Source organism: Lactuca serriola, chromosome 7 (assembly GCF_051521515.1).
Source record: "Lactuca serriola cultivar US96UC23 chromosome 7, Lser_US96UC23_V15, whole genome shotgun sequence".
Lineage (NCBI taxonomy): Eukaryota > Viridiplantae > Streptophyta > Magnoliopsida > Asterales > Asteraceae > Lactuca > Lactuca serriola.
The window spans coordinates 201,343,511-201,415,599 of NC_136414.1; the positions used below are offsets into that span (position 1 = coordinate 201,343,511).

Below are 72,089 nucleotides of genomic sequence, written 5' to 3' on the forward strand. Positions count from 1 at the left end.
TTGGCATAAACTTTATGGCTTTCTGGATCCTTAATAGCCTAGATCTGAGGTAGCAACCTCAATTCTACTCCAAACTCGAAATAAACCTCCCCCATACCCAAAAATGCCCAAATCTCAACCATAAGATAGATCTAAATGCAATAAGGTCAGCTTATTACCTCAAGGGATCTGAAAAGTCACACCAACTCTGGATCTAAAGCTAATCCTTGAATCACCAAAGGTTCCCTTCCTTCTTCTTCCTTCAAATCACCTAAAATGGCAAGAAAGCTTGAATGTGCTAAAATGGAGGCTTAGGGTTTCGTGTTCTGGATAAGAGAGGCTATAGAGAACCCTAAGGGAGAGAATGAGATGTTTATATAGTGCACAAAGTCCCGAATTTAGGGTTTTCCTCTTCAGAACGGACTCGCCGAGTCCTCTTGCCGACTCGTCGAGTCGGTTACTTACTCTTCGACCCAGATCCCGCTCGGACTCATTGAGTTCCACCCTGGACTCGACGAGTTGACCCCCTTGACTTAGGGTTTTCCTTTCCTTTCTTGGCCTTTCTGATTATGGGTGTTACATCACACTAGTATATTATCATAAGTCACTAGGAATTCCCCAACCCACCCTTTTATGGTGATTTCTTGTACTTTGTTGTCCGTAAGAATGATGTGTGAACATTTGAACAATTTAAGTGTATGATTATTGTTTATGTTTTTTTTTAATATTTTTTAGATTTACAAAAACAATCAGACTTCTTTTACAAAACAGGTACCTAACAGGTTTTCGTATCCTACGATGATTTTTAGCCAAACTCGTAAAGGATTTGACGTGGCAGGGCGAGAATGCATATAAAGGTTGGAGGTCGGGTAAAAAGATGTGGAATGCAATCCCCATTAATATCTGTCTCCGGTTGGATCCCTAATTGTCGTCATGTAGATTTAGAGTCCTGTCAATGGAGCGGGTTTGGAGCGAATCGACCTTGATCAAAACTCTTTTAACAAATTTCAAAATCCGATCCAAACCCGCTCCGTAACCCACAAAGTTTTAAATAATCAGACACATACCCTTATCCACCGAATTAACGAATATCCAAACCCGCCCCGTAACCCAAAGGTTTTTTTAAATAATCAAACACATTTTAACTAATTCCTAAAATAAAATTTCTTAAATAAAAAAATCTATACTATATCTTAATACTTAAAATAACATTTGTTTTTAAATAAAAAAATTGATTTAGAAAAGGACATTACATACTCGAGGAATTTCAATCATAATTTAAAATCACTATTACAACAATTTTGAATTGATTTATAACTGTCGGTTGTAGTGATAACGAATAACAATTGCCAACTTTTTTAATGTTAAAAAATGATTTATTGAATTAGAAATGGATATGACGATTTTTTGATGAATATAAATCAAATGACATTATGATTCTTGATAGAAGTCTATAATTTTAGAAACCGACTTATCGAGTCTTATGTAAAATCGTTTTTTTCTTTGGCATTTTCTTTTTGGACTTTTGATTGGAATTAAAATTAAACGTTAAGAATTATAAAATACAAATGTATAATTCTAAAATTTATATGAGGCGGGTTATAAATGGTGCGGATCGGTGATGATCCACACCCAACCCATTTAATAAAAAGGTTAGCGTGTATGAATCATTAACGGGTAAACAAATATAATTTTTACAGGTTTGGATCGAATCAGGATAAAAACCCACTTTATTGTCGGGTCTAAAATTTAGGCTCGAATCGAAGCAACCACAAATTATTTCCTTTTTTTGTTTTTTGGGTTTTTGAATTTGGGCCGCGCGTCCAACACATAGTATTTTCTTAGAATTTTATGTTTTGGACTTCAAAACTATTTGTTAGCCCATAATTATAACTGGTGAACCTCAAAACCCTAAATCGACCGGATAACATTAACCTTACTCGATTCGCTATAAAATGCTGTCGCTTCCTCAATCCATCCTCATCGTGGTTGCAGCTGTTCTTTCATCCAAGTTCACATCATCTGAGAGAGAGGCTGTAACAATATATGGTTTGCGACCCCTCGATCTGCCCTTGCTTGTTGCAATTTAGAAAGATTCGTGAGCTTCCTTATCTGTTTTTATCTGTTACAGTAGTACTTTTCAAATTCAAATCGTTTTTGGCTGAATATGATGAGAGTTATTGTCGCCCCAGTCTTACGAGCTTCGTACAACTACGTCGCTCGATGCTGATAGACATATTCATAATCTGATTTTTCAAATTGTGCGTCTTTTCAATCTTCGATTTTCAGAATCGGAACATAAAATAATTTCAGAAACAATTAGGTCTTTGAATAGATTTTTTTTTTCCGATTTAATCTGAAGTTTTTTGTTTTGAATATGATGAGAGTTATTGTCGCCCCAGTCTTATGAGCCTTGTATCATTACATTGCTCAATGGTGATAGACATATTCATAATCTGATTCATTTTTCTCAAGTTATACAGAATAGATTTCAAAATGGTATGCAAAATCTTAGATTTTTTTTTTGGTTATAATGGAATTTGGAGATGGTGTGCTTTGCTAATTGATTGATGTGATGATTTATTTACCCATTTTGTCTGTAATATTAAATGATGATATATAATATACATGCATCACCATCTGATCTCTCTTTTGCAATCACTCCATCCCTGATTGGTATTTTTTTTTTTATAAATAATTTATATGTTCATACGTATTTCAAAAAAGAAGCTGTTGCAATCAATGATGTAAATAATTTTTTACACTGATGTTTATCTGTGATTAACTTAAATTGATCACCATCTTTCGGCTGAGATTATGCAACAGTTTTTTGTTATTTTATATTTATTACAAACTCTTTATGAAATCAATGCCCATGGTATCTAATGTCTTTACCTAATCAATGTAGAAGACATCTCGTTTGACGGGCAAATAATAACGAAAACAGACATTGCGACACAGTTTGCTGTATCTTAAGCTCACTGTTACTTTATTTTGCTGTTCACATTTTCGATTTTTGTCAATGAAAGTCATTTTTTATTAAAATTTTCTAAAACATTCAATTGGATTTGTTTGTAAATGTGTTATTTTCAACTAATAATGATGAATTATTCATTAAGTAGACGCTTTCATATTAATTATTTTGTATCGAAATCGTATACAATATATCTTAGAAAACACAAATACAACATATTTGTCTCATAATAATTTCTAGGAGACCTGTTGAATATGAAATCCATATCCATATGATAGAGTACTTTTTGTAAATTAACTTTTTAAGAAAAAGTGAACAATTATAATTTTAAGTAGAGAAATTTTTTAGAATAATTATAATTTTAAGTGAACAATTATAATTTTAAGTAGAGAAATTTTTTAGAATAATTATAATTTTAAGTTGAAGAAGTTATTGGTGTGGGAACTACTTGGGTAGCAATAATGACAAAAAACATATTAAGAGGTAATGGACAACAGTAAGTTATGAGATAAATTAGAATTTGATTAAAAGAACTTTAACTCACTTAAATAAAATTAAGAAAAATAAGAAGTGGAATGTGATGTCAAATCGAAGCTCCACTTTACAACGCATAAAAATCTAAATCATATGAAGGATTTAGTAGGTTTAGGCTGAAGGAGGGGTTAGTGATTGAATTGGAAATTGATTGAGAAGACATATCATTTAGAAACCGCAATGAAACATTAGTCGATTTAGGCTGAAGGAGGGGGATCTTGTTGGCACGATTATACCTCTAATTATAGTCTATTACGTCAATTAAAATTTCATTATAATTGCAAAGATCGCATCCACTACAATTTCGATATGTTTTGTTTTATATTTACAAATTTTATCCTTTCAATTTACAAAAATTCCAATTTATTTTCCACCACTACTCAGCCATAGAACCACCAGAACCACCGGTATCCAATGTGAATTAGAGACCGGTTCTCCTCATCGATCGATAAGGAAAATGACAATGATAAGGTGGAGAATCAATGACAATGATAAGGTGGAGAATCGGACTTAGAGGTTCGCAATAGGTGACAGGGCTGGTCTCCGGTGACTTTTCTCCCTTGATCTTTACACAATTGGAGGGGCTGATTTATAGTCTCTCAAAAATATGGGGGGTAATATGGTCATCGTCTTCGTCCATGAGGTCTTGACCTGTTGTAAATAAGAGCGAAGGCAGAAATCGAGGGAGGTTCTTCGATCCTCGTCTGAATTCGAGGGAGGTTCTTCGATCCTCGTCTGATCGAGAACGAAGAAGCAAGAATGGAAAACAATAAAAGGTGGGGTTGTTCATGGGATTTCTCAGGCAAACCGCAAGGAGAGGAAGGAATTCGTTTTCCGATGATCCTTTTGGCATTCCTTGACTCTGTCGTCAATTACAGATCGAAGGCAGATCATTGACTCCAGAGAGTTTCATGGTGTCGTGCTCTTGGCATTCCTAGACTCCGTCGCCGACAACTACAGGTCGAAGGGAAGGATCAAAGGCAGATCAGAGAGAGAGAGAGAGATGTGGGCCCCATTTTATTATTAATAAAACATTAAATTAAATTAAAAAAATATAAAAAATATATCAATAGGGCAATTTAGTCATTTCAATTTTTATAGAGACCATTTTCTATACAAACTAGTTCAAAGAACCACTAATCCAAAAAAGTTAAACCCCTAAAAAAATGCGTACAACAGATATTATTTTTGCAATTCTTTTTAATTCGAACAATTATATAATATCAAAATCCTATGAAACATGTAGGAAAATTATTTCATCTAATAAGATGAACATATAATATTCAATTAAATTATTAATAGGTAGAAAAATCTAAATAATATTAAAATGAAGATATTTGTGGCTATCTTTTAGTAACATTTATTGAAAAGAAACTAAACTTTAAAAATTGTCTAAAACAATGCAGGTTAATCAGACTACGATTCCAAAAACCATAATTCAATTCGTGAAGCCAAAAATAAGCCAAACAAAGAGACAAGAAATAAACACCTATTCGCCTTATTCATCATTTGCCTTCCCTATCATTGTTTTTAGTAGATTTTTCTGTATGTTCATTGGACAAATAAACAACATCCTCACATTTGCTTGGTTACGAGCCAAATACATGAGAACACCTGGTATTTCATGGTGTTCCAAACCTATCGGTTGCAATTCTTAATAAATTTCATCATCTATGAACATTCACGATCTTTGTTTCAAATGTTTCTGGTTGAGGTTAAGGTTCAACTTCATTTTCTACTTCATCTACGAGGAGTTTTTTTTTTTCCTTCACTTTTTCGCACTTAGAATTTTCTTCAGGCCTAGGAGTGATAGCACTTGAATGTCATCTTCATCATCATCTATATGTTGGTTCTCCAATATAACATCTTTATTTGCCAATAAATCATCAACCTCTAAAATACTTTCTATTTTGATGTTTGTAGTCTTGCTAAACTTGACCTTTCTCTCCTTTGTTGTTTCAGCATTTTCTCCTAAAGGTTTGTCTCTTGCAAATAATACCAACATTTGCTCGAAGTTGGCCACTTTTTTGTATTCAGTATAACTGCTTCAGGCTTTGACTGTTTAAAAACCCAAAATACATTAAAAATCTTAATAATAACATAATATAAAACTAAACTAAATACAACGTAAGACGAACACTAACCTTAATTAAGTGATCCCAAACTTGATCATCTGCTTCAATTAGTTGGGTTTCAGCATTCCAACCGAACCCAGTCAATGAAATCCCATGAAACGTGTCATACCATAGTGAAAAACTAGATTTCAAACTTTTCAAACGATTTTTTATATTACTTTTAGTTAAATTCATGTTAAGATTCTTATTGAGCTGCTCAACAAATGCAACATCCATCTGTTATGTCCAGTTCACGAGTGACTTCTTACCGACATTTACAAATGGTTCTTGCTTGTTCATTATTGGTTTCTACATAAAATAAAAAGAAACATACATTATTATAAAAAGAACATAGTCATAAGTGTACAAGTTATAAAATGTTACATTAAAAAAACCAAATTACAAATGTAGTACTATAACGATATACTCTTAAACTACATTGACATATTTATTTCATTGTTTGGACTCCATAAGTAATTAGTCCACATTTGATTTGCAATTGAGTTCCTCAGTTGTTTTGTTATGTTGTTACCCTCACGCGCACCACTTGAATTATGTCTCACTTCCTCTATTGGTGCACTTAACACTTCTTGTAATACCTCATCTTCAAGATCGTTGTCACGATCTTCGACTATCAAAAAGTTATGTAAAATACAACACGCCAAAAAATGTTTGATTGTGTTTTACAAGAATAAAAAGGTTCATATGTATTTCTAATGATAGAGAACCTTCTTTTTAGAACACCAAATGCCCTTTATATAGCATTACATAATGAAGCGTGGCGAAGATTGAACAAATCTCTAGCATTTTGTGGGGCGCGAGCGGAATATTCTTTTAAATGATATCTAACACCTTTATATGACGCCATTAATGTAGTTGAGTGAGGCAAACTCGCATCTACTAAATAACAACCACCTATAAATAAATTGTAATTAGTTTTTGAATAACAATTTAAACACAAAATGAAAAGTTGGTATTAGAAATTACAATTTGGAATTACTAGTTTATCATCTCTATTGAGCGTATTCTTCAATATCCTTGAGTCTGATGCAGTACCCTGCTAACCGGTTAAAACATACGTAAACTTTAAATCAAATTAGCAAACAGTTAAGAAATTTATTGTTGGGTATCCTTTGCAGCCACGATATCTAATGACATCTCTATTAGGTACTTTGACATGAATATGTGTACCATCAATTGCCCTTACACAATTCTTGAAATAAGGAAATAATCTTCTCTTATCTGAATTTCTTTAGGGACATCACCTTGTGGTTGTTGAATATAAAGACTTTCTAATGCTATATCTGAGCGCAAAACTCTATGGAAGCACATACTTGTTGTGGATTTATTGCGCCGATACATCCAAGAGACAAATGTATTTCTCAAATCATTACCTACAATGTGCTAAAATTTTGCAACATGTTATCCAACAGACATGCATTGAGTAGGTCGAAGACCACCATCACGTCGTAAGATAACACATAACTTCTTAAAAGCTTGCTCAATCATACGAATAAGCTCACAACATTGACCACCATTTGAAATGTCATGTAACAACTATTCTTGTACACGTCATCGTTTGAAAAGAGTTTCTTTAATAGGTAAATTAGGACCATTGTTGATGGTAAGTTTGCGTTGTACTAAAATAGCCATTAACAAGCAAATTAGATGAACAACATGTATTTGTCGTGATTTCAGAATATGAGCGGGTGAGGGAAGGTATACAAGTATTGATATTTAGGTTATTACTTACAAGTTACGTTAGTTCATACTTAGTTATTTTTGTTATAAAAAAAATTGAAGTTGTTTTGTAGCATGATTCACTAAAATGATGAAACCATTCATCAGATGGTATATATACATTACAACAGTTTGAAAAAATGTTGAAGGGTATTATTATTCTCAAATCCAAGCAACCACATTTTTTTTTCGAATTTGGGCCGCGCGTCCAACACATGTTTATTTTATTTTCTTAGAATTTTGTGTTTTGGGCTTCATAACTATTCTGAGTTGTTAGCCCATAATTAGAACCGGTGATTCTCAAAACCCTAAATCGACGGGATAACATTAACTTTACTCGATTCGCTGTTGAAAGTCGTCGCTTCCTCAATTTATCCTCATCGTGGTTGCAGCTGTTAACATCATCTGAAAGAAAGGCTTTAACCATATATGCTTTACTACACCTCGATCTGCCTTTCTTGTTGCAATTTATAATATCTAATGTAGAAGACATCTTTCGGCTGAGATTATGCAACAATTTTTTGTTATCAACTCAAATCAATGTGTAACGTCCCAAAATTCAAGACTAAAAATTTCTTTTAATAAAACATTACTTTAAGCAAATTCATCATTTCAAAACATAAACAAAGTATTAGTTTCCAAAATACATGTTCGTTATCAGAGTAAACATTCCCAGGCTGTCTAAGCTATGGTGTGTGCCATGCGATCACCCCGAGCTCTTCCCTCCGCTACCGGAAGTACCTGAAACCAAAACTGAAAACCGTAAGCACGAAGCTTAGTGAGTTCCCCATCCTACCATATACCATGCATAACCACATACTGCACATACTGGGCCACGCCCGCTACAACGGCCCCGCCGCTCCAGGCCCCGCCTGGCTTCGAGCCCCGCTCGGATACAGATCTGTTTCACTTAGGCCCGCCTGTCATAGGGCCTCGCCCACTAATATATAATAGCACGTAAACATATCACATCACATCACATAATCTAAACACATACTAACGGATCTTGTCCTAAGGCCTCGCCTATCTCTGGGCCCCGCCCTTGTCCTGCTACTGATGAGTCATGGGACCCCGTCCATACCCCTACTGATAGTGAGGTACGGGCCCAACCCACCCTCACTTGGGCCTCTCCCCTGCTCTGCTGCTACTGAGATGTGGAACACCATCCACACTCTGCTATTGGTGAGATACGGGACCTCGCCCACACTCACCTCCCTACCAGGCACATACAAGTATCACACAAACAACAAGTATAAACTATTACATAAACCATTCCTCGGCCACCCGCCCTCTGTCATTGGACCTCGTCCCGAATATCATACTAGCATACTGTGCCTAGGGCTAACCCCCGGGTCTTCTACTCATAACTACATGCGCCGACATTGTGGCCATAGACCCATTCATACAAAGGGAAACTCACCTGCACTGGCTGAAATCGCTGATGATCCCACTAGCTGCTGCCCGACAATTCACTGAACTCCTGCTCTGCTAGCTCTCCGAGCTATCAATATCAATGCAACACTTAGCCTAACTGACCCCCGACAGCCAACCAAGTCAATTATGGTCTAAGCCAAAGTCCTGGTCAAAGTCAACCTTCCAGGTCAACCCTACTCGCCGAGTCCACCTACTGACTTGCCAAGTTCATATGCTCCTGGTCCTTCCATTCGCGACACGACTCGCCGAGTCAGTCCATGACTCGCCGAGCCCAACGATTTCCGAGTCCTGACCTGTCCAGCTCGCTGAGTCTCCACCCGACTCACTGATTCGAGTTCCAACTCGAAGGGTTTGGGGTTCCGCGACCTGACTCGCCGAGTCCAAGAGCAGACTCGCCGAGTACAAGGCAATCTTTATCCAACTCGCCGAGTTGTTCTTCCAACTCGCCGAGTTCATGCCCAACTTCATCCGACTCGACGAGCTGTTCATCCCACTCGTCGAGTTCCTCCTCAACTTCATGATACTCGCCGATTCCACTCGAAGGACTCGCCAAGTCCATTCAAATCTACATACATGCAGAGGACTTTGGAGTCATGCATGGACTCCAAACTGTAGATCTATCCTTCCCAAGCCTATTCCTCACGTAAAGTTGCAAACTTTACGTGTAGAGAAGGAGATCTAGGCACAATACCCCATAAACTAGGGTTTAAGGCAAGAAGGCTCCATAATCAGCTCAAGGGCAGATACTTTATGGGACACTAGACCAAAACAAGCATGGATCTGAGGTAGCAACCTCAGATTTGGACTTCTAGCTCGAAATGGTTACTATCATGCTGAGAATGCCCAACACACACATAGATCTAGGTGCAAGGGAGTCCAAGGACTAGCTTATTACCTCCAAAAGCTCAGAAATGTCTTCCCAATCCTGGATCTACAGCCCCCTTCTTGCACTCTCAAGATTCTTCTTCTTCCTCCAAGCTCAATGCACTCTTCAAGGAAATAATTGGCTCAATCAATGGATATGACGGCTAGGGTTTGGTATCCAGGGCTAAAGAGGCAGTAAGGAACCTTAGGAAGAATATTAAGACGTTTATATAGGCTCTAAGTCCCGAATTTAGGGTTTTCCACGCACATACCAGACTCGCCGAGTCACCTTGGCCGACTCGCCGAGTCGGTCACTTACTCCTCGACCCGGATCCCGCTCGGACTCGCCGAGTTCCTCCTTGGACTCGCCGAGTCGCCCCTTAAAATTAAGGTTTTCTTTCCTTTCTTGGCCTTCAAAACTTTGGGTGTTACAACTCTCCCCCACTTAAACTAAACTTCGTCCTCGAAGTTTGCTATGGCCCACCGCCTGCGATCTGCCTGTAATACCCAACCAATTATTCCAACACCAGCTGCCTTCCCTCGCTGGCCTTCCGCTCGGTCATTCCGACTAACATTAATCCTTGCAGATAATCATCTCGGGTCAATCCTGACCCTGAACGTTCTGGAACACAACTTACTCAACCGACATTCCTTCTGGTACTACCGAGTACTGCACTGAACCCATAGGGGTTCTCCACTTCCTTCCTTGAGCGATTTCCTTGCCTCCCCAAGGCAATGCTCCATAACCAACTATTTCCTCTGCCACTGAGAAGACCCTATCTTCACCAATTCTATTACTCTCGCTACTTCCAGTACGGGTCATTATCGCCAGTATCCACTGGGCATTTATTTCTACTATATTTTGGTGTCGAGCACCTCACGATCCACTAACCGAATTCCACCATACGCTGCATAATCGCACTGCCACTGACTGGCAATTCTGCTGTTCCTCTTTTGACTTGCGGATGAACTGAGACCATCCATACTGCTCAATCTATCATGCCATTCATGCGCTACAACCTTGGGATCCTCGATCCCCCTATCTTGACACTAAGGTCCTTACCAGGTCCCACCTGTGCTGCTAAAACTCACGTGCCTCGCCCACGGGTCCCACCCGCCTCTATCCTTCTAGTCCCATTAGTCTAATCACTCTCGCTCGGACCTCGCCCACGGGTCTCACCCAACCATACTACTGAGCAACCCTGCTCCCAGGTCTCATCTACACTGCTAATCTCATACGGGCCTCGCCCACGGGTCTCACCCAACTATATCCTGGAGCGGCCTCTCCCAAGGTCTCACCTCTCTAGGGCTATACAGACAACTCCCTATCATTCTCATCCACTACCCATTCCTGATCCCTATCTGATCACTAGGAAATAAGGGCCTCACTCCAACTCCTCTAACGAAGCTACTAAGGAATGCTACGGCTTACCCATAGTCTTACATCACCATCCATTGTTGACTGCTAGTGAATGCTACGGCTGCCCCGTAGTCTTACAAAACTTCCACCACTGACTGCTAGTGAATGCTACGGCTGCTCCGTAGTCTTACATCACTTCCTACCACTGACTGCTAACACGAAGGCACCCATGTGCCATTAGCTCTCAAGATCCTCATTTCGACTCCCTCGAGTCCTACGGGCGATCCACAACCTGAATTCCCAATCACGCACTAACCATTACCATCACACGCACCAGCTGATGGGGAGTTTCTCAACTCCCAACCCTGAAATCCTCAATCCATCAAACGCTGAACTACTTCCTTTTCTTCTCGGAGGTCGCACACTCATCCTGGGTCTGCGTGCTCCTACCTTTGCACACTCGGATGATTCTCCCCCACTTCGATCCTCCTTACCCCTTGTTACTCAATACTCAAAAAGAAATCCCAATCCTTGCTACCATTCCATAATTAATCTGCTGAGGAACCCAAGCTTACCATAGCTAGGGATCTAACCAATCCATCTCTAACACTATACAACTCCGATCTAGCAAGACATACAAAGTCTCTCCCAAGCATGCTACAGTTACTGCATCCTATGTAACCTTCTCCAATAGGGTACATCCCCTCACTACCATTCGAATATCCAAGGTATACAGATGACATATAACTCGATCGCAATCAACCTCTCAAAAAATAAAATACTCATACCGATAATGATGCAGAACCATAACAATATAATCATGCACAAATAAAAGAACTGAAAACAGAAATCGCATACCTGCAACGTCTGGTGCTGATCGCGCCTCTAAGGTAGTCATCTGAAGAGCTCTGCCTCCTACCGCAGGCGCCTCTACACGGCCCTGACGTCCGTCTGTGATCCTCAGAGTTGCAGGGGCAGGTGCCATCACCCGCCCTGCTGAAAACAAACTGGGGCACGGGGCACTGGGCCTTCTTGTGGCCCCGCTGATTGTAGTGAAAACATAACGAGTCTGATCCCTACGTGGTGGTAACAGTACAATCCCTGCTGAAATGACCAGTCCGACCGCACTTGAAACATCCAGACTCACCACCGCTACCACTCCTACACGCGCCCCCGTGCGCCCTGCCACACTTCCCGCACCGACTGCGGTCCTGATAATCCCTCGATCTTGAATCCGATCCCTTGGGCCTTTTGCCCGAACCTGCAACTACCTGAACCTCATCCAGCTTCCTCTTCCGGATCTGCTCCAAATCAATTTCCCTCTCTCTAGCCCGAGAAATCATATCTTCCAGCGTTTTACAGCTGGATCTACTCACGAACTCCCTGATGTCATCCCTCAACATCTCGTGGTATCGGGCCTTCTTCATCTCCTCATCCGCGACATACTGCGGTACAAGAAGAGCCCTCTCCCTGAACTTGGCGGTGATCTCCGCCACAGTCTCAGTGGTCTGCATCAAATCCTGAAACTCCCGTGCCAACTGCTGCACCTCAATAATCGGCGAAAACTCTGCCCTGAACCTGGCCGAGAAATCGCTCCAAGTCATCGCGTCCAACGCGGCATCATCCCCTAAAGCATGACCAATCTCCTCCCACCAATCCCTCGCTCTGTCCTTCAAAAGACAGGAAATGAGTCTGACCTTGTCCCCCTCAGGGCACCGGCTCGTACGGAATGCGTTGGCAACATCAGCCAACCATCTGCTGCTAGCGATGGGGTCCCTAGCCCCATGATAATCTGGTGCCCCACAAGCCCTGAACTCTCGAAATGTCAAGGTACGCGCTCCCAACAAAGCCATCATCTCGGTACAGAAGGCTCCCAGCCTCTCATCCAAAATCTCCAGTATACCCTCCTTGACCGTGCCAAAGATCATAAGAGTCTGATTCAAAATGTTGCGCGTAACCTCAGCGGATATCAACTCCCTCATTCGCTCCTCGAGCTGCTCGGCCCCTGAACCCGAGCCTGATCCCTCTCCGGCGCCTGATCCGCCCGCGGGTCTCTCTCGCAACGTCACCATACTGAAAATATAACACAATCACTATCAAAATACTCATCACTGCTGCGAGACCAAACACACCCTACCGATTCCCGGTCTTGTCTCGGCCTTTCCCGAATCGAGTACGGATCCTCTGCTTTCAGTAGTACGGGCCCATACTACCTTCCAAATCTATCCATACTTTCCTCAGAAATTGCTTCGACTCCACCAGGTCCCTTTTTCCACTACTACTGCTCCCAACACTACCTCATCCTAGGCTTACCCTAGGGAAACCTCTGACTCAACCCAAACCAGTCCTCAACTGCTGAAGGTCTCCTCGTGATGCCAACTAGCCATCACCTGGATACCGTCACATGTGACGAGGCTCAGATATTCCTTCAAGTAAAAGACTCGTTCCTACAACGGTTGGACTCAAACAAGAGCTGCGCAATAGGACCAAATCCAACACTCTGAGATTATTCAACCCTGATCACATGTGGCGTTTCGTATCCACCTAATGGCTAACTCCCATCACTCAGAATCCCACAATGTACAAAGCAAGCAGCATTCGGACAAGGGAAAAATCTAACCATAACATACTCAAGCAATCGCATCCACATAGCAAGAATCTGAACTAGCATGCAACACAAACTCATAAACTCATGCATAACCTAAACAGGCTATTCTACTACTGTCTAATCAGCACTATCATGCAGCTCAAAAGCACAAATAATAGGCACATAAGGCATCATCCCTAGATCCTTAGTCCTATTCTAGCATACTATTCTATTATCTGATGATCATAACATAAACTTGTATGGGTATTTTGGGGTACTTACTTGAGCTCGACTGATTGCATGCACCACACCCCTTTTCTCTTTTCAAAGCTCTTTTCTTTATGAATCCTTTTGCTTTTCTAAAACTGTTTTATTCTAAAAAAACTTTCTTTTTACAAAGCTGTCTTTTCATTTTTGAAAACTTTTTATCCGATCCCTCGGTTTGAGTTCATGCACACCCGAGAGTATGCCCAAATCCCTCAAACCAAGGCTCTGATACCAACTTGTAACGTCCCGAAATTCAAGACTAAAAATTTCTTTTAATAAAACATTACTTTAAGCAAATTCATCATTTCAAAACATAAACAAAGTATTAGTTTCCAAAATACATGTTCGTTATCAGAGTAAACATTCTCAGACTGTCTAAGCTATGGTGTGTGCCATGCGATCACCCCGAGCTCTTCCCTCCGCTACCGGAAGTACCTGAAACCAAAAATGAAAACCGTAAGCACGAAGCTTAGTGAGTTCCCCACCCTACCACATACCATGCATAACCACATACTGCACATACTAGGCCACGCCCGCTATCATGGGCCTCGCCCCTACCTCGGGCCTCGCCCGCTAGAACGGTCCCGCCGCTCCAGGCCCTGCCTGGCTTTGAGCCCCGCTCGGATACAAATCTGTTTCACTTAGGCCTCGCCTGTCACAGGGCCTCGCCCACTAACATATAATAACACATAAACATATCACATCACATCACATAATCTAAACACATACTAACGGATCTTGTCCTAAGGCCTCGCCTATCTTTGGTCCCCGTCCTTGTCCTGCTACTGATGAGTCATGGGACCCCGTCCATACTCCTGCTAATAGTGAGGTACGGGCCCAGCCCACCCTCACACCTTCCCTAACTTGGGCCTCGCCCCTGCTCTGCTGCTACTGAGATGTGGAACACCATCCACACTCTGCTATTGGTGAGATACGGGACCTCGCCCACGCTCACCTCCCTACCAGGCACATATAAGTATCACACAGACAACAAGTATAAACTATCACATAAACCATTCCTTGGGCACCCGCCCTCTATCATTGGACCTCGTCCTGAATATCATACTAGCATACTGTGCCTAGGGCTAACCCCCGGGTCTTCTACTCATAACTACATGGGCCGGCATTGTGGCCGTAGACCCATTCATACAAAGGGAAACTCACCTGCACTGGCTGAAATCGCTGATGATCCCACTAGCTGCTGCCCGACAATTCACTGAACTCCTGCTCTGCTAGCTCTCGGAGCTATCAATATCAATGCAACACTTAGCCTAACTGACCCCCGACAGCCAACCAAGTCAATTATGGTCTAAGCCAAAGTCCTGGTCAAAGTCAACCTTCCAGGTCAACCCTACTCGCCGAGTTCATATGCTCCTGGTCCTTCCATTCGCGACACGACTCGCCGAGTCAGTCCATGACTCGCCGAGTCCAACGATTTTCGAGTCCTGACCTGTCCAACTCGCTGAGTTTCCACCCGACTCACTGATTCGAGTTCCAACTCGAAGGGTTTGGGGTTCCGCGACCTGACTCGCCGAGTTCAAGAGCAGACTCGCCGAGTACAAGGCAATCTTCATCCAACTCGCCGAGTTGTTCTTCCAACTCGCCGAGTTCATGCCCAACTTCATCCGACTCGACGAGCTGTTCATCCCACTCGTCGAGTTCCTCCTCAACTTCATGATACTCGCCGAGTCCACTCGAAGGACTCGCCGAGTCCATTCAAATCTACATACATGCAGAGGACTTTGGAGTCATGCATGGACTCCAAACTGTAGATCTATCCTTCCCAAGCCTATTCCTCACGTAAAGTTGCAAACTTTACGTGTAGAGAAGGAGATCTAGGCACAATACCCCATAAACTAGGGTTTAAGGCAAGAAGGCTCCATAATCAGCTCAAGGGCAGATACTTTATGGGACACTAGACCAAAACAAGCATGGATCTGAGGTAGCAACCTCAGATTTGGACTTCTAGCTCGAAATGGTTACTATCATGCCGATAATGCCCAACACACACATAGATCTAGGTGCAAGGGAGTCCAAGGACTAGCTTATTACCTCCAAAAGCTCAGAAATGTCTTCCCAATCCTGGATCTACAGCCCCCTTCTTGCACTCTCAAGATTCTTCTTCTTCCTCCAAGCTCAATGCACTCTTCAAGGCAATAATTGGCTCAATCAATGGATATGACGGCTAGGGTTTGGTATCCAGGGCTAAAGAGGCAGTAAGGAACCCTAGGAAGAAGATTAAGACGTTTATATAGGCTCCAAGTCCTGAATTTAGGGTTTTCCACGCACAGACCAGACTCGCCGAGTCACCTTGGCCGACTCGCCGAGTCGGTCACTTACTCCTCGACCCGGATCCCGCTCGGACTCGCCGAGTTCCTCCTTGGACTCGCCGAGTCGCCCCTTAAAATTAAGGTTTTCTTTCCTTTCTTCACCTTCAAAACTCTGGGTGTTACACAATGCCCATAATATCTAATGTATTTACCTAATTAATGTAGAAGACATCTCTTTTGACGGTAAGATAATAACGAAAACAAACATTACAACATTGTTTTTTTTTTCTTAAAAACTTATTGTTACTGTTTATTATTGTTCACATTCTCGATATTTTGCCTATAAAAATAAATTCTTATATGGATAAAATTTTCAAAGAAATCACAAGTTAAAAACTATTGAATTTATTTGTAGACTACGAGGTGTGGAAGAATGAAGAGGGGGTGAATTTATTTCATCGGTCGAGCCTGTGTATCTAAACAGCGGTGGAGAGGCTGATGATCCCGCCTTGACGATGACTACTTCTTCCTTCCGGATATCGGATCCGACACTGATGATTGTTAGAAATGTGATTTTGATTCATTTAGGGTTTTGGAAGAAGACGCCAAGATGAGGTGGGAGTGTTATTGTTTTTTTTTCTTTAGATAATTTTATTTACAACAAATGTAAAATAGATTAAAAATGACATAAGTCTTTATATATGAATGAAATACCAACCACGATACAAATCATACATACTTATAAAGCTAACATTTTTTCTTGAATCTCATGCATTTGAAACCCCTATTCTTTTTTTCTTTCACCACATTCATTTGAAACTCCCATGACTTTTCAATTTCTTTATAATAATAATTATAATTTGGTAGTTAGGTTAAATAAATATCAAATCTAAAGTGTATTCATATATAAACTAAATTTCAATATTAAAATAATATCTTCAATTCTACTTATAAAATTATGTTTTTTAACTTTTAACATATTATACTTAATTTATTAGTTTTAATATATTGTTGGATGTAAACCATTATAATTTTAAAGGGATAATTTGTGAACAATTTGTATAAAATACTTAAATTATTAATTAAAATCTAACATTATAGGCTCAACTTAAATATAAATTTTATTTAACTTAAACAACCCAAAGATTATTTTATAAATAGTTAAAAGTGATAAATTATAGTGTCTTTCTAATAATGATTGTAAGTTGGTTAATAAGGTTAAATAAATATCAAACCTAAAGTGTAATCATAAATAGACTAAATTTCAATTTTAAAATAATATATTTACTTCTATTGATAAAGTTATGTCTTTAAATTTTAACATATTATACTTAATTTATTAGATTTAAAATATTGTTGCATGTAAACCATTATCAGTTTAAAGCTATAATTTTTGAATAGTTTGGACAAAATACTTAAATTGTTAATTTAAATATAACATTACAGTGTCAACTTAAATATAAATTTTAGTTCCACTAAAAAAACCAAACAATATTTTGTAAATAGTTAAAGGTGATAAATTATAGTGATAAACGCAAAATACTAAATTGTAATATCAGTTTAACTAAAATATTTCTTAAATATATTTATATAATCGTTAAAAATTTTCAAATAAGTAGCTTAAAATAACTTATAATAACAATAGTTAAAAATAACTCTATATAAATGATTATATTATTACATTTAAAATAAAAAAATAATGTTTGATGTTTTAAATAATTATAATGATAGAAATTAAAACATTAAGCAAATATATTTTAAAAAATTAGTTAAAAATAACAACTATAAATAATATTAAACCATATATAATATTTAATTTTATTGATATGTAACTCGCGAGTAGAAGTCATTCAAACGATTGAGATTATGACGTTATAATAGATTTATATATTATCATATAATTCAAAATAGTCAATATATTATATCAATTTAATATACGAATTATTATATCAAATTGAACAACAATGTTAGTGTTATATTTTAAAATATATATATTTGTAAAGACTTCAATTATATAGGTGTTTCTGCGCATTACAATGTCAATTCAAATATAAATTTCAGTTCCATTTAAAAAAAACTAAATAATATTTTGTAAATAGTTAAAAGTGATAAATTATAGTGATAAAAGCAAAAACAAAATTGTAATTTCAATTTAACTAAAATATTTCTTAAATATATTTTTATAATCGTTAAAAGTTTCCAAATAAGTAGCTTAAAATAACTTACAATAAAAATAGTTAAAAACAACTTTATATAAATGATTATATTGTTAGCTTTAAAATAAAAAAAACAATGTTTGATGTTTTAAATAGTTATAATGATAGAAATTAAAACATTAAGCAAATATATTTTAAAAAATTAATTAACAATAAAAACAACTATAAATAGCATCAAATCATATATTATACTCCCTCCGTCCCAAAATAATAGTCTACAGACAAAAAACACACAGTTTAAGAAAACATTAATTACTATTAACTTTATTAAATGAAATGACAGTCTTATCTTTATGTTGCATTTAATTCTATGGTAATTGCATTTAATTTTATGGTAATTTAACTAATAATGAAGGGTATTATGGTAAAAAACATATTTATTTTTAGAAACAGGCAATTATTTTGGGACAAACCAAAAAGGAAACATGGACTATTAATATGGGACGGAGGGAGTATTTAATTTTATTCATGTGTAACTCGCGGATAGAAGTCATTAAAACGATTGAAATTATGAAGTTATAATAAATGTATATATTATCATATAATTCAAAATAATCAATATATTATATCAATTTAGTATATACAAATTATTATATCAAATTTAACAACAACATTATTGTTATATACAAAAAAATCATATATTTGTAAAGACTTCAACTATATAGGTGTTTTTGCGCAACGCACAAGCATTCGCTTAGTTAGCATCATAAAGACCTTCTATATGACATTAAGACCTAAAAAAATTAGACACTAAATATTTCTAAAAGCCATAAAGAACATTTATGAAGATTACTATTTAAAGTTTCGACATCTTATCAAATTTATTAATATATTTTTATTATGCAATTTTGTTTTTAGGACGAGGCATTGTACTGTTTAGCCACTAAAGGAGGCCACTATTGTTGGCCCAACTTCCATAGGGCCCAACTTTTATAGCATCCCTGCTACTGCTACTGCCATTGCTAATGTTTCTGTTTTACCTACGTTTACCATTTTTCTCCATCTTTGCTTTCCCAAATTCAAATTATAATTTATATTTCTCCCCATAAATTCTGTTCAGTATAAACTCTAAAAGCACCATGGATATGGTGTTCTGTTCAAAACCCCATTGCTTTGGTTCCCAACTACAGCCGTATCAGCAATCCATCGTTTCACCTTCACCTCTTTCTTCCTTTCAATCCAAAACCCTTAATTTTACCCGCTCAATATCTCTGTTTGCCGCCAAAAAAACAAGGGTTATTTCCAATCTTGATTCTCGAGTCAATGGTGCTCTTTCATCTGACCCTGATTCTAGCTTTCTGGACAGGGTATGTTCTTTAATCTTTTTTTTGCTAGATATTTAACATCGCTATGCATTTTGCTAGACCCAAAATTGACATTTATCATTAATGATTTTAGAAGATATTAGTTCTGTATAATATTCTAAGTTCTTGTAAGATTAGAATATTTGATAAAAATAAGTTGTATAACAAGTAGAACGGAGTTGATGAAGCTTTAGAGTGGAATATTTGATCTTCTAATCCTCACTCCGTTATGATGGATTGAAGATAATTTTAGTGTGTACTTAAGCCTATAGCGATCACTTTTACTTTGAGTAGGATTAGGATCAATTTCCTCAAAGAATTTCCACAAAACATAATCTATAGCTTAATAGTGCACTAAAATGGTTAGGACACTTTATATATAAGTACTATGAGCGATGCATAATAAACTTGTTTGATTACTTTGGTTGTGAATTTTCGCCTCTTTCTTAGCTTACCCACAACATATGAGTTAACTATCTGGTACTTTTCTAGTTATCTGATAGTTTTCTTCTTTTTGCCTTTAAGAATCGAAAGTGCTACTATTTGGAATCCAGTAGCCATAAGAATCTGTACATTTTTTTTCCCGATTGTGGTGCTTTTCTGCAATTCAGTTAACAACAACAATAATACCCAAATCAGAATGTTTTGGCCCTAAAAGATGAGAAATCTAATGGTATTTTTTGTAAGTTTACCAAAAACGAAAATACACTCTTTAATTGGACCAATAATATCCATATCAATAGTAAAGCTATTGTTGTATAATTAAGGGATGTCCTTAAAGAACTTGTGTGCTTTATCCTTTTTAGCTGAACTCAGGTAAGAATTGTATAGTAGTGACCTAATTTAACTAAAAGCCCATTATTCCCTATGTCTGAAATCACAAACACACGAGTAGAATTTGATTCCATCAAGTAGTGATATATGTAGGAAAAACATTGTAATATGATGCATGATAAGAAATTCAGCATGTTACAATTGCAGCAAAAAGCATTGGAAGCTGCAATGAATGATATCAACAACTCATTCGGGAAAGGAAGCGTGACGAGACTTGGCAGCCTTGGTGGAGCTCTTGTGTATGTTCTTATTTAGGACAAAAGACATAAATGCCCTCCAAAAAACCACAGTCTAAAAGCTTTTGAACCGAAAACCAGAAGACATTGCAATCTTAATCTTGTATTATAAATCAGAATTATTTATGGAAATGAGTTTATGGCTTTTACAGTGAAACATTCCCAAGTGGCTGTCTTCCTTTAGACCTTGCATTAGGTGGTGGCCTACCTAAAGGGAGAATTGTAGAGGTATTCATTTTTGTTTTCTAATTTTCTTTTAGAATCTGATAATATATTAATATTAATATTAATATTAACATTAACATTCTGTGCTTTGTAGATTTATGGACCTGAAAGTAGTGGAAAAACCACCTTAGCACTACACGCCATTGCAGAAGTGCAGGTTTTTTTTACTTGTAATTTTTTTTTAAAAAAAATGAATCTTTTTTAGAATTTTTATGAATGATTCAGAAGCTAGGAGGGAATGCAATGCTTGTAGATGCAGAACATGCTTTTGATCCATCATATTCCAAAGCATTAGGAGTTGATGTGGAAAATCTTATTGTTTGCCAACCAGACAACGGAGAAATGGCACTAGAAAGTACTAAACCCTAAAAACCCCTTTTAAATAAACCCTAATTTCTCAATTTTATTTTTTTATTAATTAATAAAAACTTTTTAATTTTCTTCCTCCAGTTGCAGATCGCATGTGTAGATCTGGTGCAGTTGATCTCATTTGCATTGACTCTGTCTCAGCTCTTACTCCACGTGCTGAGATTGAAGTAACCATCTATCTCCATACTTTTTTACTTATACATATTTACATTTTTAACCTTGCTTTTAACTTTTACCCCCCACCTATTTTGACTTCAAATTGATATGTAACCAGTAGAATTATAAAAATATCATGAATTTTACAAGTAAAAAAGATGTGCACTTTTAACTATTATTTCATAAATTGATGACATTAATTTAGACCCATATTATTTAAAGTTTCATATTTATATTATGATTTATGAAGGGCGAAATTGGAATGCAACAAATGGGTTTACAAGCACGGCTTATGAGTCAAGCATTGCGTAAAATGTCAGGGAATGCATCAAAAGCTGGATGCACTCTTATCTTTCTTAATCAAATCAGATACAAGGTCTCTCCACTTTAATCTTTCTTTCATTAAATAATAAAGTTTTTATGTTATTATTATTTTTTTAATTATAGAATTGAAAAAATAAATCAGATTGGAGTGTATTATGGAAATCCAGAAGTTACAAGTGGAGGTATTGCCTTGAAGTTTTTTGCATCTGTTCGACTTGAAATACGGCCTATAGGGAAGATAAAGTCTGTAAGTAAGCACATATATAAATTTTTTTTAATACCATTTTCATTTAAATTTTTTTTAATGAGTTGACTTTTTCACAGGTCAAAGGTGATGAGGACATTGGGCTTAAGGTTCGAGTAAGAGTTCAGAAGAGTAAGGTAAATAATATCTTTTTTTCTGTGCTTTTTATATTTTAAAACAAAATTTTCATTTTTTAAAATATGTTGTGTAGGTTTCTAGGCCATACAAGCAAGCAGAGTTTGAAATTATATTTGGAGAGGGAGCAAGCAAATTGGTATGTTTCATGTTCATCTTTTTTATTTTGCATAATTTTATTAAACTTATTAAATTTATATATACAGGGATGCGTATTAGATTGTGCTGAAATGATGGACATTGTGTTGAAAAAGGGCTCTTGGTATAGCTTTCAAGATCAAAGGTTTGTCTTCTAAACTCTTTATATATATATATATATATATATATATATATATATATATATATATATATATATATATATATATATATTTCTCATATTCGTGTTTGATTATCATGAAGGTTGGGGCAAGGAAGAGATCGGGCATTGCAGTATTTGAGAGAAAACCTTCCTCTTTGTGATGAGATTGAAAAGGTATTTATTATTAATAATTCTTGTAAATAAAGAATTCATTAATTGCATTTAGATAATATAAAGGTTAAAAAGTTAAAACTATACGTTGTATTTACATATGATACAAAATATTCATATGAAAATTCATCTTATTTGAATATTTCCAAAGACCAACGAAACGTGGATACGTGATTATGGAATGTAATCACTTATTCCAGTACCCAATCCATTCCATTCTTTCCTGATTCCATTCCATCCAAAAGGGAATATTAATATTATTTATGTCATGCAGCTTGTGAGGTCTGCAATGATGGATGGAAATGGGCAAGCAGTTACTTCATATGCCCGAAACTCAACACCACTTCATGAAGAAGATGAATTACTTGAAGAGCTACAATGAAATATGTTTAACACATAAAAATTGTAAAACATTTTGTAATCCTTTTTTTTTCATTAAAAAAATCGTACATGTTTTAAACCTTGGTTTATGCCCAATATTATTAATATATTAAGAGAGAAAACATGGTGGGTATAAATTAAATTTTGAGTTGACATTTATATGTATGTAACTTTCCAGTTTGTGTGCTTTGAATGTGTCCCTAATGACATATTAGATGTAAAATAGTTTCTGACAAATTTGTGAATTCCCTATCAATAATTGACTTTTGATTTTGTAATTTTAAACTTCCATTGTAATATCATTTCTTCTCTTCTTATAGAAGACCAGGTAAACCGTATTTGCTCTCTTTTTATTATGTTTAATCTTTTTTATTTTTGTAAATTAAAACTTTGTTATTATAATTATATAATAGCATTGGTAAACAAAAAAATTATATATAATAGAAAATTAAAAAAGAAAAAGTTGAATTTCACCCTTGGCTAAAAATGAATTTTAGGAATTTGTAGATGAACACGACATTGGGTTTTAGAAATTTGTATCTCGTGTTGACACGAATTCTAAATTTGTGTTTTGTGTCAAACACAAATGTATCTGTTTAAACATGCACCATGTATAAGACATTAATTAAATTTGTGTAACATACAACATGTATAGACACGTGACAAACAACAAGCATATACACGAATTAAATGCATGCTTTTCTTGCTAAAAAATGGTATTATACAACTTGTCTATAAATTCATGTTTTCTTATAACACGGTTGAAAATGTGTATATTCGTGTCATTTCAAGTAACAGATTAATTATGTGTCGTGTTCATGTTTACTGTCCAAAACACATTTTACAAGTGTCTGACATGTCTAACGATACGAAAACACGAATTTCCAGTGAATTCTTCAATTGATTTTGGGTTTGGATGAAGAAACATCTTCGATTCAATTTGCAAATATCATTCATATATTTGATGTGTGATTATGATTTTCCAGTAGTTGAAGTTTTTGGATGTATAATCTCAATTTTTGTTTACAGGCACAAAAAGATTAAAAAAAAAACAAAACAAAATTATAATATTTTTTTGTTCAGGCTAACCATCAAATAAAATGATATAAAATAAACTTAAAATTGTGTCTATGTGGACCCTGGGAATGTAAAAAATTATGAAAGCACAATTAAAATTGTGTGTATGTGGACCCTGGGAATGTAAAAAGTTATGAAAGCACAATTTAATTGTGTGTATGTGGACCCTGGGAATGTAGAAAGATATGAAAGCACAAAATTAATGTTTATTTTATTTATTTACTTTTAATAATAAATATATGTAATAACGATACAAATAAAATGTTAGCTACCATTTTAGAATATATAAGTATTAAAGCCGACTAAACCTACCATAACATATCATAATTGTATAAATAGTGAATTAAATAAATAAATATGAGTGTACAAATACAACAAAAAAAAAAAAATACTTTCATGATAACTCTAACAAAACAAGTAACATTGGTAACTCAAGTTATATGATACTTTATTTCACAAAACATGAATACATGATCATCGAATAACATATCCATTCCATTATATTGCTTATTCCATGTTAAATGTCCATTCTAATTCTAAGCCTATATCTTTGTAGTTGTAATCTCATTCGATCAAATCAAACAAACCAAGATTTTTAGGGTCTACACTTTTCTAGTGCAAAATAAAGATTAAAGTGGCAAAATCATACAAGCGTAATTGGTTGCATGCATAAACATAGGAATTAGTAAACAAGAACAAGATTTGATGTATTATATTGTACACATTTACTTAAACAATTCCATAAAATGGACGAAAATACAAGAAATATTAAACATACAGAAGCATATATAGATTGATTCTACTGTGCCAAAGCACTTGTGCTGTAGACTAGAAGAGCACCTCCTCCTAGAATTCCAGCCAAGGTAACAGCCCATATCAACAACCCTGTCGTCCCTGCATTCATATATATGACAACATTTCTTGAATTTCAGCCTTAAAAACAAGATTATACCCACAAACTAGTTAAAATGAATGCCATGCAATTAAGGTACAAGATCTTAAAGCAGGAACGCTTCAAGGGCTTGTACCTCATGATTTGAAAGATGTATAGAACTATAGATTCTTTTTCTTAGTTTTTAATTAGTTCTTACCCCCAGCATAGACATCACCACTTGGTGCCCATTCGTCTTCATTATAGATAGGACTGCATATTAGATTACCACAATAATTAGGTCATAAAATAGCAACTTATTTTGGTATTTATATATATCCCAATGGATTAATTAAGAACATCCACAACATATAGGAGCTTATTTAGAGCTCTTTCTGTGGAATAAGTTCATCAAAGTCAAAAAAATAACTATTGTACAACTTTTTTTTATGTACATCGTTTTTCATTTTAATTGTAAATTTACAAGCTCTCTAGGTATATATGCATTTTCATAATTATAATTATCTCTTATTGATTTATACCTGTATCCATCAACATTAGCACCATACTTATCAACAAACTGGTAAACACCCTTTCCCTGAATACAAATAACACTTCATCATTAGCTCTATCATATGATATATGGGAGTCGTTTTTCTCTGTTAAAGGGTATTTTCGGTATTCTTTAGTTTAATTGTTTTATGTGTTATGAGGCCACAAGGAAGCGAACAGCTTACAGTTGGCTTCCTTCCGGATGCATCTACACCATCTCTCAGTTGCATACCTCCTCCAGTTCCTGTGAACAAAACCACGTCGTTTACATCATCACTTCATTTGTGTGTGTGTGTGTGTGTGTGTATATATATATATATATATATATATATATAGAGAGAGAGAGAGAGAGAGAGAGAGAGAGAGTAACCGTAAGGCGTGTCGGTTTTGATCTTCTTGATACCGCTGGCTTGAATCTTGAAGGAGGTTTTGGTAAGTGAAGGAAGGCCTTTCGCCGCCGGCTTCTGGAGGCCGGTGATGGAAGAAGGTTTGAGGTTAAGAGAGGTGGAGATGGCTGCGGCTGCCATTTTTGTTTTCTTGAAATCTTACTCCTGAATGGGAGCTGATGATGGCAGTCTATGAATTTAATCAAGCAAAAACAATCGGTGATATCCATTCTGACACGTGTCACTCTTCTGTGGTCTGGTTTTGGATATGATTGTGCACCATTATCGTCAAAAAATAAATAAACACAGTAGTGTTTTTATGGCTACTAGAGTGATAATGAACATCCCGTAATCTGTGGACACGTGGAAGAAAGCCATTGGTTCCTGACTTCAAGTTCAGTGGTTCATGAACGTCATAAAGTCATGGGTCAACCCGGTTTTTTTTTTTTTTTTTGAGATAGTCCATATGAACGAGGTGTGAGACTGTGATTCGTATAAGCGTTTAACCTAAATTAAAGAGGATCCCTAATTATGTAATTTTTTTAATTTTATATTTTAGAACCCGCGAGAAAATCATTCACAGAAACACACATGCCAAGATCCGGTTACACTTCTAATTTTTTCCCTTATTATTCGAACCACATAAACACCAAAGCAATTATAGTATCAACAACTTTGGTTGGGGAGAAACCAATCTTTTAAAGATTGTCATTCTTGTCTTCTATAGACTCCAAAGCATCCATAACATATGGCAATTAGTATGTTCTTTTTATTTGGGCGGACTCCCCATGTTTTTTTTTTTTTTTTTTTTTTTTTTTATTTTTATAATTCGAAGCTTGTAAGATTTAAATATGTCGTACTATTATACGATGTCCTAGAGATTTTTAGGGCGTTTCAACATCATCTAAGTCACTCTTGCATTATCTAAAATGTTCTAGATCGTTCAAAAGTCTTCCGAGTCATTCTAGCTTCGTCTAATGTCTTCCCAATGACTCTGGATCGTTCCATCTTATACCAAAGACTTCTATAATATTTTAACGTCTTCCAGGGTCTCGTAGGATATTCTTGATATCTCTAGGGACTCCTTGATTGTTCTTTATTATTCCAGCGTACTCTAGATGGTCGTGGAGACGTCTAAAAACTTAGGTCGTGATAGTGTGCTTTGATTTTCACAATGCAAGCCATGTTGATAAGTAGCGATGCAACCAGGTGTGGGTCGTGACATGTGGCTGCCATATCCCAAAACATTGGTCTTGGGTTTTGGACCTTATTTAAAGAAGGTAACATTTAAGGTTTGCTCTAATTTTTTAGCCCCTGCCTCTAAAAGTGAAAACGCTAGCCCATTTTAGTGTACTTACTGTGTTCTATAGTTTTGAGTAAGTTTTGGTGAAGAAATGAGCATTTGTGTAACATCCAAAAATCAGAGTAAAATTTTTTGTTTTTCAAAAACAACCAAAACACCAAAATTGTTTACAAAACATTGTTTTAAAAGTATAACTCGTAAGTCAGAGTATCCCAAAATCCAATAAAAAACCGATGTGCACGATCACGCATTTAGCCTGACTGGACCACACACAACCATACAAACAACAACATGCTTACATAAGCCTTCAGCCTGACTGGACCGCCTCACCGGGCCTACAGTCTATCTGGACCGCTCTCTGGGCCTTCGGCTTGACTGGACTGCCATGCAGGCCTTCGGTCTATCCAGGTCGCCCTAGGTCTTGGCCTTCATTTGCATCTAGTCTGCCTCAACCCAACGAACCATAACATGTCGACAATACAATATCAAACAATAATCAACAAACACATGTAGTCTTAGAGATCTATCAGTCTAACCACATAACCAATGAATCCATATCTCAACATAACAACACACAATAAAACAAGATACCAATTCCAATGGGTCGGCCTTGGTGCCTTCGACCCATAAGTACAGTGAGGAAAACTTACCTCTCAGCCCGAACAAATAGCTGAATAGGTCTCTGCTCCGAATATCAGCTCTACCAGTCACCTATTCATCAAATAGTGACCAATCTCAAATACAAGAGTAAATTACACGAATGGTCCCTATGGTTTGAGGTAATTTGCACGTTTGGTCCCTAACTTAATTTTTTAACTCGGAAGGTCCCTACTGTTTGTTATTGTTACACGCTTGGTCCCTATTGTTTGTTTTTGTTACGCATTTGGTCCCTATCTTACGTAAAAATACAATTATTTAAATAGGGAAAAATGGTAGGGTAGGTAAGGTAAGGTGATGGGGTGGGGTTGGGGGTGTGTTTATTTAAATAAATTAAAAAATCAAGGGAAAAATAGAATTTTTATGTAAGATAGGGACCAAGCGTGTAACAAAAACAAATAGTAGGGACCTTTCGAGTTAAAAAAATAAGTTAGGGACCAAACACGTAAGTTACCCTAAACCATAGGGACCATTCGTGTAATTTACCCCAAATACAACTCAAAATACCCAAAATACACCTAGGTCAAATCCTGGTAAATGCCAAAAAGTCAATAAGTGAACCCGAGTCAACTCAGCTAAGTACGTTGGGTGTACTCAACTTGTACGCAGGACATACTGAGGCCTTGACCAAAACACGAGATGTTGACTATGTACGCACAACGTACCATCTGGTACGCCCAACATACGCGACTGACTCCTTTTCGTTCTTATTAAAAGCTTAATCCTTAAACTCTTTTGTCCAACTTCTAGATTTAGTCCTAAACTAACGTCCATAATCAAAAAGTTTCCAACTTTATGGTCTTGCATGGCTATTAAGTGCCCAACAACAAAAACCCTAACCCCTTAACTCATTAAGACACTAAAACTCATGCATGGAGGGAAACTAACAATCAAGATTACATTTTTATGACCTTAGACACTCCAAAATGTTTGGAAGGACAAACCATTTGGGTCTAGAGCATGTCATACTAAAAAGCATCATTGATTGGGGACAAAAGCTCATAATAACATCATACAAGTTAGATCTAATCAAATAAGCCTCAAGGTATGAAATTTATACCCTCTAGAGATGTAGGAGGGTGCAAAACTTCCAGATCCAAGGTTGTTCCAAGCTTCTAAGTTGCTCTCTCTTCCCTCTTCTTCCTTTATAAACACCAACACGCACACAAATGGCTCAATAATGCTCAAAAATGAATTGGGGCTTGCAAAGGTCGAATTGGGACTGGAGGCTGGTGAAAGAAAAAGGATTTGGGACTTAAGGATGCTTAAATAGGGTCTAAACCCTAAATATTAGGGTTTGGGATTTTGGTACGTACGCGTACGCCCAATGTACATGGTGACATCCAAAAATTACAAAAATGCCATTTTGGTCTAATTTGCCATAATTCTCATATCCAGGGATAAAATGCAATTAATTCTCATACTTAGGGTTAAAAATAAAAATACCTCAATATCAAGATGTTACAATTTAGTGCATTGTAGAGTTTATTTCTAAGAAGACCCAACCTCTATATTGTTTTTAGACCATTGTAAGTCAGAAAGTCTCTTTAATTATGTATTTCTTCCATAGATCCAGGCTTGTGGATAAGTTTTGGTCACTTTTGGTCCCCTGTCTTGATATTCTTGGAGTTGGGAGAACTTTATAACATTATGCTTGATTTAGGATGATTTCTAAGCATTTTTAGGGTTACTTGAGTACATGTTTGGGCTCCCTTGGACCCATGCAACGGAATCATATCATTTAGGGGTCTTTATGAATTAGGGTTTGAGATTTTGAGTGACTGAGTCATGGATATGGATAAAATTGGAAACTTTATCCATAAAGATCATTGTTTAATTTAAATTTGAGAATATGAGTATTGTTCTTAATAGATTAAGTGCTTAACAAGAAGTTGGTTATGATCTGAAAAGCACGACACGACCAAGAAAGGTTCACAATGTGAAGCTTCAATTATGACTATTTTTTCGCCTAATGTCTGCGACACGACCAGGAGTTGAGTCACTACACATTGACCGTTTAACTTTTGACTAATTTGACTTTTGGTCAAACTTTGATAGATTTAAGATATGGTCTAACGTCTAACCTTTGATTGATATTTAGGTGGTCCGTGTTGCTAATTCCTTCGAGGACACGTGCATATGACTTCAACTCTTTATATCATATGAGTTTTTTTACTATACTATGTAAGATTATTTCTATAATTTTGTTTTAATGTGTTTCACAGGATTATTTCTATAATTTTATTATTATACATGGACCATTTGCATAATATTTAAATTTTACGGATACGAAGATTATTAATATAATTTTGTTATTACACAATACACAAGACCATTTATATAATTTTACAAATTATATAAGAAAAAATAAATTACTGCATGATGTGTTGCGTTTTTACTCAAACTGACATATAGGCTATAGCCATTGGAAAATGTTTGCTTTGCTTTTGCCATCCTGTGTAGAGATAGCAACGGGGGCGGGGAACACAGGGGACCCCAATCCTCATCCCTATCCCCGAATCCTCATTCTAATCCCCATTCTTATCCCCATCCCCATCGGGGAATATAAACAACCCCCATCTCCACCCCAACGGGGAAACGGGGATTTCTTTTTCTCTTTTAACATGCAAACTTTTACGTAAGAAAAAACTTTATATTTCAATTTTACCAGCATAAGTTTAAAGATTTCATAAAATATATAAATACCCATAAATTGCATAAAAAATATAAATAAAATTTCTATCAAATTTAAATACATACATGAAAAATTAAGTAGAAAAAAATTATCAGATTGATATTTAAGGTAAAATAGATCAACCAAAGAGAACAAAATATATATACACGAGTTTAAATTAGATAAAAGAAAAAGCAAAAAGTATAATTTCAACAAAGTAATTACTAATGAGTTAGGTTACTTAGATCAAATTTTATGTATTATAAACTATATTATAAATATATGTTTTGTATTATTTTTATATATTAATATATGTCGGCGGCGGGTCCAGGGTCGGGGATTAAGGGTATCCCCATCCCCATCCCCATCCCCATTTTTTTTATTCGGGTATTCCTCATCCCGGGTCAACCTAGGGATTCCCCAGTCAAAACGGGTGCGGGTTTCGGGTTCCCCATTGGATATGAGGTTTTTTGTCATCCCTAATCCTGTGTTTGATAGTTCGAACCTCTCTTCCCCTGTTTATTTTCTAAACATTTTAGGCATTTTATAAGTAAATTAGATTAATAATGTATTTTGTTTATACTTGACATATTAATTTTTCTTAAATTGTCAAAAAAGAATTAGCGTTTGGAGATTAACTTGATTTAGGTTAATATGTTTTAACTCGAACTAAAATTACTCATTTAACCTTCACCGGTTTTTGATCCGCTACATAGTCCGATCAACCTGTCATTTTCACCACCTTTGCATATATCATGTTTCAACTTTAGCGAATAAAAAATGGATGGTCAAAAATATAATATAATGGTCCTTTGCAGCAACTAGCCACCCATAATTTAAAGATTTAAAACTTTCCCCATCATTTAAAATTTAAAATTAAAACACGAGTGTATTGTTTGATTGAGTGAAAAGGGGAGGAAGGAGAAGTTGTCATTATATTATTATTATTATTATTATTGTTTTCTATAACCACCTTTTGTGCCTCAATAATAACATTGATTTAATAATAAATGTCTGTTATTTTATTGTTGAGTAAACAAAAAGTTTTAGAATTTGATTTTGAGGAATATTAGTGATTTCTATTATGAACCATAGGATCATAGATATAAACTGTGACGAAATGATAATGGAGAATTCTACATGTATCTTCTCAATTGTTTGTGGTACTTCTGTATGAGCAGATGAGTATGTAATTTATGTTTGACTTTTTGTTTACAAGAGTAACGGGGTGTATATAGTATCACTCATGACAATTAAGAAACGTTTGTCAATTCATTTCATTATTCAAGTTTTTTTTTTTTTAGTTCGACAAAATTTCAAAATTCGTCCTATGGTTTATCAAAAGTCTCACTTTAAGGGTCAAGGGTAAGGGCCGGTCTGAGGAATTAAAATTTCTCAAAGACCCATAACAAGCTAGAAAAAAAAGGTTCCTTATCGTAATTATAAATTTTTATTTTTAAATAAAAATATATAGAATATATAATAAAAAAATTAAGCCCTATGCAGCTGCCCACTCCCCCCCCCCCCCTCTCAACGCCCCCATGTTAAGGGTAACGTCATACCGATGGTCTTCGTGGTTTTATTTTCTTGAACGATTGGTCCTTATCCATATAAAAAGATTATCTTATACTTTTTGATGTCTTTTTTCTTTTAATTTACCTATTTTTATTTTTTGATAATATTAAATTAAAAAACACACCACCTCACCCCATAGGCCCATACCTAATCGTTCTTCATATACCTCTTTCTCTACCACCCCTATTTCAACCCCATACACCACCTTCATCATCCCTGACCTCCTTGTCTAAACCTCTACCATTACACATTCTACTCTATAGCAAGTAAAGCTTCATACTTAAAAGGTCGATTAACACCTTTTACTCATGTGAAAACTAAGATAGGGCTAATCAAATCATTTCGTGATGTAAATCCTTCAAGGGAGGAATAATTGGAGTGGAATCAATGTACAAAGTAACTCGACCCCACCGATAGTAGGGATATTGTAACGTCCCAAAAATACTAGATAAAATTTTGTTTTTAAACAACCAACATTCGTTCATTACTTTCAAATAGTGGTAGTATCAAAAGTATGTCCAATAACATCAGAGTAGCAACAAATTCATAATATAAAATCTCATGTGAATGCGATGCAATCATGCCAGACTATTCCCCTTGGAACTAGAAGTACTTGAAGTGTTTAAACCACAAACTGTGAGCACAAAACTTAATGAGTTTCCTAAAATACCACATATCATACATAATATAGCAGGTTTATTTCAACCCTAGTAAATGTTGTGGGCCAAATCATATTCTTACACCTTTCCATGGGCAAAATCGTGGTCTTTACTTGTACAAGTGCTAGGGACCTGATCCTGATTCTCCATACAATTTGGAGCATCTAACCATATAGGGACCTCAGGGACCAATAAAGTTACACGCTTTATTGAATCCATCCACTCAAAACATCATGGATATGAAGAAAAAGCATTTAAGCATAGATCTAGAATAGGCTAACCAACAAGATTAGAAAAATGAGACTTATAAATGTAACGACCCAATTTTCACGACCAAAAATTTTGTTTTAAAACATTACTTTAGAAAATATTAATAACTAAAAACATTGTTTGATCAAACCATAACACAAAGTGAACCATGTCTAAAAGCCAATTCATACACCCAATCAAAATATCGGAGTACAAATCCCAGTGAAGCTCGTAAATGCGGAAACCGGAGAGTGTGTGTGTGACATGCTGTTACCGCGCCGGCTCCTTTCCCCTGGCTGAGGAGGTACCTGAAACCAAAACTGAAAACTGTAAGCACAAAGCTTAGTGAGTTCCCCCATCGTACCACATACCATACGAACACAGAACACACATACTGCCAGGCTATTCTGGGGTGCCTGACTACCCGGTACGGCCGTTCTGGGGTGCCGTCCTACCCGTGTCAAGCCATTCTGGGGTGCTGACTACCCGTGTCAAGCCATTCTGGGGTGCTGACTACCCATGTCAAGCCATTCTGGGGTGCTGACTACCCATCGGTCCTAACAACCGATCCTCGGGGACTAGTCCCCTCGTACTACCTTTATCTCATATAACATAACAAGCTAGCATGCAAACGTATCATCACATACTGTCAGACGTATCTGGGGTGTCTGACCTACCCTTCGGTCCTAACAACCGAACTCTACAACTATCACATATACATATCATGCCAGCATACAACATATCAGGTAGTAGCAAACCTAGATGATATCACAAAGACAATCATCTAACATACAACTCCTACTGGTGGGCCGACATTGTGGCCGTAGACCCACCGCTACTGGAAGGTAACTCACCTCGAAGTAGCTGCTGATCTGATCGGGAACTGACTGCCTACTGCTGCTGCTGCTGCTGCTCCGGAAATCCTCCGGCTGCAATTCCCACAACATACTCAATCAAACACTGCTCACTGACCTTTGGGTAAAATGACCATTTTACCCCTGACCATGCCCTAAGTCAAAGTCATAGTCAACTTTCAGTTGACCCGACTCGCCGAGTTGGCTTTCCAACTCGCCAAGTCACCACCCAAACGATTGTCCTGGATCGCGTTCCTACTCGTCGAGTTAGGCGACGACTCGACGAGTTCTCCTTCTAAACTGATATTCAAGTCCTTCATCCTACTCGCCGAGTTGTATGAACAACTCGTCGAGTTCATCTTCATCCGATGAACACTTATGCTAAGACTCGCCGAGTTGTATGAACAACTCGTCAAGTCTGTTCTTGATCTAAGGAGATTGCCTTGAACTCGCCGAGTCAGGGCATTGACTCGCCGAGTACCTCCATAGATGAGTTCAGCTTCCGACTCACTGAGTCACACCCCGTGACTCACTGCTCACTCGACACTACGAAAAGGGGACAAACTCGGAGACTCGCGAACAGAATCGCCGAATCACATGAACGACTCGCTGAGTCGTTGCCATGCACCCACTAAATAGACAGATTTGCTCGATTCCAGTCCATGCCATTACGTGTGGATATTCACCAATATGGATTTTAGGGCTCAAAATACCTCAAAAGGGTAGATCTAGGGTGAACAAGCAACATGGGGCCATAAAGCTAACAGATCTGAGCTCCTGGAGCTCAATCTTGCCTAGATCTAGAGGCCAATCGACTTATTACAAACCCTCAAGCATTCACAATCTTGGAAATGGCTCAAAAAGGACTTTTATGGAGTTATAAGCTTAAAAACAGAGGGGAAACGTTGGAATGACACAGAGATGCTTGGCCTCCTTCTCCTCTTCTTGATTCCCTCTTCTTTTCCTTCAAAGAAACTTCAATACACCACAAAACACTTCAAACTCACAAGAAAGCGAGACTAGAGAGAGATACAGGGCTCTAAGGGTGAATGGGGGCTGGCTTGGGGCAGTTAAGTCGTTTAAATAGGGTGCAAACCCCTGAAACTTAGGGTTTCATCCAACAGCTGTGACTCGCCGAGTCCAGGATATGGACTCGCCGAGTCGCTAACTTAAACTTGTCCCGGGTCCCGCATCCACTCGGCGAGTCGGACCTATGACTCGCCGAGTCCAAGGCTAAAAGAAGGGAAATACTCACATAAGATTTACGTACCAGGAACCGGGTGCTACAATAAAGGTCCTGAAGTTGCTCAAAATGAATTCCTAAGCTTGCCAAAAGGATCTCTACACCAGAAGAGACTGCTTTTTCCTTAAGGAATCACCAAGAACACCAAAATGAACTTAAAAAATGGAGAATAAGGGATGAGGGTTTGCTTCAAGGCTTTAGGATGTGATAGAGGTTGAGGGTGGAGGAAATCCTAGCCATCATTTCCTTTAAATAGGGCCTTAAGCCCAAAAATTTAGGTTTTGCCCATAAGCAGTTACCATGTCGTGGCCAATACATAGTCATGTCGTGGTTGCTAAATATGATGTGTTTCCTATGGACATGCCACGTCCTGGTGACACCTCCACCATGTCGTGACCCTCCAAAAACTCATAAATTTTACTTTAAAAATTCCTCTGAATCAAAATCATCATCTATAGTGGAACCAACACCCAATTTGGAAATTTCTTAGAAAATAATTTTCTTCCCCTATATTGATGGGTTTCTTCACCATAGCCTTAGGGTTTAACTTCCCTAAGACACGTTCTTTATTTTTTTCATGACAATATCTAGTAGAAGCGGAAGGACTACAACCCATTCTCAGCGAAGGAAGGTTGTCAGGTGGAGCATCTGATAGTTAAACTTGACAATTACTCACCTGAAATGAATGTTACAACATACGTGTTTTAAAATTTTAATATTATATTATTTTCAATTTGATGAGATCTTTCATTCATGGTAATGATTTTTGCAAAGTAAAAAGGATCTTAATATCCAATCTTATCGTGGACGGAGTGGAACAGGCTCCGTCCACAGGGTAAGTCCTAGTTTGGAGGCGGTACTGCCGGCTACATCAGCTTAACCTCAGGTGGTACTCTATTTGGGAGAAGAAACGAGCTAGGTAAACTGTTACACTTATCTCTTTATACTCTCTCTATACCAGTGGTCAATTTTCAAAAAAAAAAGACAATTGAAAACTATAAATACAATTCTCATCCACGTTAAAAACCACATCTTCTCAACAATTCTATCCCAACTTTCTTCCATTATTTTTTAATTCTCTCTGATTACATTTCAATTTTCTTCAACTGTATTTCAATTCAATTTCAAATGGATGTTAATCATGTCAATCCCCTCCGATCACCCAAATCCAAGAATCAAACGACAAATCAACACAACGCCAAAAATCCAAAAAACAGTATGAACAAAAGAAAATGGTGTTGGTAAAAGCTTACATTGGCATTTTGGAAGATAATAAACATTGAAATCAACAAAGAGCTAATGGTTTTTTGGTGTGAGTTTTGAAAAACTTTAAATTGCAAGTAGGGGGTCGGACCTTTCAACTTATCAAATTAACTCTAAATGAAGGGATATACAAACGAAAATTACCCATTTCAATTAATTTTCAACCAAAAGATAGGTGTTTGTGTTCTCAGAATTTCCAAGGTCTATTTAAAATTCAATAAAAAATGAGTATCACGAATGCTATATAAAAGATTTTTCACACGGTCGGAGATATTTTAAAAATTCAGTCTAAATGTTTAAGATTTTAATTATTTTGTTCTAATTTTTATTGTCGTTTCATCGTTATTTTCACTGTTATAGTTGTTTATGTTTATTTGATGAGATATTATTTTTAATTTTAGTTTTAATTTAAAAAGTATTTAATTTAAAAAATAAATATATAAAGAAATTGAATGGATTGAAAACAATAAGAGAAATAGAATTTTCATGTGTGTGAAAGTAATATAAAAAAAAAACATTAATATAACCAAAAAGATCGACAAGTTGGTAAAAATGGATGGACCACTGATTATTAACTGTTTTGATTACCTCCAACTTACCTTATTAAAAATTAAACATATTAAGAACAAAAGTGCAAATTAAGAGTTTCTTATTAGGAAAGAGGCAAGAGTGAACATGAAAAATAGTAAAATAGTGGTGTCCACATTGTGGGATATGTTGACCAAGCAAACATAATTGACTTTTGACCTTGAATAACTTGGATCGGATCTCAAGTGGTAAGGCCTGAGCACGGTTTGAGGTCCCCGTTTTTATCTTAAAAAGGTAAAAACAATTTATAAAAATTCGTATTTAATCGAAAAAATTGATTGAAATTGGGTTTTTCTAGCTTTAGTTTCTTTCTTCCTTTTTTTTTTTTAATTAGTCAACTTTTTTTTCAATTGTAAAATTAAAACAAAAGTATAATGAAACCCAAAGTCTTAACACAGTAATTGTAATATATTTAGACACAGAAAAAAAATCATACATAATTGAGACCGACTTAGACAGTGATTTCTAGATTATTACTGATTTCTTTTTTTATTTTATTTTATTTTATAAATCACTAGTGAGTTAATTGACGGTGGGCCCCATGTTGTGTACGTGTGACCGCGTCACTGACTAACCCAACGCCGCGCATTTCAATCAATTTGGAGAGACCGGTCACCCGCCGTTGCCCCACCCAACTGCTTTTACTTGTTGCACAGGACGTTAATTCTTATTTTTCAGTGGGATGATATTTTTAGGAAAAGAAAAATTATTGAAAATTATTCTTAACTCCTCAATAAATCCAAAAAAAATATTTTGTATTATTATATCATACATATCGTTTTAATTTTATATTTTATTCAAGATTATAAATTTCGTTATAAATTTGATCCAAATTTTTTATTTTGTTATGAATATAATATATCTTTTCTTTAACAAATTTATTTTTTCTACAATAGACATTTTTAAAAAAAAATTAAGATTTTTTTTAATTTGTTTAAAACTTTTATAAGCTTATTTATAATTTTGTATAACTTCTTTTACAACAATTTTTACAGCTTTTAACTTTTTTTTACAAAATTTTCAAAACTTCAAACTTTTTTATAATTTTTCTACAATTTTTAAAAATGTTTTCCTTTAAAATTTTTAAAGAATATGTAAAAGTATTTATACATAAAAAAGTTTAAAACATTATATTAAAAAAATTATAAATCAAATTTATAACTTTTTTTATTCCTTTCTACAATATTTATAAATACTTTCGTTTAAATCTTTATTTAACAATATGTAAAAAAGTTATACATAACAAAAGTTTAAAAACTTATAAAAAAAAGTTTAATGGATTAAAAAAGTATAAACCAAATTTATAATTTTTTTGTAAAGAAAAATATAAAAAGGAGATAATCTATAAAAAAATCTAAAAATTATAAGAAAAGTTTTAATATTATTGTAATTTTTTTTTTTCAAATAAGTGTTATGTGTGTTGCAAAAAAAGTTATAGAAATAAAAAAAAAAGTTATCAAAAAAGTTTAAAATTTGAAAAAGAAGTTCAAAAAAATATATTTATAAAAAACTAATTTTAAAACAAATTTATAAAAAATAAGTTTGGACGATATTTATAACAAATTAAAAGTTTTGACAAAATCCGTAATAAAATTTAAAACATAGGCCAAAATTATAAAATTGAAATATTATCTACTATAATAAAATTTAAAACTTTTTATAACATTTTTTAGTTTGTTAGCTATTTGAAGACCTTTTCAATATTTTCTTTCCTAAATTAGTAGTGTGTTGTTTGGATGGTTTATAACCGATATAAAAATAACATTATAAATGGTCACATGAGAAAGTAATGTGTTTAGTAAAATGATAATAATAAATAACCAATTATTTTGTATAATAAATTTTATTCTTGAACATTGGTTAGTCTTCTTCTTCTTCTTCTTATTATTATTATTATTATTATTATTATTATTATTATTATTATTATTATTATTATTATTCAGTGTTCATGTAGTGTAAGGAGATGAATGTGGGTCACTTGACCAACCTAATATATTTTTTTTATAAAAGATTATACATACATAAAAATTGTAAACCATCTTAAATATTTAAAGTGAACTACCTTGACGTTTTTGCAAAAGAAATACATGTTTAAATCAAGATTTTTAAAGCTTATTTTTTAAATTTTTTCATTTCTCATCGGTTAAATGTAAATAGTGAACCATATAGTTTTACACGCAGCTGTTTATGTTAACGCTATAAAATTACAAGAATTTTGTCTATAAAATAGATGGAAATATTGTTATTTTCATACGAACTCAAGTTAAAATACTAGCTTTAGTAATTATTTGGCTTAAAAATGACGTTTACATCATTTAAGAAGGCTTGTAAATGAGTTGCAAATACCTAGATGATATTCTAAACACATTCTACAATATTAACCCAAGTCATGAGGGTTTTATTGTGGTGTAAAATTTTCACCAATGAGGCCTAATAATATGTTGGCTTCACTACTGAGCTTAGAATAAGTCAACCAAAAAGACGCTGAAAAATAAAATGAAATTGTTTCACGTAAAAACGGTATTATAGAAGATATCAAAAAAGAAATGGATTAACATGATAAAAAATGTTGCACAAAAATGATATCTAAGGCAAATGTGAATTGTGAACGTTTCTTGACTACTATACTACTTCCATCATCGTGATAAGAAAACTCAAAGTAGACAAATAATTATCAACCAAAAGCACTATAGCTATTACAGATCCGTAAGGGAGGAGGGAGTCATTCCCTCCCAACCCGCTGAACCCACTGCCTGCCACATTATTTTTTCTTTTTTCATCTTTCCTAACCCACGACACACGGAAACATCTATTTTTTTGAACCCACTCAACCCATTTAATTAAAAAAATATATAAAACAATCAAGGTAAAATCTTAATTAGCAATAGAGTTACCGTCAGTATCACTCCCGCTTCAATAGATTGTTTAATTGGTTTCACTAACCCACTTCATCATCTCTCTCATTTTCTCTTATACCATGTGTTTTAAAATTTTACCTTAGTTGTTTTGTATTTTTTTTTAATTAAATGGATTGAGTTGGTTTAAAAAGATAAAGTTTCCGTATGTTGTGGATTGGAAAAAATGAAGAAAAATAAAAGAGAAAAAATGATGTGGCAATGAGTTCGGTGGATTGGGAGGGAATGACTCCCTCCTTCCTAAGTATGTAAATAAAATTAGTTAAAAATGATATAAATAATTGTTCCCAACACCTATTTATGTATCCCATTACATGATTGTTTTTAAAATCGAATCCAATATGATTATGAGACCTCAAATAACTCTATATGAATTGTCTCTGAAAAATCATAAAGATGAAATTGCTATGAATGATGAGACTTTATGACTATAAATTCAGCTCCCCTAGCAACCATTGACCTACCTTATACAAGGGTATGTTCATTGTGTTCTTAACCAAATCTTATACAAGTGGGATTTTGGGACCGTTTTTTAGTCGGATCACAATTGATTTCACGCTTCAATTATTTTATGCATACTCGATGCATAGTTAACCAAGGTTGAAAACAACTTGATTGAAGATAAATAAAAGAGGCTAAATATGGGATAACTAGTTTTATTTGTTTAAATCTAAATACAAAAGGAAAATCAACGTTTAATGTACAAAACAATGCACCTAGGTTTTTCTCTCGTTTACATTAAAAAATGGTACAAAATCGTGATTTTAAGGAATAAAAAGCAAAAAGTATTTTTTACATAAAAACCAAAACCGGTATTCGGATATAAGTGTAGGGACTCAAAAGGTATAAACAACAAATATTCCTCACTATACGACGACAATGAGGCCAGGTATGAGTTCAAATCTTGAAAATCAACCCTCACGTTGACTTTCCATACTTCTTAAAGGGGGAATTCGTTTCATGACCCTTTGTGTGTTCACACTCCGTACTCCATACGAGAGAACTAGAAGAATTATTAAGCTCATTCCAGGAAGGAAGATATCAAGATCCATCGCATTACTTAGCTGACTTCCTAAACTTTGATTAATATACAACCGAAGGGGGCACACACTTCCATTGCTCCAAATCCCAATTACCTTCTCTCAACTGAAATACCCACATCAATCCATAATCCAATCTTCAATCGATTGCTTCTGAGGTAATTTCCGATACTGGGTTGCTCTTGATTGCTACTTTTTGTTAGGTTTATGTTCCTAATTTGTGTTATCTAGTCGGTGTTATGTCTTTTTGTTCTATCTTCCTCGTTTGAGTTGTTCGAGTGTCGTTTTCTTAATCGAACTTCGAAAGGGCATGTGGGTGTTTCAGCTAGCATTTCAATCATGGAGTTCTCTGAAGATTAGCTTATGAATATGGCTTAATTTCTCGAAAATGATATTGCTTTTACTGTTATTTTTACATAAAAACATCAAAAAGGTCGTTTTTGTTTTTGAAGAACAGGGGCTGATTCGCTTCTTTTTTCTTCGTTGATGCGATCCAATTTCTAGATACTAATACTTGTACATAACAGATACCAAATCCAGAAGCATCAACCAAAGATTCTTCAAGCAAAAATCAGAAATCGGTGTCTCAATAGGTTATGGGTTGTTTCTCTTTCTTCTTTCGCCGGAGTGCAGACCCACCAACTAGCCGGTTTTATGAATTCGAAGATGGTAAACCTTGAAACAATCATCGATCTATAAGTTTTTAATCTTGTTAATGCACATATAAAAGTTTCTAATCTGTTAATTCTTTAATCATAAACAGAATTATCCGAAGTTCAGAACCTTAAACTCTACACCTACAAGGAACTAAGATGTGCGACTGATGATTTCAGTCCCGCCAACAAGATTGGGGAAGGTGGATTTGGTCCCGTTTACAGGGTAAGTGTGTGTTTGTGTGTGTTTTCTTCTTCAAGCACTTTATCGTTATCAATCTTAATGTGTAAAAAACGTTGTCGTTTTTAGGGAAGACTAAGACATGGGAAAGACGCTGCTATAAAGGTTCTTTCTGCTGAATCAAAACAAGGCGCAAGAGAGTTTTTAACCGAAATCAAATTGATTTCTGATATCGAGCATGAAAATTTAGCCAAGCTTTGTGGATGTTGCGTTGAGGGCAACCACAGGATTTTAGTATACGATTATCTTGAAAATAACAGCCTGGCTCAGACCCTTCTTGGTAATTTCACAAATTCAGCGTCTTTTTCCCTTAAATTTTTAGTGTTGAAGTTACATTTCGCTAAAAAGATTGAATTTTTTTTTTTTTTATATTCTTTGAAGGTAATGGGCATAGTTCTTTAGAGTTTAGTTGGCGAACAAGAAGTAAGATATGCATAGGAATTGCTAAAGGCCTTGCTTTTTTACATGAGGAAGTGCGCCCACATATTGTTCATAGGGATATTAAAGCAAGCAATATTCTTCTTGATAAAGATTTAACACCCAAGATTTCGGATTTTGGTCTTGCAAAACTCATCCCTGCAAACATGACACATGTCAGTACGCGTGTGGCTGGAACAATGTAAGACCCTTTTTCCTTTTCTTTTCTTTTTTCCCATTAAGTACACTTTCTGATTATGAATTATTCCATTAAGTCCATAAGACACATGTTTTTGATTTATATATTGTTATTGTCATCAAGATTCACTAAATCTGTGTTGGTATGATTGTGGCAGTGGTTATTTGGCACCAGAATATGCAATTCGAGGCCAGTTGACACGTAGAGCTGATGTTTATAGTTTTGGTGTACTTCTTGTTGAAATTGTCAGTGGGAGATGCAACACAAACTCACTATTGCCAATCGAAGAACAATTTATTCTTGAAAGGGTAAGTTAGTTTTATACTTTTCTTTGATTAAAGAAACAATCTTTCCTATAAACAATTTTCTAAAATCCTCATCATGTTTGACCTCAAAAGATCATCAAAACGAGTCTTTTTCGAGACAAGAAGATACCCTTTATGCACATTCTTGATTTCAAATAGAAAATATCACTTGGGTTATAGTCTAAATCTGAATTCAAGAATGTCACAAAAGGGTCTTTTTTTTAGGACAAAAAGATACCCTTTATGACATTCTTGATTTAAAATAGAAAACACCACATGGGTTAGTCTAATTTTGTTGTGTTTCATGTAACAGACGTGGGATCTTTATGAAAAAAACGAATTGATAGAGCTTATAGACGCGGAATTAAACGGTGATTTTGATGTAGAAGAGGCATGTAAATATTTAAAAATCGGTCTTTTATGCACCCAAGATAATCCAAAGCTTCGACCCGTGATGTCAACCGTGGTCAAAATGTTATCTGGTGAGATGGAAATTGATGAGGGAAAGATTACAAAACCGGGTCTTATTTCAGATTTCATGGATCTCAAGGTCAGAAGCACCCCAAACAAGACTGCAAATCATGATCCTAAAAAGAACATATTCAATACTACTACTACATCTTCAGGTTCTGATAATGCAGAACATTCGTTATTAACATCAAATAATACATCACAATCGACTATGACCTTTACAGATGTGTGGGATCGGGCTAATTGACACAAGCTCATTGAAGAATTCGCATGTTTCTTTTCTCTTTTTTGTTTTTGAAAAACTTGATCTTTTTGGAGGTTAGGGCGAGGGGTTGGAGGTATATATGGTTTGTAAATTTGTATATTTTTGTCTTTATGCAATTCTTCGAAGATGGGTTTTCTGTAAAGGTTTCTTTTTTGGTTTAGATGGAAAGATTAGTAGAGATTTGGAGATTTGCGTTTGTTCTTGATCAATTTTGGCTTCAATTTGGCTACCATATAGGAGTTACAATGTTCAAATTCTCACATGCACAAAATAATATTAGGCAATATGCAAAGATGGGTTTCTAGTAAAGGTTTCTTTTCTCGTTTGGATGGAAAAAAAAAAAGTAGATATTTAGAGATTAGAGTTTCTTATTGATCAATTTTGGCTTCAATTTCACTTTTCTTTGAGATTGTTATAAAGATATGACTTGTGTTTTGTTGCATTTAAGCAATTTGCCAAAATTGAGGTTCTTGTTTTTCTCGATTAGATGGAAAATGTAGAGATTTCTGATTAGGGTTTTTTCTTGATCAATTTTTGTGTCAATTTCACATTTTTGGGATAGTTTCAAAGATTTAACTTGTCTATTTTTGTTTTATGGGATTTGCGAAGATGAATTTTCTTAAAAGTAAAGATTTAGAGATTATGGTCCATTCTTGATCAACACAGGCTTCATTTTTACAGTTCTTTGGATTGTTTCAAAGATTTGACTTTTATTTTTGTTTTGCTGTAATTTGCTAAGATGGGTTTTTCGTCAGTATTTTTTTTTTGGTTTTAGACTGAAAATATTGTAGAGGTTTGGTCATTTGGGTTTTCTTTGGGGATTTTTCAACATTTTGACTTGTATTAAGATTCGGAGGATATTGTAATTGAAGATTAAAGTGTCGTGTTAGGAGTAAACAAATGAGGTTAATAGAGGTGGTAAGGTGTCATCTACGGCAAGTTTTGAAATAATGTTTTTTTTGGAAGTATTTGTGTGGTGGGCTAATGGCTGCGGAATCAGGTGATATGGCATCTGCTTGATCATGTGATCATCGGGTGTTATTGATTAAAATATTGAAATAAATTATAAATCGACAAAATTGTAAAAATGTGATATGTATTTTTTTTATTTTCAGATGTTTATCTAAATCTTGATGTTTTTTGCTTTATGGTCCTTTGAGTTATTTTTATGAGAAATTAAATATCCTCCTTCCTTTTAATCCTACCAATCCTTCTACCCATTTAAACGATGACATGTGGCATATTAGTATCCTAAAATATCATTAAATCTCATTAAATAAGCATTAATGTTACACATGTCACAATTTCATTGGGTAGAAGGATATGTAGGAACAAAAAGTAGGAGAATATTTAATTTTATTGTGGATTTGATCTCTTGGTAAATTGAAATGACTTTAATATTTTTGAGTATTTTATTTTTTATTTTTAAATTCATTTTTTAAAGCTTAATAATTATCTATTCATTCATAATTAAAAAATAAAAGGGTCTCTCTCTCTCTCTCTCTCCCAAATCTATGAACTAAAACGTCCCACTAGAAAAACCATTTTGTCTCCACTTCAAGATGTTTACAAAATTGGTGGAATCGAAACTGTTTCAGTCGGGCGGGTCGAAAGGTATGCCACCAGTCGGAACTTTCTCTAATGATATGTGTATAACGTGTGTTAATGTGTGTGTGTGTGTGTTTAAATGGTGGAAAGAACGAATTAAAAAAAAACATCTTGAGAGTGTATGTACGGAATCAGATCCGTTTATTGATTACTTCATGTTTCCTTTATCAGATACATCCTTGTGATTTAAAGTTACACCTATGAAAACTTCAATTGTTCATAGAATAACCCATAGATCATCTTGTTAATTCTGTGTTTGATAGGATACAACTCAATGATTTCAATTCAGATTTGTTATAACAAAGGAGGCTATAAGCTCAAAATCGTGACAACCAGGCACAAACATTTAGCGCATAAAAGCATTTTAGGCACAATTCCTAAAGTAAGCTAGTGCCCACACCTCACAATCATCGCTTAGCATTCTAAGTTTAAGTCTAGAAATAAATCCATATTCCTAGTTCGCTTAAACTAATGTTCTGATATCAACTGTGACATCCCCATTTTTACGGCCAGAAAAGACCGATTTTATTTATGCTTTATAAAAATCAGAGTATCTCTTTTAATAAAAATGTTGCGGAATTTGTTCTCAGAAAAACATGATAATCGCGTTATCAAAGCATTTCTAAAGAAATATATTTTTATTCACTTTTAAAACATTTGGAATGTCATCGTCAATACAGAAACATAAGCATAAACAGAACTTACATTTATTTACACTAGTGATCTACATCTCTTTTAAATCTCTCAGTGTAATGTAACTTCATATCGACACCTATGATACAAATAAACTGAGTGGGTCAAGTTGGGAAACCTGGTGAGTACATAGGGTTTTCAACCCACAATAATATAATTATTATATTTAAATGTGACACCCAAATTTATTGCCGTTACATAATCCCGTTTTCACTAACGAAATTCGTCGTTATGTGTTAATTTCCGAAATATTTGGAGTCGTCAATAAATAAATATCTATTTATTTATATTTTCTTGACATTATCATTTTAATATAAGTAAATATAACTTGTAAGTGTTAACCCCGTTTAACCAAATAGAGTTATATTACTTTTCAACCACTTCACCCAGGTAAAAAGTTTTAACCTCGTTAAACTTTAGCATCGGGCAGCCGTGTACCAGGTGCAATAACCGAGGCATATTTAAGGAAATTTGATGCCCCACTACACCCTTTTACCACCCTCTCACACTCTCTCGCTACTTTCTCTCTCTAGACTCGATCCCGACCCCGAAAACCGCGAGTTTCGGCTTCCTAACGTAAGAGTTTCTTCCCTATCTTGTTCCAAACATATTCCATTGTATTTAGAACACAAAAAGCATAAGAATTAGTAGAAAACATGGAGTTTACGGCCTAGGAAGCCCCTTAGGCCCTAAACACCCAAAACTTGGCCAAAAGTCCCATTTTTCCTTCCTTTAAGCTTGTATACTAATTAAGGGAATAGCCTAGATGAGTTTGGACATGAAAACACAAGCTTTTAAGGTCTAAAAGAGGGTTTACGGCCCAAGCTTGTGCTTAGGCCGTAAACACCCAATTTCTATGTTAATTAGCCCTAAAAACTCATCTAAGGCATGTTGGAATTTAGATATGATCTTAGGAAATGCTTAAGGCCATTAAAAAACACATTTTAGAGCATAAAAGGGGAGTTTACGGCCAAGACTATGCATGGGCCGTAAACACCCAATTTCCATGCCAAATTGTCCCAAAAACCCACCTAAGGACTTCTAGAATTTAGCTAAGATTTAAGGTAGTGATTAGGACCATTTAACAACTCATTTTGAGGGACAAAATGGATTTTACGTCCCAAGCATAAGCTAGGATCGTAAACTCCCCCAAACGTAGCCAAAATGATGGTTTAAGCCCCTAAACACCCTTATACCTTCACTAGAAATCAATGGAAATGGAATAAGGGCCTTAACATCATGAAATGGGGAGTGAACAAGAGTTCACGGCCAAGCCATGAGGCTTACGGCCGTAAACTCCCAAGGAGTGGCCTTTGGGCCGTAAACTCCAAGGGAGTGAACTCATGAGCCCCTTGTTACCCCTATTTGGCCTTATACGATCCCCAGGAACCCCTTCTAAGCCCTAAGACCCCGAACCAATGCTAGAATATCTAAATATCTTAAAGAAAAGCACAAAATGATTAATTTCTTGTAAAATACATATTTCATATGATATTAGGGTCTTAAAAGGTGCACAAGTCCTCATTTGGTACAAAACGCTCAACCGACACTTTCACCCGATTTACCCGATTTACTCGGTTTCAGGTGAGTTCATACCCCTTTAATGAACCTTTCAAATGTTTTATATGTTGTAGGGGGGGATACAAGTCAATTATACATGTTTATGGAAATTTATACAAGTCAATTATTCATGTTACGGAAATTAATCACATGTGATTCACTATCCGTAGTGCAAATCACATGTGATTTACCACTATGTTTTATAAAAAGGATTTTCGTTTTCAAAACTATTTTGGATAAATAAACAATTTTCTAAATGTTCCCTTTTGACAAGATTTTTATTAAATAAATTCCTTATAAAATGTAACCACACCAATATATTTATATAAGTAAGACTTGAAGGACTTAGGACCGATAGCTCGCCTTATTTCCTGTTCTTGTTTGATTGTGGGCTTAGGGTAGTTGTTATCCATCCGACTGTCGTTGATTTCTTAGTTATATATCATGTATATTAGTGTTGGATACGAGTATTTTCATTTCATTCGATGTTTAAACCACTAAATTGACAAGAATCATACACACTAAGTTAACTATAATAGGTATAGTTAAGGCCACTATTACTCGCTATAGCTACTACTCTACACACTATAATACACTCTATTATGATACTATACACTAACAAGAGAACACAATACAAGTTATACAAAAGACTACTACACTATAATACAAGAGAAAGCACTAATCAAGAGATAACACACTAACCCACTACGAGATACTTTATTCGCTACGCACTACGCCCAAAGTCTTCTGACAGGAAGGCGATGCTATATGTATAGCTATACGGGGCAGACGCTATTACATCCCGCCTGTTAACTTCAGTCCGAGCCGCACAGGTCCAGGGATGCCACTACTTCACTACACTATGCATGACCAGGAAGGTCATGGGGTCCTCTAATTCTCACACTATCGGTAACATACAAGAAATACACTATAACCACACTAAAATACTAAACTAAAAGTTAAGTTAATATCCCGAAGTAATCAAGAATCTAACACTAAAGGAAGTTGCACCACTATTATTGACTTCAGGCATAAACTATCATATTGCATTACTTATTGGAGATTTAATATTATACTTTTACAATAAATGGATTTCAAAGATGAAAATTTCATGTTTCTTAAAGGTTTTAATTCACAATGTATTTCTGCAAAATATAGGATTTTCTAGGTTTTTCTACTACTTAAGAATGTAAATTGCAGCTTTTCATACTATCGGTTCTAATGCTTTTTATACAAAATCTCACACTAAACTCTTATGAACTCACCAGCTTTATGCTGATATTTGTTTTCAAAATAACTTGTATCCTCAGGTCAAAGATAGACAGGTACAGGTGCAGCATTTTGGAGCAGGTGGAGCATACAAGATCCATCTCTTATTTTTGTATTATTTTTGGTGTTTGCTAAACATTACAAAACACACTTGTAATTAAACTCACTATGTAATGCAATGGTTGTATGTTTCTTGTTTTTACTATTATGCAATTGTGATGATACTGTACATGACGTCCTCCACCCCGAAACGTATTCCGTCGTTATCGGTTTTGGGGTGTGAGAGATTGGTATCAGAGCATTGTTTATAGTGAATCAAGTATATCAACCTATTAAAGATATACGAACTATAAACGCTTCGGGACTAAAACACTCTGACCAAGAATATATACTGTTAAGTATCTAAAAGATTTAACTAAGTATATATATATACACACATCACTATAAAACACAGAAGTCAGTATCACCCTAGAACAGAACAAAAGTATTAAGATTGTTGGATAGCACAATTGGGCTTAGAGACATATAATCACATTTGGGGGATGAGCCTGATCAACTATGTTTTCCTGGGAGTGACTAGCATGTGCCTAAGCTTGGTTGTGGTGTTGCAACAAGTCTAAAAACTTACCAACACTACCACAATAACGTTACCATAAGAATACTATAGGAGTATTCTGTATCTCTAGAACACACGTATGTGATAACAAAAAGGGCCATTACTGGTAGGACAATAGTTGCTAAGTGGATACACCACGGTTACATGTGACTAGGGCGCTATAGACTCAGAATCTGTAGCCTTTGCTTCATTCCATGTTCTTGTTTGATTGGGGGTCTGAAGTTAGGGTTGCTTATTCGAAGGACTATCTTGCTTCGGTTACATGTAATCGGTATGCACTACGCAAGTATTGGGTCGACTAATAACGATTCATCTTATAAGTATTTTAGAGTAGTACGTCTATTAACCTTTCCTTTCCCCTTTCTCGCGTAGATAGCATGGCTGGCTTCCACCATCCCGGTGATCCGTACTATCCAAACCAGGTCGATGGAGGATGGCTCAATGAGGAGTCAGACGATGATCACCCGATCCCTTTGGATGATCATCATGCTGCAGGCTTCTCGGATAGCTCGAGCTTCGAACCAGAAGTTAACAACCAACCTCCTGAAGCTCCAAACCCCAACCCCCGTCCGACATTTCAGGGACCCACTCCTATGTGGGCCATATCATTGCACCGATGGAGCGAGGAGCAGGGCCAGCCCTTACCTTACAATGGAGACCGAAGCTTCTACAACATAAGCGAAGGGGGATCAGCAGACCGGGTTCTTCCCATCATGATCCGAAGGATTGCCAGGAATGTCGAGCAGGGTCAAGCTGCTATTGGTCGAGTTGTAGAAGTGGATGCCAACTAAAATCTCAACACGGTTTGCATCCGCCAACTTGAAGAAGCCATAGACAGGACACGGAGGAAGAACGAGGCTCTGCAGCATCAACTGGCTGCATCCCGACCCGAAGTTAGGGAACTCCGAGCACGCCAAAGGACTCACGATCGACACCTTCAAGAGGTTATGCGTCAGCTAGCGGATCTGAGGATTCGCCCAACAAGTAACCGTCACTAGTAGAAGACGTCTAGTTACCTCACTCTTTTGTTTAAAGGACTAGCCTTTCCTCTCTATGTTCCGTAGAACTCTTGTCTGTAAACATTCCTAGCTTAAAAATACTCTAACTAGACCTCTAAACTGCCAACATTTTCCTTATGGTTTGATGTAAGACCTATTGTTAGGTCAATTTTCATGAACTTGTGTTACATCATTAATACCAGTATATTGGCAGTTGATTACTCTATTTCTATGACTCTCATTCTGATCTTGGGTTATGTTGATTTAATCCATGAAACACTCTATTCACATTTGCACTAGACTCTTACTATTGCTATCATTTCTATGATCTTCCAGTGAAAGATGTCTCCACGAAAGCGTCCAAACAGAGGAAGACCAGCAACTCAAACCCCTCCTCCACCACCTCATCCTCCGCAGTTCGATCCAGTGCTGTTCCAAACAGCTGTGACCGCGGCTGTGACAGCAGCCATGGCCCAAATGAACTCCAGGGACGCAAGCGGTGGTAACTCCAGGTTTGGTGAAGTCCATCAACGAGTGCAGGGATGCACTTATAAGGACTTCATGAACTGTAAGCCTACCTTCTTCGATGGTACTGGAGGAATTCTAGCGCTATCCCAATGGTTCGAAAGAACCGAAGCCATGTTTGAAATGTGCTCTTGCCCCGAAGAGAGCAAAATCAAGTTCGCAACTGCTACCCTCACCAACAGGGCCCTGACATGGTGGAACGACCATGTCAGTGCACTCTCCTTGGTTTCAGCCAATGCCATGGGCTGGGACACTTTAAAGGATCTTATGAGGAAGGAATACTGCCCTAGGGGTGAAATCCATAAACTTGAGGAGGAACTCTGGAACCTCAAGATGAAAGGGACTGACATAACAGCCTACACGGCCAGGTTCTGCGACTTGGCGGCTATGTGTCCCAACATGATCCCATCCGAAAGCAAGAAGATTGAACGATACATCTGGGGTTTAGTGCCCCGTATCGAGGAAACGTTCTGGCCTCACGCCCTACCACTTTCGACAGCGCCAAGGAATTGGCCCAAAGTCTGATCAACCATGAAGTCTCTTCCACACCAGCAACAGCAACCACAACTACCACTTCACCACCCGATTCATCTGACAAAAAGAGGAAGCGATGGGATAAGAAGAAAGGCAAGAAAACTCAAACCTCCTCCAAGGACCAGCATATCGTGGCGGTCCATGCTGCCACTACTCCAGCCACTCCTGCACCACCAAAAGCTTATAGTGGGAATCTACCCAAATGTCCCAAATGTCCTTTCCACTACCACGGCCCCTGTCGTGAATTGCAGTGCTCCAACTGCGGTCGAAAGGGCCATACTGTGCGATTCTGCAAGGCCCCTCCCAAACCTATCTCGCAAGTTCCCGGTTCGGGAGTGACCCCGACGTGTTATGGCTGCGGTGAAGCTGGTCATTTCAAGAAGAACTGTTCGAAGGCTGCGAATGCTGGGGGAACTGGAAGGTTACTCGCTATCGGTCACAATGAAGCGGTAGCGGATCCCACAGTAGTCACGGGTACGTTTCTTCTTAACAACTCTTATGCATGTGTCTTATTCGATAGTTGTGCAGAAAGAAGCTTCATAAACCAAAACTTTAAACACTTACTCAAACAAACCCCCCAACCACTAAAAGAAACATTCGTAGTAGAAATGGCTAACGGAAAGACTGAAAGCTCTAACGAAATCTACATAGGTTGTACCCTCACGTTAGACGATCACCTATTTTCGATCGACCTTATACCAGTCTCAATCAAAAATTTCGATGTCATTGTTGGAATGGACTGGCTGAGTCTTCATCGCCCTGATATCCTATGCTCCGACAAAGCCATCCGCCTGAATCTTCCAAATCACGAAACCCTATTGATCTATGGAGATAAACCCGGTACGAGCCTTCGTATCATCTCCAGTGTTCAGGCTCAGAAATAATTGCGCAAGGAATATCGCGCCTTTCTTGCTCACGTCGTCGACACTAGCCAGAAATCAAAAGATCCAGAGGACATTCCCGTTGTATGCGAATTCCCTGATGTTTTCCCAGAGGATCTTCCAGGTCTACCTCCCAAACGTCAGGTCGAGTTCAGAATCGACCTAGTCCTAGGAGCTACTCCCGTAGCTAAGTCGCCCTATCGTCTAGTGCCTGTCGAAATGCAAGAACTATCCGGTCAACTCAACGAACTGCTCAACAAGGGTTTTATAAGACCGAGCTTCTCACCTTGGGGAGCTCTGGTCTTGTTCGTGAAGAAGAAGGATGGGTCGTTTCGGATGTGCATCGATTATAGAGAACTCAACAAAATCACAGTCAAAAATCGTTATCCTCTCCCTCGTATCGACGATCTATTCGACCAACTGCAAGGAGCAAGTTACTTCTCCAAGATTGATCTTAGATCCGGGTATCACCAGTTACGGGTGCTTGAGGAAGATGTCCCGAAGACAGCCTTCCGAACCCGTTACGGGCATTTTGAGTTCGTAGTGATGCCCTTTGGACTGACTAACGCCCCCGCAGTATTCATGGACTTGATGAATAGGGTGTGTCGTCCATATCTAGATCAGTTCGTCATCGTCTTCATTGACGATATACTCGTCTACTCTCGAAGCGAGGAAGAACACAAGGATCACCTGCGACGAGTCCTGGAAACGCTGCGATCAGAGAAGTTATATGCGAAGTTCTCTAAGTGCGATTTTTGGATCCGAAGAGTTGAATTCTTAGGACACGTGGTTAGTGAAGAAGGAATCCACGTGGATCCCTCCAAAATTAAAGCTATTGAGAACTGGTCAGCACCGAAGACGCCCACAGAAATTCGCCAATTTCTAGGCCTCGCTGGCTACTACCGCAGATTCATCCAAAACTTGTCTCGAATTGCAAATCCTCTCACCATGTTGACGCAGAAGGGTGTATCATTCGACTGGGAAGAGAAACAGGAGAAGGCATTCCAGACCCTGAAGCGAGCCCTATGCACCGCACCGGTATTATCCCTTCCCGAAGGGACATAAGATTTTGTTGTATACTGCGATGCATCAAATCAAGGGCTCGGTTGTGTCTTGATGCAACGAGGTAAGGTCATCGCCTATGCCTCCAGACAGCTAAAGACACATGAGGCGAACTACACTACTCACGACCTCGAGTTAGGAGCGGTCATCTTCGCACTAAAAATCTGGAGACACTACTTGTATGGGACGAAGAGCGTGGTGTACACTGATCACAAAAGCCTCCAACACATACTGAACCAGAAAGAACTCAACATGAGGCAACATCGATGGGTCGAACTACTCAGCGATTACGATTGCGAAATCCGATACCACCCGGGGAAAGCCAACGTAGTAGCAGACGCCCTGAGTAGGAAGGAGTATTCTGGACGAAGAACCAAGTCATTGACAATGACTATCCGTTCGCATCTATCCGCGCAGATCAGGGAGGCTCAGCTGGAAGCCTTAAAGCCTGAGTATGTGACGGGAGAATCCCTGCGCGGAATGGATAAAAGTTTGGAGGTCAAGGGTGACGGAGACTACTACTTCATGGACCGAATCTGGACCCCGCGCCATGGAGGTATCAGAGACTTGGTCATGAGGGAAGCACACAACACTCGCTACTCAGTCCACCCAGGTTCAGATAAGATGTATCTGGATCTCAAAAAGCTATACTGGTGGCCTAACATGAAAGCGGAGATCGCTACCTTTGTGAGCAGGTGCCTTACTTGCGCGAAGGTCAAGGTCGAATATCAAAAGCCATCAGGACTCCTCCAACAACCAGAGATACCGGAATGGAAGTGGGAGCGGATTACAATGGACTTTATAACCAAGCTACCCAAGACAGCGGGTGGGTTGGATACCATTTGGGTTATCGTCGACAGATTGACCAAGTCTGCACACTTCCTACCCATCAAGGAAACGGACAGGATGGAGAAACTCACAAGAACATACATAAAGGAGATAATGCGACTGCACGGCGTCCCTATATCTATTATCTCGGACAGAGATAGTAGATTTACCTCTAGATTTTGGCAATCATTACAAAAGGCGCTAGGGACGAGGCTGGACATGAGTACAGCCTACCATCCACAGACTGACGGACAAAGTGAGAGGACGATCCAAACTCTAGAAGATATGTTGCGAGCTTGCGTGATCGACTTCGGTAAATCGTGGGATACACACTTACTTCTTGTGGAGTTTTCCTACAACAACAGTTATCATACGAGCATCAAGGCAGCTCCATTCGAAGCCCTCTACGACCGGAAGTGTAGATCCCCTCTGTGCTGGGCTGAGGTGGGTGACACTCAGTTAGCTAAGGGACGACTTCCTTATAGCGCTCTCACTGGTCTGGAGATTATTCGAGAAACGACCGAAAAGATTGTACAGATTCGCGAACGACTAAAAGCTGCTAGGGATCGACAGAAAAGCTACGCAGACAAACGGAGAAAACCCTTGGAATTCCAGGTGGGAGACCGAGTCCTTTTGAAGGTCTCGCCCTGGAAGGGCACGATACGCTTCGGAAAGCGTGGAAAGCTGAACCCAAGGTACATAGGGCCTTTTGAGATTCTCGCCAGAATCGGCCCTGTAGCTTACAAACTCAACCTACCCCACGAGCTAAGTAACATACACCCTACCTTCCACGTCTCAAACCTGAAGAAATGCCTGTCCGACGAGACTCTCGTGATTCCCCTCGACGAAATCAAGATCAATGAGAGCCTCAACTTCGTGGAAGAGCCTGCGGAGATTATGGATCGGGAAGTGAAAAGAACGAAACAAAGCCGCATCCCAATTGTGAAGGTTCGGTGGGATGCCAAGCGTGGACCGGAATTCACTTGGAAACGCGAAGATCAAATGAAACTCAAATATCCCCATCTCTTCGCTTAGTAGTATTGTAATACTTATCTGTATGAATTCTAAATTTGGGACAAAATTCCCCTAACGGGGGATGATGTGACAACCCAAATTTATTGCCGTTACATAATCCCGTTTTCACTAACGGAATTCGTCGTTATGTGTTAATTTCCGAAATATTTGGAGTCGTCAATAAATAAATATCTATTTATTTATATTTTCTTGACATTATCATTTTAGTATAAGTAAATATAACTTGTAAGTGTTAACCCCGTTTAACCAAATAGAGTTATATTACTTTTCAACCACTTCACCCGGGTAAAATGTTTTAACCTCGTTAAACTTTAGCATCGGGCAGCCGAGTACCGGGTGCAATACCCGAGGCATATTTAAGGAAATTGGATGCCCCACTACACCCTTTTACCACCCTTTCACACTCTCTCGCTACTTTCTCTCTCTAGACTCGATCCCGACCCCGAAAACCGCGAGTTCCGGCTTCCTAACATAAGAGTTTCTTCCCTATCTTGTTCTAAACATATTCCATTGTATTTAGAACACAAAAAGCACAAGAATTAGTAGAAAACATGGAGTTTACGGCCTAGGAAGCCCCTTAGGCCGTAAACACCCAAAACTTGGCCAAAAGTCCCATTTTTCCTTCCTTTAAGCTTGTATACTAATTAAGGGAATAGCCTAGATGAGTTTGGACATGAAAACGCAAGCTTTTAAGGTCTAAAAGAGGGTTTATGGCCCAAGCTTGTGCTTAGGCCGTAAACACCCAATTTCTATGTTAATTAGCCCTAAAAACTCATCTAAGGCATGTTGGAATTTAGATATGATCTTAGGAAATGCTTAAGGCCATTAAGCAACACATTTTAGAGCATAAAAGGGGAGTTTACAGCCAAGACTATGCATGGGCCGTAAACACCCAATTTCCATGCCAAATTGTCCCAAAAACCCACCTAAGGACATCTAGAATTTAGCTAAGATTTAAGGTAGTGATTAGGACCATTTAACAACTCATTTTGAGGGACAAAATGGAGTTTACGTCCCAAGCATAAGCTAGGATCGTAAACTCCCCCAAACGTATCCAAAATGATGGTTTAAGCCCCTAAACACCCTTATACCTTCACTAGAAATCAATGGAAATGGAATAAGGGCCTTAACATCATGAAATGGGGAGTGAACAAGAGTTCACGGCCAAGCCATGAGGCTTACGGCCGTAAACTCCCAAGGAGTGGCCTTTGGGCCGTAAACTCCAAGGGAGTGAACTCATGAGCCCCTTGTTACCCCTATTTGGCCTTATACGATCCCCAGGAACCCCTTCTAAGCCCTAAGACCCCGAACCAATGCTAGAATATCTAAATATCTTAAAGAAAAGCACAAAATGATTAATTTCTTGTAAAATACATATTTCATATGATATTAGGGTCTTAAAAGGTGCACAAGTCCTCATTTGGTACAAAACGCTCAACCGACACTTTCACCCGATTTACCCGATTTACTCGGTTTCAGGTGAGTTCATACCCCTTTAATGAACCTTTCAAATGTTTTATATGTTGTAGGGGGGGATACAAGTCAATTATACATGTTTATGGAAATTTATACAAGTCAATTATTCATGTTACGGAAATTAATCACATGTGATTCACTATCCGTAGTGCAAATCACATGTGATTTACCACTATGTTTTATAAAAAGGATTTTCGTTTTCAAAACTATTTTGGATAAATAAACAATTTTCTAAATGTTCCCTTTTGACAAGATTTTTATTAAATAAATTCCTTATAAAATGTAACCACACCAATATATTTATATAAGTAAGACTTGAAGGACTTAGGACCGATAGCTCGCCTTATTTCCTGTTCTTGTTTGATTGTGGGCTTAGGGTAGTTGTTATCCGTCCGACTGTTGTTGATTTCTTAGTTATATATCATGTATATTAGTGTTGGATACGAGTATTTTCATTTCATTCGATGTTTAAACCACTAAACTAACAAGAATCATACACACTAAGTTAACTATAATAGGTATAGTTAAGGCCACTATTACTCGCTATAGCTACTACTCTACACACTATAATACACTCTATTATGATACTATACACTAATAAGAGAACACAATACGAGTTATACAAAAGACTACTACACTATAATACAAGAGAAAGCACTAATCAAGAGATAACACACTAACCCACTACGAGATACTTTATTCGCTACGCACTACGCCCAGAGTCTTCTGACAGGAAGGCGACGCTATATGTATAGATCTATATGGGGTAGACGCTATTACATCCCGACTGTTAACTTCAGTCCGAGCCGCACAGGTCCAGGGATGCCACTACTTCACTACACTATGCATGACCAGGAAGGTCATGGGGTCCTCTAATTCTCACACTATCGGTAACATACAAGAAATACACTATAAACACACTAAAATACTAAACTACAAGTTAAGTTAATATCCCGAAGTAATCAAGAATCTAACACTAAAGGAAGTTGCACCACTATTATTGACTTCAGGCATTAACTATCATATTGCATTACTTATTGGAGATTTAATATTATACTTTTACAATAAATGGATTTCAAAGATGAAAATTTCATGTTTCTTAAAGGTTTTCATTCACAATGTATTTCTGCAAAATATAGGATTTTCTAGGTTTTTCTACTACTTAAGAATGTAAATTGCAGATTTTCATACTATCGGTTCTAATGCTTTTTATACAAAATCTCACACTAAACTCTTATGAACTCACCAGCTTTATGCTGATATTCGTTTTCAAAATAACTTGTATCCTCAGGTCAAAGATAGACAGGTACAGGTGCAACATTTTGGAGCAGGTGGAGCATACAAGATCCATCTCTTATTTTTGTATTATTTTTGGTGTTTGCTAAACATTACAAAACACACTTGTAATTAAACTCACTATGTAATGCAATGGTTGTATGTTTCTTGTTTTTACTATTATGCAATTGTGATGATACTGTACATGACGTCCTCCACCCCGAAACGTATTCCGCCGTTATCGGTTTTGGGGTGTGACATTAAACATCAAATAATCTACCCAATTTCCCATTCCCATTATCTTCTTAAGGATTTACCCTGAGGATCAGCTAAACCTCGTTCCTTTTTTCCTAAGGATCATCCTAAGGAAACAACATGAAGTCCATTGTTGCCAATGACACAGTGGTCAAGCGCAGCTGCTAATGTTATCACTTGGGCGCAACTGCCAGAATTGGGACTTTTTCTATGAGGCACTTCTGCCGGTATTGACCTGTAACACCCAAAATCAGAAAGGCCAAGAAAGGAAAGAAAACCCTAGGTTAAAGGGGTCGACTCGTCGAGTCCAAGGAGGAACTCGACGAGTCGGAGCGGGATCCGGGGGATCGAGTAAGTGACCAACTCGGCGAGTCGGCTCGTGGACTGGGCGAGTTGGGTCTGAAGAGGAAAACCCTAAATTTGGGACTTTCGGCGCTATTTAAACTCCTTATTCTCTCCATTAGGGTCCCTTATAGCCTCCCTTACACAGAATACGAACCCTAAGCCCCATTGTTGCACATTCAAGCTTCCAAGCCATTTTTGGGTGATTTGAAGGAAGAAGGAGGAGGGAAATCATTGGAGTTTCAAGGTTTTGCCTTAGATCCATAGTTTGTGGAACCTTTCAGAGTTATTGAAGGTACTAGGTCGTTTCCTTCATTTAGATCTATTCTAGTTATGAGTTTTGGGGCTTTAAAGCCATGTTTAGATATCCATTTGAGTTAGAAGCCAGATCTGAAGTTGCTACTTCAGATCTAAGCACATTTTGGCCTTGTGAAGCATAAAGTAACCGCCCTTGAGTTGATTATAGAGCCTCCTTGCCTTAAACCCTAGTTTATGGTGTGTTTAGCCTAGATCTCCTTCTCTACACATAAAGTTTGCAACTTTACGTGAGGAATAGGCTTGGGAAGAGTAGATCTACAGTTTGGAGTCCAAGCATGACTCAAAAAGCCTCTACATGTGTGAGGAACTGAATGGACTCGGCGAGTCCTTTGAGTGGACTCGGGGAGTAGCATGAAGTTTAGGAGGAACTCGACGAGTGGGATGAACAACTCGCGAGTCGGATGAAGATTGCCGTAGACTCGACGAGTCTATCTTGGACTCGGCGAGTCAAGTCGCGAAACCCCAAACCCTTCGAGTTGAGACTCGAATCAGTGAGTCGAGTGGAGACTCGGTGAGTTGGACATGTCAGGACTCGGAAATCGGTGGACTCGGCGAGTCATGGACTGACTCGGCGAGTCGAGTCACGAATGGAAGGACTCTGAGCTTATGAACTCGACGAGTCAGTAGGCAGACTCGGCGAGTAGGGTTGACTTGGGAGGTTGACTTTGACCAGGACTTTGACTTTGACCTGAGTTGACTTAGTTGACTTTCAGAGGATAGTTAGACTAAGTGTTGCATTGTTATTGGTAGCTCGGGGAGCTAGTGGAGCAGGAGTTCAGAGAGTTGCCGGCAGCAGCTAGAGGGGGTTATCAGCAACTTCAACAAGTGCAGGTGAGTTTCCCTTTTGTGTGAATGGGTCTACGACCACAATGCCGGCCCACGTAGTTATGAGTAGAAGACCCGGGGGTTAGCCCTAGGCACAATATGCTAGTATGATATTCAGGACGAGGTCCAATGATAGCAGGCGGGTGCCCAAAGAATGGTTTATGTGATAGTTTATACTTGTTGTCTGTGTGATACTTGTATGTGCCTGGTAGGAGGTGAGTGGGGGTGAGGTCCCGTATCTCACCAATAGTAGAGTGTGGATGGTGTTCCACATCTCATTAGCAACAGATTAGGGGCGAGGCCCAAGTTAGGGAAAGAGTGAGTGTGGGTTGGGCCTGTATCTCACTATTAGCAGAGTGTGGATGGTGTTCCACATCTCATTAGCAACAGATCAGGGGCGAGGCCCAAGTTAGGGAAAGAGTGAGTGTGGGATAGGACCGTATCTCACTATTAGCAGAGTGTGGATGGTGTTCCACATCTCATTAGCAACAGATCAGGGGCGAGGCCCAAGTTAGGGAAAGAGTGAGTGTAGGTTGGGCCCGTATCTCACTATCAGTAGGAGCATGGACGGGGTTCCATGACTCATCGGTAGCAAGACAAGGGCGAGGCCCAGGATAGGCGAGGCCTTAGGGCAGGATCCGTTAGTATGTGTTTAGCTTATGTGTTGTGATATGTTTATGTGCTATTATAAGTTAGCGGGCGAGGCCCTATGACAGGCGAGGCCTAAGTGAAACAGATATGTATCCGAGCGGGGCTCGAAGCCAGGCGAGGCCTGGAGCGGCAGGGCCGTTGTAGCGGGCGAGGCCCGAGGTAGAGGGAGAGGCCCAGAATAGCGGGCGTGGCCCAGTGTGTACAGTATGTGCAATATGTGGTTATGCATGGTATGTGGTAGGGTGGGGAACTCACTAAGCTTCGTGCTTACGGTTTTCAAACCACATCACAACATAATATTTAAAACATTACTTTAGAAAAACATTAATATTTAAAACATTGTTTGATCAAACCACATCACAACGTAAACCATGTCTAAAAGCCAAATCATACAACCAATCAAAATATCAGAGTATAATTCCCAGAGAAATCTCGTAAATGCGGAAACCAGTGTGTGTATGATGTGCCGCTACCGCACCAGCTCCTTCCCCTTCGAAGAAGAGGTACCTGAAACCAAAACTGTAAACTGTAAGCACAAAGCTTAGTGAGTTCCCCCATAATACCTCATACCACGCAAGCATATAACATACAACATTCAACTAGGAGTTACGGGCCTCACCCACACTCGTGAAGATACGGGCCCTGCCCACACTTCGCTAGCCGGGAGATACGGGCCTCGCCCACACTCGTGAAGATACGGGCCCTGCCCACACTTCACTAATCGGGAGATACGGGCCTCACCCACACTCTACTATCTGGGAGATACGGGCCTAGCCCACACTCCACTCTCGGAGAGATACGGGCCTTGCCCACACTCAACCGCTAACTCATAATATACAAGTATCACACAGACAACAAGTATAGACAATTCTATCATACCGACACATATATCATACTTAACTAAACCAAGAGATACGGGATCGGCCCACACTCTGGTGCTAACATCTCGTCTACACGGGTCGGCCTTGGTGCCTTAGACCCGTTCCTACTGGAAGGAAACTCGCCTCGAAATAGCTGTTGGTTTGCGTGGGAATTTACTGACTGCTGCTGCTGCTGCTCCGGAAATCCTCCGGCTCCAAGAAATTATTGAGAGAACACGGAGATGCTTGGCTTCCTTCCCTTCCTCTTGATCTACTCCTCTTCCTTCCCAAAATATTCAAGGAAACACACTAAAAAGCCTCAAACTCACAAGAACAAGGGTTATACTGAATGGAGAGCTTCTGAAGGTGAAGGGGGCGGAGTTGGGGCGCAAATGGTCGTTTAAATAGGGTGCAAACCCTTGGAAATTAGGGTTTCATCAGACAGCGCGGACTCGCCGTGTCCATAATATGGACTCGCCGAGTCGCCAACTTAACCGCGTCCTAAGTCTCGTCTCTACTTGGCGAGTCGGGCCTCCAACTCGCCGAGTCCAAGGCTAATAATACAAAATACTCAGATAAATCTTACATACCAGGAACTAGGTGCTATAAATCTCCCCCACTTATTTTAGACTTCGTCCTCGAAGACTACTGCTCGATCCTGAAACAGCTCGGGGTAATGCTCCATCATCTCTTCCACCGGATCCCAAGTCCACTCCGATCCCTTCCGGTGCTGCCATTGCACCTTCACGAGTTCACTCGCTTGTTCCTCAAATCCTTCGACTTCCTGTCGAGGATTGCGACTGGGCACTCAATGTAATTCAGGTTGTCATCAACCTGTATATCCTCTAACGGCACTACCGCTGAATCGTCCACTAGGCACTTCCGCAACTGAGAATCATGGAAAGTGCTGTGGATCTGGCTGAGCTCGAATGGCAGATCCAGCCAATACGCCATCTTGCCCACCCGGGCTACAACCCTGAACGACCCAATATACCTCGGGCCCAACTTGCCCCGCTTCCTGAATCGAATGGCGCCCTTCCAAGGCGACACCTTCAGGAGAACCATATCCCCAACCTGGAACTCCAGGTCGGATCGGCGCTTGTCGGTGTAACTTTTCTGCCGACTCTGCGCGGTCTGAAGCCTGCTCCGAACCTGCTGGATCCTCTCGGTAGTCTTGAGCACCACTTCGGTGCTCCCCATGACCCTCTGGCCAACCTCTCCCAAGCATATCGGGGTCCTGCACCATCGTCCGTACAACATCTCGAATGGAGGGCGGTCGATACTTGCATGGTAGCTGTTGTTGTACGAGAACTCAGCCAAGGGAAGATATGTATCCCAGCTACCACCGAAGTCTAGCACGCACGCCCGCAACATATCCTCCAGAGTCTGGATGGTCCGCTCGCTCTGACCATCTGTCTGCGGGTGGAAGGCGGTGCTAAAATGTAACCGAGTGCTCAACTCGTCATGAAATCTCTTCCAAAACCTGGAAGTGAACCGCACATCTCGATCTGATATCACTGACACTGGCACCCCGTGCCGCGCTACAATCACCCTGATGTAGATATCGGCCAACTTTTCGGCCGAGATGCTCTCCTGGATCGGAATAAAATGGGCGCTCTTGGTCAATCGATCCACGATAACCCAAATCGAATCTACTCCACGCGCAGTCCTAGGAAGCTTCGTGATAAAATCCATCGTGATATCTTCCCATTTCCATAGTGGAATATCCAATGGCTGCATCTTACCATGCGGCCTCTGATGTTCGGCCTTGACCTTCCTGCAGGTCAAGCACCGCTCGACGTACCAGGCCACATCCCGCTTCATGCAGGGCCACCAATAATCCAGACGAAGATCCCTATACATCTTCGTCGCCCCTGGATGAATAGAGAATCGGGATTTATGCGCCTCTTCCATCAAGATCCGGCGCACGCCTCCGTGATACGGCACCCACACCCTACGGTGTAGTGTCAATAGTCCTCGGCTATCATAATCGAAGGAGGAAACCTGACCCACCACACGCTCGCTCTTCCGATGCTCCTCCTTGATAGCCTCCTGTTGAGCCTCCCGAATTTGCTCCAACAGGGGAGTCACTACGGTCATCCTCATGCAAATATCCCTGATCGGCGCCGCCTTGCGGATAAGCGCATCGGCCACCACATTGGCCTTCACAGGGTGGTAAAGGATCTCACAATCATAATCTTTCACCACGTCCAACCACCGACGCTGCCTCATGTTCAGATTCGGCTAATCCATGAGGTACCTCAAACTCTTGTGGTCCGTGTAAATGGTACATCGAACCCCGTAGAGGTAATGCCGCCAAATCTTGAGGGAAAAAACCACCGCCCCCAACTCCAAATCATGCGTCGGGTAGTTCTCCTCGTGGGGACTGAGCTGCCTCGAAGCGTAGGCAATGACATGCCCCCACTGCATCAGTACCGCGCCCAACCCTGAAATGGACGCGTCACAGTAAACCACAAAATCCTCTACGCCCTCTGGCAGGGCTAAGATTGGCGCCTCGCACAATCTCTGTCTCAGCGTCTCAAACGCAGCCTGCTGCTCGGGTCCCCACCGAAAGACTACAGCTTTCTTCGTTAGCCGCGTCAGGGGTACGGCTATCTTGGAGAAATCCTGAATGAATCTCCGATAATATCCTGCTAATCCCAGGAAGCTACGAATCTCGGATGGAGACTTAGGAACCTCCCATCTCATCACAGCCTCAACCTTGGCCGGGTCGACTAGAATCCCGTTCTGGTTGACAAGGTGTCCGAGAAATTGCACCTCGCGCAACCAAAACTCGCACTTGGAGAACTTGGCATACAAGCTCTCCCTCCTCAGGGTCTCCAAACCTCTCTCAGATGCTCCTCATGCTCCTCCTGTGTCTTGGAATAAACCAAGATGTCGTCAATGAAAACTATCACAGACCGATCCAACATCGGTCTGCATACGCGGTTCATGAGGTCCATGAACGCGGCAGGAGCATTGGTGAGCCCAAACGGCATCACCACGAACTCATAATGGCCATAGCGCGTCCGAAACGCGGTCTTCTGCGCATCCTCCTCTCTGACCCTCATCTGATGGTATCCCGAACGCAAATCGATCTTGGAAAACCAAGACGCTCCCTGAAGCTGGTAAAAGAGATCATCAATCCTTGGGAGTGGGTAACGGTTCTTCACCGTTACCTTATTCAGCTCCCGGTAGTCTATGCACATCCGGTGCGACCAATCTTTCTTCTTCACAAATAGGATCGGGGCTCCCCAGGGTGAACTGCTCGGGCGAATAAATCCCTTGTCTAGCAGCTCCTGCAGCTGCGTAGACAAATCCTGCATCTCGGGAGGAGCCAACCGATACGGTGCCTTGGCTATCGGAGCCGCACCAGGAACGAGGTCAATCCTGAACTCCACCTGTCGTTCCGGAGGTATCCTAGGAAGCTCCTCTGGGAAAACATCTATGAAATCTCGAACCACCGAAACCTCGCTCATTGTCGCCTTACCCGCCTCCCGGGTATCCATCACATATGCGACATATCCTGCGCATCCCTGCTGAAGATAGCGTCTAGCCCTCGCTGCTGAACATACAGTGGGTCCGTAATGTGGCCTCTCGCCATGAATCACTAACTCTCCCCCACCTGGGGTACTGACTCGCACTAGCTGTTGTGCGCAGTCTATCACCGCCCCATTACGGCTCAACCAATCCATGCCTATAATCACCTTGTTCCCGCGCAACGGAATGGGAACCAAGTCTACCAAGTAGGGCTCCTCAAACAAACGCAATACGCAATCCCGAAACACCATCAATGCTCGCACCGATCGATCATCAGCAATCTCTACCTCTAAAGGGCAATCCAATATGCCTGAAGATTCAGGAAACTTCTTGCTAAGTGTAAGGGAAACAAATGATCGGGAGGCACCCGAGTCGAACAACACCTGAACTGGGATGTCGTTCACATGGAAAGATCCTAATGCATACATACACACACAAAACACATATCAATATCATAACATCATAAAATAAAGTAGAGGGAAACAATCATACCTGTCACCACGTCGGGTGCGACGCGTGCCTCCTCGGTAGTCAGCTGAAATGCCCGGCTCCTCACCACCGGAGCCTTTGCCTTGCCTTGCCGGCCATCAGTGATCCGCAAGGTCGCTGGAGCTGGCGCCTTTACTGGCGCAGATGCTGTCAACTGGGGGCAATTGGCCTCCTGGTGGCCCCTCTGGTTGCAGTGGAAACACAACAACTCCGAAGTCTGAATAGTCGAAACAGGAGTAGTACAATCCCTGCTAAAGTGCCCTGCCTTGCCGCACTTGTAGCAGCCTGTTGATCCCATCCTACATGCTCCCTCATGCGTTCTGCCGCATTTCCCGCAGCGGCCAGGTCCCCCTTGGCCTTTCGGCCTCCCATATGATCCCCTGGGCTTCTTTCCTGAAGCCCCAACCACCTGCCCCGCCTCTGCTTTCCTCTTCCGAATGTGCTCTAAATCGATCTCCCTTTCCCTCGCCCTGGCAATCATGGACTCCAGGGTAGGGCAAGTTGAAAAGCTAACATGCTCTCGGATGTCAGCCCGTAGCATATCATGATAACGGGTCCTCCTCATATCCTCGTCACCCGCATACTGGGGCATCAACAAAGCCCTCTCCCGGAACTTGGTGGTGATCTCCGCCACAGTCTCCGTCATCTGCCTCATGTCCAAAAACTCCCTGGCCAGCTGCTGAAGCTCGACAGCCGGTGCAAACTCTGGCCTGAATCTGGTCACAAAATCCGACCAAGTCATAGCCTCGATCGCTGAGGCTCCCAACGAGTCACCCACTGACTCCCACCAGTCTCGAGCTCGGTCTCGTAAACACCCTGCGGCATACCTCACCTTCGACCCCTCGGGGCAGAAGCTAGTCAACTGTGCAGACTCGATGTCCGCAATCCATCGACTAGCAGCAATGGGGTCTTTCACCCCGTGGAAATCCGGCGCACCACTGCCCCTGAAGTCCTTAAAGGACAGCGTGCGAGATCCCGACTGGCCAGATGCCATGTCACTCCTGAACGCCCTGAGGCGATCCTCCATCAACTCGATGATCCCTTCCTTGATCGACCCGAAGATAATGGGGGTCGACTCAAGGATACCCCTGGTGATCTCTGACGCGATGAACTCACGTAGTCCCTCATCTACTGGCTCGGAACCTGATCCCGAACCTGACCCCTCTACTGAACCGCCATCTACCGGCCTCGATCGTAGTACCACCATTCTGCAATACATAATAACAATCATTAGTGATACTGATACTTCTTGAGGGATCACAACTACTTACAAGTTCCCTGGTCTTATCTTGGCCTTCCTTGGTTCGGGTACGGATCCTTTGCTTTCAGTAGTTAGGGCCCATACTACCTTCCACATCTAACCGTACCTTCTTCAAGGACTGCCTCGACTCCACCAGATCCCTTCCACTACGGCTGATCACTGCTATACTCATCCTAGGCTTGCCCTAGGGAAATCTCAGGCTCCACCCTACCAGTTCCTCAGCTGGTGAAGGCCTCGTAGTAGTGTCAATTAACCATTACCTGAATACCATCACATGTGGTGAGGCTCGGATAATCCTTCGAGTAACAGGCTCATCCCTACAACGGTTAGACTCAAACGAGAGCTGCGCAATAGGGCCAAATCCAACACTCTAAGATTATTCAACCCTGATCACACGTGACGTGACGTATTCACCTAATGGCTAACTCCCACCACTCAGAGTCCCTCAAAGCACAAAGCAAGAAACATTCGAACTAAGGGAACAATCTCAGGCAAATCTGCTCTCATAGAGAGAAACTGATCTAGCATACAGAGCTAAACTCATACTATCAGGCATAACCTAACAGGCTATCCTACTGCTGTCTACTCGATTCTAGCATGAAATTTTCATACACTAAAGCACATAAAGCAGGCACACAAGGCATCACTACTAGATCCTTAGTCCTATTCTAGCATGCTGTTCTACTGAAACTGATAAACACAACATAAACTTGTATGGGTACTTTGGGGAATACTTACTTGAGCTCGGCCGGTTGCGCACATCACACACTTTGCTTCTTCTTAAAATACTTTGCTTGACCTTTTAGAAAACGTTTTCTTTTTCAAAATCTTTTGACCCCTCGATTTGAGTTCAGACACCCACCCCCCCCCCCCCCCCCCCGAAGGTGTGTCCGAATCCCTCAAACCAGGGATCTGATACCAACTTGTAACGACCCAATTTTCACGTCCAAAAATTTCGTTTTTTAAAACATTACTTTAGAAAAACATTAATATTTAAAACATTGTTTGATCAAACCACATCACAACGTAAACCATGTCTAAAAGCCAAATCATACAACCAATCAAAATATCAGAGTATAATTCCCAGAGAAATCTCGTAAATGCGGAAACCAGTGTGTGTGTATGATGTGCCGCTACCGCGCCAGCTCCTTCCCCTTCGAAGAAGAGGTACCTGAAACCAAAACTATAAACTGTAAGCACAAAGCTTAGTGAGTTCCCCCATAATACCTCATACCACGCAAGCATAGAACATACAACATTCAGCTAGGAGTTATGGGCCTCGCCCACACTCGTGAAGATACGGGCCCTGCCCACACTTCGCTAGCCGGGAGATACGGGCCTCGCCCACACTCGTGAAGATACGGGCCCTGCCCACACTTCGCTAACCGGGAGATACGGGCCTCGTCCACACTCTACTATCTGGGAGATACGGGCCTAGCCCACACTCCACTCTCGGAGAGATACGGGCCTTGCCCACACTCAACCGCTAACTCATAATATACAAGTATCACACAGACAACAAGTATAGACAACTCTATCATACTGACACATATATCATACTTAACTAAACCAAGAGATACGGGCTCGGCCCACACTCTGGTGCTAACATCTCGTCTACACGGGTCGGCCTTGGTGCCTTAGACCCGTTCCTACTAAAAGGAAACTCACCTCGAAATAGCTGCTGGTCTGCGTCGGAATTGACTGACTGCTGCTGCTGTTGCTCCGGAAATCCTCCGGCTCCAAGAAATTACTGAGAAAACACGGAGATGCTTGGCTTCCTTCCCTTCCTCTTGATCTACTCCTCTTCCTTCCCAAAATCTTCATGGAAACACATTAAAAAGCCTCAAACTCACAAGAACAATGGTTATACTGAATGGAGAGCTTCTGAGGGTGAAGGGGGCGGAGTTGGGGCGCAAATGGTCGTTTAAATAGGGTGCAAACCCTTGGAAATTAGGGTTTCATCAGACAGCACGGACTCGCCGAGTCCATAATATGGGCTCGTCGAGTCGCCAACTTAACCGCGTCCCAAGTCTCGTCTCTACTCGGCGAGTCGGGCCTCCAACTCGCCGAGTCCAAGACTAATAATACAAAATACTCAGATAAATCTTACATACCAGGAACCAGGTGCTACAATAAGGCTCCTTATTACGCGCAGCTGCCGATATTGTCCTTAGAGCGCAGCTGCTAGGGCGTTTACCGTAGATCTAAAACATTTACGGGTTGTGGCGCAACTGCCAGTGCTCATCTATAGGGTACTAGGTCCACTGCTGCCAGTGTATACCTATAGGGCACTAGGTCCGTACTACTAATGTTCCTCTATTTCAGCTTTTATTCCTCATCATTCATCTACCCATGTTTTACCCAACATATTTTGTAGATATAAAATACTTTATACAGTTTACATCATTTAAAACATGTATAAAAATCTTTCACCAGCATAGACAACAAGTATTCAGACAATATGCACACATAGCACGTAATTTATATTAAAATACTTCATATCTATGTGTAAGATGAAAGTAACTATGCAATCACCTGAAAAGGTGGTTATTCTGCCTTCGAACAACGCTTCGTTATCTCAAAACAATTATCCCTCGATAAAACCTAGTATCATTATCACTAGGGTTTAGTCTAACGTTAACCGTGACTAATTAATAGTCTAGCTATTATTATTATTATATAAGCGTTAAACAACACTCTATATAACTCATAATAATAGCCCAAATAATTATTTTAAGGTCCTAATAATGTTACTATATTAAAACATAAGCTATACTAAAGATAAGTTAGGCGTAGCTCACTTACAACGGGTTTTTCTCAAAACCGGGCTCCGCTGGAGTAGCGTTCTTGAGCCAAAAGGCTCTTCTTCTCGGAGCCTTCGGGCGCTCCGGGGCTTCCGCCTCGTGCTAGGGTGGTTCCCTAGGCTTTTCGGGGGGTTTTAGGGCTTAGAGAGAGAGTATAGAGAGAGGAATGAAGGGTTAAGGTGTGAGGAATGAAGGAGAGGGGAGTTTCTATTTATAGGAGGCTGGAGGGTCACTCACGTCGTGAAGTTTTGATATTCACGTCGTGAGCCAGGCTGGCTACATCCAGGCGCAGCCTGGTGCTGACACGTGGCATCGCACATAGGGTGGAAATCAGCCGATTTTCAAAAATTCATAACTTTCGCATACGAACTCTGTTTTTGACGTTATTTATGTCCACGCGTAGGTAAAAACAAGATCTACAACTTTCATTTAGACTCTGTCAGCTAATTCTCGACCGATCTTAAATTTAACAGTAGGAGGAGATTAGATTGCTAAATGACCGCGAAGAATTCGTAACTCCTTCATACAGAATCCGTTTTCGTCTATCTTTTTACCATTGATTTCCTATTAATGAGATCTTAAACTCTCATTTAGGTCGTGTAAGCCAAAAACCGCTCGAACTAAAATTCGAGTTTCGGGTCGTGCACTGCTAAGCCGAATCTTAGAAAAATCATAACTTCCTCATACGAAGTCAGATTTGGGCGTTCTTTTTCTGTATGTTCTCGGTTTAATGTATACTACAACTTTTGTTTAGATCACTAGGGCTAAAAAGTCCTCTATCTTAAATTCATTATTTACGTCTCCCGGTGTCGTGCCGGTTTTGCCGAAAAACTTCGACGGGTCATAACTTCTTCGTTATAACTCGGATTTCGGCGTTCTTTATATGTACAGAACCCTTGAGACATATTTTAAATTTTTTTTAAGATTATTTATTCTAAATAATCATTTGTAGAAAAGTTGTTTTTGACACTTATTGCCTCTAAATTGACTTGCCTGGATCTACAGGCGTTACAAAAGTCAAAGTCAATGGTCAAAGTCAACGCTCCGAGTTGAATCAACTCACCGAGTTTTAAAACTCAAAATCCTGAATTCGCGACCCAACTCACCGAGTCAACCCCTGACTCGTTGAGTTTCCTGGCTACTCATGGTCGCGACTCATCCCATCAACTCGCCGAGTCACTCTTTGGACTCGTCGAGTTCAATCACTCAGAATCGGGACAATCCACCTCGACTCGTCGAGTCCCTACCTGGGCTCATCGAGTCCCTCAGTCTATTAAACTATCTTAATGGATTAAGCGCATATACTTTAGATCCCAACTCCAAACTTCGAATACACTTTGGAAATGACCTTAGAAGGGGGAAAGTTTCCAACTTTACCTGATAATACTCTTGTTTGAAGGATTTCACTCAAACCCTAACTCCTAAGGACCTAGATCTTGGTCCAGAAGCCCACCATACACCAAACCAATGCATCCAAACATAGATCTGGACCCAAATATCTCACAACCACGCAAAGCTCCTACCTTTTTCCTTCCATACATGGCCTTTTGAGCTAAAAAAGGCCAAAAGATTACTCTATTTCTTGCATGGGGACTCCTATGGCATAAATATTGCACCTTTATGCCATAATAGCCCTTAGTGGTTCTAGATCTGCAAACATAAGCCTTTGGGACGTCCATTTCTCACATGCTAGGGTTCTTGGACCAAAAACCCTTATAAAGTGACCAAGAAGAGATCTATCAAGTTAAAGGTCAAGATGGAAACTTGATTACCAAGAAATGATGAGGATGGGGTGTTGCTTCAGGATCTACACTTCCTCTCTTGAATCCCCAAGGTTTCTTCTTCCTCTTCAAGCTTCAAGGCACTCAAGAACACTCATAAATGGCTCACAAGCTCATGGAAAGCAATAGGGTTTCGTGGGTTAGGGTTTGGACACTGGGGGGCTAAAAATGGGGCTGAAAGATGGGGAATAAGATGCTTAAATAGGGGACAAAACCCCAAATTTAGGGTTTCCCAAACCCATACCAACTCGTCGAGTAGGTCACTTAACCCGCGTCACAAAAACTCACTCCTACTCGTCGAGTCATCCCTCTGGACTCGAAGAGTAGACTTCTTGACTTGAGGTTTTTCTTTCTTTTCTAGGTCTTCTAAATTCGGGGTGTTACAGTATAAAGTCTATACCTTGATGTCTTGATTGTTAGATCCCATTTTTGGGTGTTTTATGCTACTTTTCTTGTCCCAAAGGTCCCATTTTGTGCATCTTTGGTTATTGTCATTTTGAGCTGTCCTTCCAGGCCCTAGGAAGTCCTAAACCATAAAAATGAGGCAACAATGGCTAGAATTGCCTCATGTTCTTGTAGAAGGTCTTAATGGATTAAGACCTTGTGTTAAGGTCTTTATGGACGTGTAAAGTCATAAAGTTGGAGACTTTATGACTCTAGGGTGCATTTGGACCACAAATCTGAAGTATGGACTGGAGTGCACACAATGAAGTTTTGGGGTTCGCGAGGTTACGCCCTGCGTAGGTGGGAGTACCCCCACGTACTCGGTTGGCCACCCCGTAAGCTGGTCAATCCGAGGCTTCATGTACGCTAAGCGTACCTCTGGGTCATGCCCCGCGTACTCACATGAGTCAGCCCTTATTGAGTTGACTCGGTTGGGTTGACTCAGTTGGTTTAGTGGGTTTGACAAATTGACTTTGAGTTTGACCAAGTTTGACTTTGAGGACATTTTGGGTATTTTGGGTTTTTGATGGAATTGGTTACTTGGTGGATATAGGTATTGTGTTGAGAGCTGAGATTCGAAGTCAGGCCTCATCAATTCTGTTCAGCTGTGAGGTGAGTTTTCCTCACTATACTTACGGGTCGAAGGCACCAAGGCCGACCCTTTGGATTGTTATCTTGGTTTACCG

At 39.0% G+C, this 72,089-nt stretch overlaps 3 protein-coding genes and 4 non-coding genes across 8 annotated transcripts; 6 read left to right on the plus strand and 1 right to left on the minus strand.

Moving 5' to 3' along the window:
* The first annotated feature begins 2,142 nt into the window (after nucleotides 1-2,142).
* LOC145065249 (small nucleolar RNA U31b) lies at nucleotides 2,143-2,232 on the plus strand. Its single transcript, XR_013688393.1, has one exon. It is a non-coding gene; the product is annotated as a small nucleolar RNA U31b (small nucleolar RNA).
* A 120-nt stretch (nucleotides 2,233-2,352) lies between these two features.
* LOC145065247 (small nucleolar RNA U31b) lies at nucleotides 2,353-2,442 on the plus strand. Its single transcript, XR_013688391.1, has one exon. It is a non-coding gene; the product is annotated as a small nucleolar RNA U31b (small nucleolar RNA).
* Nucleotides 2,443-2,544: 102 nt separating this feature from the next.
* On the plus strand, nucleotides 2,545-2,629 carry LOC145065235 (small nucleolar RNA Z195/SNORD33/SNORD32 family). Its single transcript, XR_013688379.1, has one exon. It is a non-coding gene; the product is annotated as a small nucleolar RNA Z195/SNORD33/SNORD32 family (small nucleolar RNA).
* An 84-nt stretch (nucleotides 2,630-2,713) lies between these two features.
* Nucleotides 2,714-2,799, plus strand: LOC145065237 (small nucleolar RNA Z196/R39/R59 family). The gene has a single exon (XR_013688381.1). It is a non-coding gene; the product is annotated as a small nucleolar RNA Z196/R39/R59 family (small nucleolar RNA).
* A 16,492-nt stretch (nucleotides 2,800-19,291) lies between these two features.
* Nucleotides 19,292-23,225, plus strand: RECA1 (recA DNA recombination family protein). 2 transcript variants are annotated; one of them, XM_079011058.1, is made up of 13 exons: nucleotides 19,292-19,646; nucleotides 20,625-20,716; nucleotides 20,866-20,941; nucleotides 21,033-21,089; nucleotides 21,164-21,293; nucleotides 21,389-21,474; nucleotides 21,714-21,839; nucleotides 21,930-22,034; nucleotides 22,112-22,168; nucleotides 22,243-22,305; nucleotides 22,373-22,449; nucleotides 22,566-22,638; nucleotides 22,910-23,225. In XM_079011058.1, exons 1-13 carry the CDS (start codon nucleotides 19,419-19,421, stop codon nucleotides 23,015-23,017), a joined length of 1,278 nt encoding a protein of 425 aa, XP_078867184.1. In that variant the 5' UTR covers nucleotides 19,292-19,418; the 3' UTR covers nucleotides 23,018-23,225. The 2 variants fall into 2 exon arrangements, with proteins under 2 accessions (XP_078867184.1, XP_078867183.1); XM_079011057.1 differs by having other exon boundaries at nucleotides 19,293-19,646; nucleotides 21,033-21,095.
* A 1,550-nt stretch (nucleotides 23,226-24,775) lies between these two features.
* PSBR (photosystem II subunit R) lies at nucleotides 24,776-26,093 on the minus strand. Its single transcript, XM_079011060.1, has 5 exons — nucleotides 25,887-26,093; nucleotides 25,702-25,760; nucleotides 25,507-25,562; nucleotides 25,185-25,237; nucleotides 24,776-24,987 (listed from the first exon to the last, which is right to left on the minus strand). The coding sequence occupies exons 1-5, from the start codon at nucleotides 26,041-26,043 to the stop codon at nucleotides 24,893-24,895; spliced, it is 420 nt and encodes a 139-aa protein (XP_078867186.1). The 5' UTR covers nucleotides 26,044-26,093; the 3' UTR covers nucleotides 24,776-24,892.
* Nucleotides 26,094-40,820: 14,727 nt separating this feature from the next.
* LOC145063452 (Protein kinase superfamily protein) lies at nucleotides 40,821-43,661 on the plus strand. Its single transcript, XM_079011059.1, has 7 exons — nucleotides 40,821-41,080; nucleotides 41,450-41,591; nucleotides 41,686-41,801; nucleotides 41,886-42,096; nucleotides 42,198-42,435; nucleotides 42,590-42,740; nucleotides 43,051-43,661. The coding sequence occupies exons 2-7, from the start codon at nucleotides 41,519-41,521 to the stop codon at nucleotides 43,453-43,455; spliced, it is 1,194 nt and encodes a 397-aa protein (XP_078867185.1). The 5' UTR covers nucleotides 40,821-41,080; nucleotides 41,450-41,518; the 3' UTR covers nucleotides 43,456-43,661.
* The last annotated feature ends 28,428 nt before the right edge of the window (nucleotides 43,662-72,089 follow it).

What these genes read in the sequence shown, in the direction of transcription:
- RECA1 (XM_079011057.1), top strand. Translation starts at nt 19,419, where the DNA reads ATGGATATGGTGTTCTGTTCAAAACCCCATTGCTTTGGTTCCCAACTA. An exon ending in ACGCCATTGCAGAAGTGCAG is followed by an intron (nt 21,096 to 21,163) that starts GTTTTTTTTACT and finishes TGAATGATTCAG; the next exon opens with AAGCTAGGAGGGAATGCAAT. An exon ending in TAAGAGTTCAGAAGAGTAAG is followed by an intron (nt 22,169 to 22,242) that starts GTAAATAATATC and finishes TATGTTGTGTAG; the next exon opens with GTTTCTAGGCCATACAAGCA.
- PSBR (XM_079011060.1), bottom strand. Translation starts at nt 26,043, where the DNA reads ATGGCAGCCGCAGCCATCTCCACCTCTCTTAACCTCAAACCTTCTTCC. An exon ending in GCTAATGTTGATGGATACAG is followed by an intron (nt 25,238 to 25,506) that starts GTATAAATCAAT and finishes TCTAATATGCAG; the next exon opens with TCCTATCTATAATGAAGACG. An exon ending in TGGTGATGTCTATGCTGGGG is followed by an intron (nt 24,988 to 25,184) that starts GTAAGAACTAAT and finishes ATATGAATGCAG; the next exon opens with GGACGACAGGGTTGTTGATA.
- LOC145063452 (XM_079011059.1), top strand. Translation starts at nt 41,519, where the DNA reads ATGGGTTGTTTCTCTTTCTTCTTTCGCCGGAGTGCAGACCCACCAACT. An exon ending in GATTTGGTCCCGTTTACAGG is followed by an intron (nt 41,802 to 41,885) that starts GTAAGTGTGTGT and finishes TGTCGTTTTTAG; the next exon opens with GGAAGACTAAGACATGGGAA. An exon ending in AACAATTTATTCTTGAAAGG is followed by an intron (nt 42,741 to 43,050) that starts GTAAGTTAGTTT and finishes TTCATGTAACAG; the next exon opens with ACGTGGGATCTTTATGAAAA.